The following is a 72,089-nucleotide window of genomic DNA, read 5'->3' on the forward strand; positions in this document are numbered from 1 at the left end:
CTTTCTATAATGTAAGAACAGCACTGACAAAAATCTCAGCCTCTCTATAGTCAACTTCTTCTAACACCGAGCCTTATTTCTCTGCTCTCCATTACAGAAATACAATTCTGAGAAAATGCCTCTGTATTTACTCTTTTTATTTTCCATCATTATCACTTGGCCTTCCTACTCATCTTTCTCCCCAGCCTTCTCAATTGAAATATTCTTCTAGACCTCTTGTGTCCATATCTTGGGGTTCATTTCACTTAGCATCAACTTATGTGGTCATTTGTACATGGTTTTTAAGCTTTTCAGCTCACCTGATTAGATTATCCTATATGGATGCTAATTATTGCCAATAAGGGAAACCATGGGACCTAAATTTCTTTGAGACTGGGTAACTTCACTTATTATGTTTTTTTCCAAGTCTTTCCATTTCCTAACAAACTGGGCAGTGTTGTACTTTCTGATGGAAGCATAGAATTCCATTGTATATATGTGCCACATTTTCTTGATCCACTCATCTACTGAGGGGCATCTGGGTTGGTTCCGTATCTTACCTATGATAAATAATGCTGTGATAAAACATAGTTGTGCTGGTAGCTTTAGTATGGCCTTGTTTATGATCCTTTGGGTAAATGCCCAGAAGTAGGATTGCTGCGTCATAGGGAAGCTCTATGTGAAGTCTTTTGAGGAACCTCCATACTGTTTTCCATGTGATTTTATTAATTTTTGTTGTTGTTTCCTTTGTATGTTCTTTCCCCTATGGCATATCCCCTATTGTCACTGTACTCAATTTTGATATCCTGCATCTTGTATATACATATGTCTAATCTGGGGAGAAGAAGAGGAATAGCAAAACACTGAAACAAGGACACAGGATGACCCATTGCAATGAAGATACCTACTGGACAGTGTATTGGAAATGAACTTTACATCTTTGGGTGGTGAGGGGGAAGGGGGATCGGAGTGTGGGAGCTGGGGAAGGGAAGGGGTAGTGGAACAACAACACGGGAGGGAAGGGGTCACAATGATCAACAAGTAATGCACTCACTGCCTTACTCATGTAAGTGTAACCCCTCCATACAACAGCTTAAAATTAAAACAAGAAATGTTCTTACAATGATGACAGGAATGTTTACATTGTATAAATCTGATGGCCATTTTCAACATGATCTTACTGCCATCTTTACTTTACTTCTGCTTTTCCTTGTTTATCTTATTAATTGAGTCCTTCGCTTCCCCATAACTTCTCAATAGTGCAGCTGTTGTTCCTTTATTCTAGTTTTATCTATACTTATTCCTTTGCTGATCTCATCCAGCACAAACAGGATGCAACAAGTCTAAGGCTATATCCTAGCCCTCTCTCTTGAATTCCAGGTTCCAGTGGCCTAGCACAATTTAGATGTCTAGTAGGTGCTGAAAATTTAATCTCCTCATCTGGAGCTCCCAATTTTCTCATTACAAGTGCCTGGCCAAGATTTTTTTTTCCCATTTCAACTAATATCAAATCCATCCTTCTAGTACATTAGGTCAAAACCTTGGAGGGCTTTTGATCCTCTGTTTCTCTTATATTCCAAGTCCAATCTATCAATAGATCTATCAAATGTACCTTTAAAATACAATTAGAATTCATCTTGATTTAATCATCTCCATCAATATCAACCTGGTCCAAATTACTGTCATCAGTTATTTGTGCTATTCCAAAAACCTCCTGATTGGTATTTCAATTGCCAGTACTTCTCCTTTGGTCTTTTTTTAATTTAGTAACTATGTTATCTTTATTAATGAGTAAATTTTAGTCCAGATGTGAGAGAACCCATCTGTAATCCCAATACATAAGAAGTTATGGCAGGAAGGTCACTCACTGAAGGCCAGCCTAGGGTTGTCAGAAACAATGGACTGAGAAGGTGCCTGAGATCTGGAACTTGAGTTTTCACCGTTTCATCAGGTTCTTGCCATCTTCAGAATGGAGACAGACTAATATCTCAGAGAAAGTTTTATTACAGACCAAAAGAATTAAATGTGGGTTTCCCAAGAATGTGTTACGTGGCCTGGAATTTTGGATAACATCTTAAAGACAATCTTTAATGGAAGGGAAGATTATTGATGAGGGAAAAATTGGGGAACTTTGGGAATGGGTCAAGATTCCTAGAATAGGACTCACTCACCTCTACGTCTTGCATGTCATGGGAACAGCAAATTTTATAAGGCTGAGGATATGAACATGTCATTATAAGGAGGAAAAGGGCAGTACTTGTCTCTGATGGCCAGTCTGTTTTGTGGTCTTGCTTGTTACAGTTTCAGCAGTCATATGATGTCCTGGTATAATGCAGCTGTGGGGTTCTATCAGCCTCCAGTCACCATGCAGCAGTCTGCCTCTATTTTACATTGAAAATATACATACTGCAAGGAGTCTCCAACCAGAACCATTGATCTGGGAAGAAGTACAAGAAAGTATCAAAATGAGTAACAACTTGGTTAAAAATGGAAAGGAAGCTCTCTGTTCAACTTGGTGGTGGTGGTGGTGGTGGTGGTAGTGGTAGTGTGTGTGTGTGTGTGTGTGTGTGTGTGTGTATACTGAGGATTGAACTCAGAGCTGGGCACCCTTCTTTAGTTTTTTTTACTCAAGGTAAAAAAAAAGAAGTATTGGATAAAAGAAGACTCAGCATAAAAAATAGCAGTAAAGAATTTGGGATTTAGCTAAATGAAAGAGACTTGCTTAACAAATGCAAGGCCCTTAGTTCTGTACTCAGCTCTGGAAAAGGAAGGAAGGAAGGAAGGAAGGAAGGAAGGAAGGAAGGAAGGAAGGAAGGAAGGAAGGAAGGAAGGAAGGGAGGGAGGGAGGGAGGGAGGGAGGGAGGGAGGGAGGGAGGGAGGGAGGGAGGGAAGGGAGAAAATGCATAAATAATTACAATTCTCTTAGGCTTGTTTGATGAAGATTTTTTTCTGGGCACTGGTGGCTCAGACCTATAATCTTAGTTACATAGGAAGCTAAGATCTGAGGATTGCGGTTCAAAGCCAACCCAAGCAGGAAAGTCCATGAGATCCTTATCTTCACTAAACTACCAAAAAAGCCAGAAATGGAGCTGTGGCTCAAGTGGTAGAGCTCTAGCTTTGAGCAAAAGAAACTCAGGAACAACACCCAGGCTCTGGGTTTGAGCCCAGGAGCAGCACACACACACACACACACACACACACACACACACACACACACACACACACACAGCCTCCATATGCGTTCAATATGTATCTCATTTTATGTTAGAAAAAAATAACTTCTACCTTGTTTAAGCTGCTGTTGTTTCTGTTGCTTGTAGAGTCATGAAAACTCTACCCAGCTCACTGGGAGGCTAAGAGTGGGAGGATCAAAATTTGAGGCCAGCTTAGGCAGAAAAGTTCTTGAGACCAGTTATTAACCCATGGCTTCATAGAGTGGCACATGCCTGTCATCTTAAGCTCTATGGAAGGCTGAGATTGGTGCCAGGCCAGTCTGGGCAGCAAAGTCAACAAAAGTGTCTCCACAGAGGAAAGCTGGCTATGATGCAGTGATAAGAGGAAGCCTACAGCAGGCGAACGCCAGTTCAGCCACAAGCTTAAGCAGGAAGCAAGACCCTATCCTAAAACAATAACCGGTGAAAGCTAGACCTGGAGGCATGGCTTATGGCTCATCAGTATCATGCTAACCCTGCAAGCACAAGCACGAGTTCAAACATCTAGCACCAGCAATAACAAAAACACAAAAGATCTTTTTAGACAGCTTAGAATGTGTAGCAAATTCCATCTCAGTCAATTATAACGTACAGTCACCGTTTGTCATACAGCAACGCCGTAACATTGTTTTCTTGGTCATAGGCTGAAACTCCACAATTGTTCTTTGTTAAAAATCATCTTTGTTCATTCCGAAGTCTATTCAAGAAAGTGTTTTTAAGAAACAGCTTTGAGTTGTGATGAAAATTAATAGAAAAATATTTACTCTTCCTGGATTAACTGAAATATGAGAATGTGCTCAGACTGTTGGAACGCAGCCAAGGAGCAAGCCTCTCAGACAGAAGGAAATGCATCTGGTACATTATACACCCTCATCACTGACTGGAACACAGAGAGGACCATGGCAGCAGTAGTGTCCTTGCTTTCCATGTGTATGTATTTGAAGAAAATGTTGTCATGTAAAGTTTTAATTTCATGCAACAATTAAATATTATTAATACTTATTTATTAACATAAATAATTATTAACAAACACTTTAGGCCTGGAGGTGTGGAACTGTTCTCAGAATGCATGTATTCTAGAGTCCATCTCCAATATCACAACAAAAACAGAAACAAAATCATGTCAAATTCAAGTCCGAAGAAGATACATTTATGAACATATAAATGATGATGCATTAAAGAACTGTTCATTTGGTTGATAAAATACCAAAATCCCACTTTAATTGAGTCCTACAGAGCAAGATTCTGGCTTTAAAGCAACTGGAGAGACAACTTCCATGAAGTCAGACAGATCCTCCATTTTGCTTTGGGACAGTTCAGAAGAACATTATAGTACTTTCAATGCTCATCTCCCAAAGAAAATGAGTTCTTAATACACATTAAATTTATTTGCTCATAAACTTGGGTAAAAGTGTTGTTTCTATCCAATCTTTGTTCTCTCCCTGTATCAGCTTACAATTAAAGCAGTCATATATGGTCTGCATCCATATATACATACATTTAAGTATACACAGTTACCAGTATGTATATATATATATACACATATAAATATATCTGTGTATAAGAAACAATGTCCTTGGACAATTGAGAGCAGGTGGGTACAAATGCACACGAGAGGCTGAACTTGAGCAGTGGTGCTTCTCCTATGGGGTAGAACAGAAGGCCATAGTGATGGCACAAATGTAGTCGGGCAGGTAGTGTGAAGCTTGTAGAGCTCATCTTGAGAGTTTTCATAGGCTCTGTGAAATAGAAGCAAATCAGCAATGGACCACAATGTAAGAGGCTTTAAACAGATATATAAAATATTGCCAAAGAAAATGAGGAAGTGAATGTCTTGGACAAACAGCATGTCAATCTCAGGACATTATTCTTAAAACCTCTCTTTGGAGGGCAATGACAAGGATAAAGAATCAACATAGGTATGCAACCATATTAGTAAGTTAGGCTTTTCTTTCCTCTAAAGTTAAGGAATAAATAACTTCTAATACTGTACATTGCTTCATTATAAGTATTTTGAACCTGGTACTGTGGCTCCTGCTAGAATCTTAGCTCCTGAGCAGGGTAAGATTGGGAGGATAGTAGTTCAGGGCCACCCTGGAAAAAAGAATTTGTAAGAACCCTTATCTACATAAAAGTCTAGGTATTGTAGCATGTCTGTGGAAAATATAAATTAGAAGATTATAATCCAGGCTGACTCATAGAGCGTGAGTCTAAATAACTCAAAAATAAACTGTTTCAAAAATCTAATCTCAAATAGCTCAATCTCAAAAAAAAATCTCAAAAATAATTAGAGTGAAAATGAGTTGAGTTATAGCTTCAGTGGCAAAGAACTTGCCTAAAAAGTATGAATCTTATTATTTCTTTGTTGCTTTGTACGTCCCTCCCCCACAGTGTAACCCCCGCTTTCACTATATTTGATGTCAGTATAACATGTGGAGGAGATGGGGACAAACAAGTCGTTTAAGGATTCAGGTGGACCTGTTGCAACAATGAGAAGTACAAAATGTCATGTCAAAACCAGCTTTACAATGTCGGTGGGGGGGGGGGGGTATGATTGGGTGGGAGGGAGGGGGGAGGCTGGGAAGGGAGGTGAAGGGTAAACAAAGGAGGAGGCTGCAATGCTTGGTAAGAAATGTATGCATTATCCTGCCCATGTAATTGTAACCCCTCTGTACAGTATGTTCTCAAATAAAATAAAATAAAATTAAAAAAAAAAAAAGTATGAATCTTAGAGCTAAAAATCCAAATATTTTTATTTTTAATTAAATTTATTTATTTTATTATTATTTATTTTCATTTCTGCTACTGTTCCATTGTCCCTAAGGTTAAGGCTAGCACTTTACAAATTGAGCCACAGCTCAATTTATGGCTTTTCTTGGTTGGTTAATTGAAAATGGCTTTGAACCATGATCCTCAGATCTCAACCTCCTGACTAACTAAGATTACAGGCATAAGCTACTGGTGACTGACCCTAATTCTATTATTAAATAAAATACTTTATTCCCATCAACTCATTTACTTTAGGAAGTACAGATTCTACTTTATCTTTACAAATGTACACTGTAAATCCACTTTTTACATTTATTTTCATGCTACACATTTACTTTAGTCTGTATGCACATTTAAAGCAGTTGCTTGTAGTAAGGATTCAAGATAATCTTACATGCACATAATCCCAAATCCAAGAAGTTTTATTTTTAATATGCTCTCTTATTTTTAGTCCCTACAAACTATGCAAGGTTTAACCATTCACAGTAATGATTTCTCTTACTATAATTCATCTTTTTCTTTCTCTTTCAAAGTAGAAAGACAAAGGCCAGAAACAATGTTGATTTGGGATTTATTAGAGAAGCAGATGTGAGAGGCTGGAAAAAGACTGTGCACAGTCTCATCACCCTCATTTTATTTAAGGTTTTCACACAGGACAGGACTTATATAACTGACATACTGCAAAGAGATAATAAAAATCATTAACTAGAAATGTGGGTGGTTCATACCATAATCCCAGATACTTAGGATGCTAAGATCTAGAGAATAGCAGTTCCAAACAATCTAAGCCAAAAAGTCCAAGGAACTCCATTTCCAATTAACCACAAAAACGCTGACTGGAAATGTGGTTCACCAAGCAAGTCAAGTATTAGAAGACCCTAACTCAAGCCAGACACCAGAATCCTCAATTCTAAAACATTTATTTTGAGCATGTGGCATATCTTTAATAACAACATATGACATTTTCTAAAAGTAAATATTCATAGGTACCACTTTTTAAATTTTTATTTTATTGTAAAGATGCTGTACAGAGGGGTTACAGTGAAATACTTTTGATTAAGCTCAGGAAGATTTAAAAATTTCAATCAGGTTGGAATTATTTAATGAAACTTATAAAAATTATATGAACAGCATCTCTTATGCTGTTTCTATGGAGTTTCTTTCACGTGAAATATTTGAAAGCAAGATTAGGAAAATTAGGCTATGTGTTTCCCTCACTATAGATTTAAGTATAGAAAAACAAGTCATAACCACTAACTTGTTAATACTGACAAGTAACTTAGATGAAATACAGTATTTTATTAACAAACTACATCTGTAAGCAGTCTGAAGGAATTTCATAAACCATACAATTATTGTTAATTTTGAGTAAAAACAGAAAATGACTGAATTATCTAAATAAAACAAGTCATAGTATCTCTGTAAGATAAATGTTACTAGTCTTAAAAAAGTTTAAATGACCCTAACTTTTTAATACAAATTAATTTCCCATGGTTTAATAATTTTTCTAATATTTTTACATGTCTTTTCTTGCTGACTGAGAAATTCACCTGTGGATATTAATTGTACATTTTTGTTCAGATACCATTTTTTCTCCCATACTTAAGCAAATATAAGAAATATGAAAACAAACAACATATATGTTAATGTTCAGCTAATTGTTTTTACTGTTTAGAGAACATGTTCCAGAATATAAATAATGCTGTGATATATTTGCTGTGATGATTTATAATTTATAACTTATATTTCAAGTTTTCAAAATTCATGTAATAAAAAATTACCATACTTTATTATCTTACAATGGCTATAAAATCATATATTATTGACATATAAAGTCAGATCTGATTTGTTAAAACTACACTTTCTTTTTGTCCCAATATGTAATTTCATAACAAAGAGCCCCTTTATTGAGAATGAGAAGATGAGTCACAAAATTTAAAAATAGCAGAGTTGTTGATTTTTTTAAATAGATGGCTAGTTAGTAATGTTTTAAAGAAAGTTTTTTGTTTTGATGTGGGTGTGTGATATAAATTGTTATTGTTTTGAGTTTTATACAGTTTTCTACAAATGAATATTAAATATTATTTAGATATGTAAGTTCTTATTTGATTAATAAAATATAATATCCTTTATGCCTTCAAAATAATTTACTTTCGTTTGTTCATATATTCAGTATTTTACGAATATTTGGTAACTGTAATTGGTTTAAAATTTTAACATAAAAATATCATTCAGTAGTTCTAATTTTCCATTTCTTAAAGTAAATCCCAATATAGACTGAGTACTGTGTTCAAACATGGATGCTAATTCAATTTTGGCCTAGTAAGGACTAAGCCCAGGACATCAGTGTTGTACCCTAATGTCTTCAGGGCTGGTTGTAAAACACTCAAAGATGAAAGGTAAGAGCCACCAAGATGGTGAATCTGTGTCAAACAAGAGGGTGAATAGTCTCATCAAAGTTACCAGTTCATCACATTGGATATATGAAGCATATTTGTGAGCCTATTTCAGCTCATGGGCATAGGGGATGCCCGTGGAATTCTCTCATGGAATCCTTAGCTGATCTCTGTTTGTTGTGAACATCTTCTGGTCCCTGTCATCCCAACAGAACCCAAGGAACCAGGTAACATCCACAGGAGCAGAGATCCAAGGAGTAAGCTGTGAGACTCCTCAGGAAAGGCACTGCTGGGGTCACTAGTTCAGAAGAGTGACGAGTGAAGGGATAATTGAGACCATGTACCAATTGGAAAGCTGCCCCTACGAATATTCTTAAACTACTCAGGTAGGCAGAAAGCACTTCTCTGGCGCTAAAGAAACATAATTCTCCCCCACCCCCTGATTTAGAAGAAAATATTTAATCTACACATCCAAAGCAAAAATTTCATTTTGATGACCCCCATGGTACCCAACTCTCCCACCGTCTCCCAGACCACACCCAGCCATCTAAGTTTTGAAATAAAGAGTACACACAGTGCAGTCTTAAACGGGCTAACTATACATGCAGAGGAAAGAAGATGAACAATGAAAACATTAGGCCCACGGACACAAAAGTTTCATCAGACAAGGGGATTGTAGGGAGGCCTCATTCTTTACAGTCCCCTTGTCTATACATGACTTTACCACCAAGACACAAAATCACTAGTAGAGGTTGCTAGTGATTCTTTTACATTCAATGAACTCCTACATGTGTAAGTGCAGATGTTACTCTATTCAAAGGTTCATTTATTTCTTTGCACAGGTCTTTGCTAGTGTCCTAAATTTGGGTTCCAGATGATCTAGAAACTCTAGCCCTTCTTCTTCTTGCCGATCGCTGCAACAGCCCACAGAGCTGGCCATCGAGCCCTTCCCCTCATAGTTATAAGAACGAATGTAGTCTTCAGAGTGCTTGTGTTCCTCATCTTGTGCGCACAGGTACACCTTCTGTATCAAGAAAGAGCACATTTTATTATATTTTTAAAAACACCTAAACATAGTAGCATAAAAATGATGTCTTTGATTTACCTTTTACTGTTTAATTTTTAATCAGAGTGTGTCCTCTAATGGATTCCTACATGTAAAAAATGCACATGATTGGTCTATATTATAGTCATTCTTAAAATATAGCAAATCAATAAGTGTTCCCAGCAAAGGCATTTATGATCAAGGCTACACATACATCACACAACAATTCTCCATTTGAACATTAGGTGTGCACAGTTGAAAATTACATTTGTAACTTCTTCAGATACTTGGGGATGCCTAAGTAGGCTAATTCTTTTGTTTATGCACTGTGTTTCAGTCTTAGTAGAGCTAAGATCAAACTATGTTGACAAACCTGAGCACAAAAAAAAAAAGTTTATAGAAAGTGCTCCTGAAAGAAAACCTAAAACAAGCACTGAACATTCTATCTAGTTGGTTTTGATAGGTAGGACTTCAAACCTACATCAAGAGCTCATATACATGTATGAGAGTCTACAAGTTAGGACCTGTTCATCTTCTATTGCAAATATTTTACTCCAGGTTATTTTTTCTGATAATTTTTAGGAATGAAGCTCTCTGCCTTTTAATTTTCCTAACCACTTCCCCAGAAAGCATGCAAAAATGAAGTCTTGTAAGCTATCGTTTAAAACTTGAACCTCAAAAGCTTATTTTGCAATTTGGGTTTAGTGCTCACATCCACATCTACGATAATACATTAGAGGGCTGATGTGTTCCAGGAGTATGAGAAGTGACACTTTGGAGAAATCCTGACATATAAATTGTGTTTAACTTTCATGCAATGTGAACTTGCAGATATTGGCACTTACTTCGCCAAGCCGAGGCTGGGTGAAACTCTGCCAGTCCGTGTATGCATATCTGCCGGTGTCCGTGACCCCTTGTCCTACTCCCTTGCTGGACTCCAAGGTGTGATGGCCACCTCCTTTGACCATCTCAAAACTTTGCTGTGTTTTGACTCCCTGGCCACCAAGAGTGCCAACAGACATACTTGTGTCACAAATGTTGGATGTCTGGGTGGGGATTCTAATATTTGCTTCCTAAAAATAATGTCAGAGGTTAGAAAGCCAATGAATCAAATGGCAACTGTTCACTTCCTTTCTCCCCCCCACCATTGAAAAACCACTTACCTCCTATGCCTCAGTTCCCCCATATGAATATTTGAGACAATGATAGTAGTCATATCATAGATGCTACAGGCTAAATTATGTCCCCTTAAAAACTCACATATTGCCGCCCCCTAGTACCTCAGAATGTGAACTCGATAAAATGTCTCTAACAGACTCATTTCTTGTGTGTCTGGTTTCCAGCTGGTGGCATTATTTGTGGAGGCTGTGGAAACTTTAGTACATGATGCCTAGGTGGAAGAAATACTTTACTGGGGCAGGTTCTTAGGAGTGTCTTGTCCCTGGTCCTTCTCTCTGTGTTTTCCGTCTACCAGGAAGTAAAGAACAAACAGCCTGTGACAGGCATTCCTGCCGCGAGGATGTTCTGCGAAGTGAAATCGCCAGCCCAGATAACTGTTTCTCGATAAGTTATTTATGCCATGTGTATTGGTCATAGCAGTACAAAAGTAACTAATACAGGGACCTTATTTGGAACTGAAGTGATTGTAGAAGTAATTACTTAAGACAAAGTCACTCTATCCCTAATCTAATATGGCCAGTGTTCTTAAAAAGGAGGGGGGGATTTGAACACAGTTATATACACTGTGAAAAATGTCATAAGATTCAAATTGTTTTACTATAACTCAAGAAAATACAAGAAGCTAGGAGAAAGGCTTAGAACAGATCTTTTCCGAAGGCCCTTCAGATGGAACATAGTTCTTCTAACACGGTAATCTCTGATTTCTAGCCTCCAAAACTATGAGAGAATACATTTCTATGTTTCAATCACTTCATTTGCACCATTTTATTATGATAGTCATTGGAAACCAGCTCAATAGGATTGTGAAGTTTAGATAAATGAAAAGATGTAGGGGTCATGGAACTCTGCTCTGCATAGTAAGTACTCAGTAAACATTGCTATTATTTATTGATGCTACTTTTAAGTGATAACTGTTAGGTAATAACTATCATTGGATCCTCATATAATTTAAAGGCAAATGAAATCTGATTTACCATTACTTCTTCTCCAGGTCCTTCAGTATTCGACACAATTAAATTTTGCTGGGCTACATCCTCTGGGAAACATTTCTTCTTTACTGTTCTCTTAACAGTTATGCAAAAACATGTAAACAGAATGCCTAAAAGAGTAAGCAAAAGCTGAAGTATTCTTTTCATCTTGTTATAAATTACATAATTTGATTATGAGATTTTTTTATTGAAGTTTCTTTGTACAACCTTAAAGTATCTTCTATCAAATGTGATCACTTCTGATCATGAAATTAAGACAGACTACTTTTTATTTTTGTCGGTTGTGGGGCCTGAACTCTGGGCCTGAGCACTGCCCCTCAGCTCTTCAGCTCCAGGCTAGTGCCCTACCACTTGAGCCACAGCACCACTTCCAGCTTTTTCTGCTTTTGTGGTGCTGAGGAATCAAACCCAGGACCTCATGTATGCCAGGCAAGCACTTTATCACTGAGCCACTTTCCCAGCCCATGATAGACTACTTTTATTTTTTTTTTTTTATTTTTTTTTTTTTCAGTTTTCTTTTTTTTTTTTATTTTTTTTTATTATTATTTTTTTTTTATTGTAAAGCTACTATACAGAGGGTTACAGTTACATGAGTGAGGTTATGAGGATAGACTACTTTTATAATGTATTGATATATAGAACATTTCTGTCTTAGCTGAATAAAATCTCTCTTCACAAGTCCAAACTTAACCTCTGTGTATCTGATAACTTCTTCATTGAAATAATTTCTTTACCTGACTAAACTTTAAGGTAGTTTATTAGTATTTAAAGACACACACAATGTTCAAAGCAGTAAAATAAAGATCATTAGGCGCAAACATAAATAAGGCTATTTTATAAAACCAGTGCTGCTATTGACAGTCTTCTACTATCATACTAACAGAATATCCAGTTTAACCTGCAACTGAAATGAAAATGATCAAGGACACAGAAAAGACTATGGGAAAGGTTCATAAGTGCAATAGTTCTTTGTGGTTGAGAGATACTTAAGTATGAGAATTTTTTCATTACCTTGTACCTCCAACAAGAAATATTTAGAATGTCAAACCTTAGCTTCCTTTGAATGCATGACTTTTCTTTACTGGTTCATGCATGACCTTTTTTTTAACTGATTAGTATACCTTAAAAGGTATAATAAATCTCTTCAGTAATAACATAAATACCTAAGCAAATTTCAAAACTCCCATTTCCACTGTCTTTTTGTATTTATGTATTCTTGATATAAACTTAGCAGTTTGAACACTGTAATGTTTAATAGGAGAGGGACACTATTAATAATGTTATCCAACGTTTTTAATGCTTTTCTTGACTTGTCCTAGACTACAATCCTCCTACTTTTACCTCTTATATAGCTAGGACAGGCACATGTCAGTGCATTCAACTTTTATTGGTCATGATAAGGTACCACTGATATTTTACCCAGGCTGGCCTAAAACAGCAGTTATTCTCAGCTCTACTTCCTAGGTAGCTAGAAATATAGGCATAAGTTCCTGAACCTTAATTATTTTTACCCTTTTAAAGAAATTATCTTTAAGTAGTTGCACAAAGGAGTTGCCATTTAATAAAGCAGTTTATGAATACAATACATCTTGATCAATGTTAGCCCTTTCCAACATTCTCATCCATTTCTCCTCTACCCACCCCTCTCCTGATACTTCTTAATTTTGTATTACATACATAGAAATCTTAACTACATTCTTCCTCTCTTTTTCACTTCATTTACCCTTTGCCCCTTAACCCTATCCCCTCCCTTTTAAGTACCTACTTTCTGGTGTTTATCTTGTTGAACTTTGACCTTGTCTTTCTAAGTAATTACACTATTTGAGTTTTCCCTTGAAAAGTATGCTGTCAGGTCCAGAGCTTCCTCATCTGTGGAAGCTAGATTTAGCTTATAAACATATAAGTAAATACAATTGGGTGGTATCAAGTGCATACAAATAAATGTATTAAATGAAATACGCTAGCTTAAATTTTTTATTTGGTTTTTATCAATATGTTTCTTCTATGACTCAGGACCCTAAGTTATAAAGTAGTACAAGTTTTGTTTTTTGTTTTTTTTGGTGCCCTGTGTCTTGTATATAGGTTTATCTGATTTGACAAAGGGAACGGGAATAACAAAATGGTGAGACAAAGGACAAAGAGTGAACCAATGCAACAGTGATACTCACAAGACACTATGTTGGAAATGAACTTTACAACTTGGCAAGGAGGGGAATCAGAGTGGGGGGAGGGAAAGTGGGAGAAAATGAGGGAGGGGGTAACAATGTTCGACAAGAAATGTCCTCATTACCTTACTGTGTAACTGTAACCCCTTTGACATCACCATAACAACAAAATAAAATTAAATGTAAATTAAATTAAATTAATTTTTTAAAAAAGGTTTTGGGCACCATGAGTATATATTGTATATATGGAGGTATGTATATAGATAGATAGATAGATAGATATGTATGCATGTGGGTATGCACACACATATATGTGTATATATGAAAAAAACTCATGAATGTTTTCTAAACTTTTATGGTTTGAATGTTTCAACCAAGGGCCCACAAGTTAACATGTTGTTTCCCACATTGCAGTGCTATTGGAAGAGCATAAAGTCTTCAAGAGGCAGGGCCTCCTAGAAATCTAGTCATTGTGGTCACACCCTTAAAGAGACCTTGGCCTCTACCTGTCTCTCTCTTTACTTTCTGTCTGCAAGAGATGAGCCACTTGGCTCTATCACATGCTGCTCCCTACCTCAAGCCTTAAAGCAACAGGACTAGTCAAAGGTGGACTGAAACTATTGAATCTGAACCAAAACAAACCTTTCCCCTCTCACAGATTATTAGCTCACATATATCATTATTATAGCAATGAAAAACTGAACATCACAGAAACATTCCATAAAACTTCAGTCGAGGGGCTGGGAAGGTGGCTCAGTGGTAGAGCACTTGCTTTGCATGCTTGAGGCCCTGGGTTCGATTCCTCAGCACCACATAAGCAAGAAGAAAAAAGTCAGAAGTGGTGCTGTGGCTCAAGTGGTAGAGCACTAGCCTTGAGCTGAAGAGCTGAGGGACAGTGTCCGGGCCCAGAGTTCAGGCCCCACAACCGGAACCCCCCCAAAAAGAAAACTTCAGTTGACACAATATAGATCATGATACTTACATAATAACAATGCAGAGCCCAGCACCATGGCAGCAATAGCCCATTTTCCAAGTATCACATTGGCTGGTTTCACATCCCTCATACTCATTCTACATTCAGTGGGTGCTGTACAGTCGCATACTCGCACCGACAGCACATGTTTTGCAGAAGCACCATGTCTGTCTTGTATTTGGATAGGCACAGAATAATAGTTATAGTTCATGTTTTGTTTCTGACGCAGAATGGCACTTTTACCTAAGGAGTAAATGGCAGAGAGAACACATGTTGATATAACCTTTCAATAGCAATGTTGTTCCTGCTTCCCATTGAGGGGGGATGAACGTTCATTTTAAATCAAAACTATGAATGAACCATTTCCTTCCTTAAAAAAGATTTTGACTTCACAGAAAACTGGAAAAAAAATAATCGATGGTACTTTTATTCACATTACAGTAACCTATACTTTGACATGTTATTCAAGCAATCATTTTAATAGATTTATATCAGTCCCTCTGTTGCTTTAACATTATATTTAAGTTGGTGTACAAAAAGCTTTCACTTCAACATGTCAATTTATAAATACAATGTATCTTGATCTATGTCAGTCTTTATTATCTGTTCCCCATCTCAATTCCACCATGCCACCGGTTCCATTTTCACATATGTACATTAACTATTATGATTGTTCCTGTCTCTAATCATTTGTCCTTATTCTCTTAAATGCCACCCCCTGAGAAAAAAGTTGCAGATTCCTGGTATTCTTTTTTTAAACTGTCAAATCATCAGAACAAAAGTCTAAGCGTTAAACTATATCTTAAAGCAAGGTGTTATTACGTTTTAGGATACATTTTAAATTAATAGATACTTATTTTGATAAACTAAAGTGAATATCAGGATCATCAACCAACTGTGAACCCATACTAATTATAGGACTTAGCACAAATACTTACCATCCTGTGGTTCTAAAGTCCACAGTTTGGTGGCAGAATTATCTAGAAGGAATTGAAATGGTGGACCATTGTCAGGCCCATCTGGATCGACAGGCTCCAGAATAGCATAGTCCTTGTCATGCTGACAAATGGTCACTTCTTTCTCAATTTGAGGTGGGTGATCATTAGTATCTTCTATAAGAATCACTAATGTTCCGGTGCAAGATCGACCAACTAGAATAAATTTTTAAAATTTAAGTTATTTCTTCACAGTGCAATGTGTGTTGTTTCTGCAACTTAGCTAAAACGTGAGTGACATCTGCTTTCAATGAGCTTTAAGACTAGAGTGACATGTCAATCTGCCTATAAGACTCCTTGGTTGAACGAGAGGATCTCTTCATGTGCTTTCTAAAACTAAAAGGTATCATCTATGAGATATGTCACTACAGAATAACCCTGTGAGGGGCGGGAAGGTGGCTCAGTGGTAGAGCGCTTGCCTTGCATGCATGAGGCCCTGGGTTCGATTCCTCAGCACCACATCAGCAAAAAGAAAAAAGCCGGAAGTGGCACTGTGGCTCAAGTGGTAGAGCGCTAGCCTTGAGCTAAAGAGCTGAGGGATAGCGCCCAGGCCCAGAGTTCAGGCCCCACGACCAGACCACCCCCCTCTGCCCTCCCCCAGAAAAGAATAACCCTGTGAAAACTAAACTGTTTCACCTTTCTTTGTGGAGTATATGTATGTATCCTATGAATAAAAACTATTTTACATTTGATCACCTTCCTCGTTTCTTCTTTTCTCATTTCATATCTATACATTCATATCTATATATATATTTATATATGTATATATATGAATTGAGAAAAGAAAAAACTGTATGTATGTATACAATTTTTCTCAATCTTCTTTCTTGCTTGACTTGGTACATTGGGAACCAAGGAACATTTGTCTCCTCTTCTTTGTTTAATTAGCTTTATTATTTTCTAGTGTTAGAGATGGAACCCAGGGCCTCATGTTTGCTAAGCATGTCCCTCACCAATGAGCTACATTCCCAGCCAAACTCTATTATAGTTAAATGGCACCACTCAATAAATTTGTGGCTTCTGCTGACAATGGTAATCCTATTGTCTGGGCTTTTTCCTAGCACTGTTCATGACTTAGGTGAGTATAAAACATGTAACACAGTAAGACACTTTCATCTGAAGAGCCTATTGAGTTTTCCAGTGTATTTTGACTAGCTATACCTTAATGCTACTACAGTGAACATAATGCAGTTATTTATTTATTTAAGTAGTAGTGGGTTACAACCCAAGACTTTAACTATACACAGCTGGTGCTCTCTACAACTTGAGCCACACTTCCAAACTTGGTTTTTGTTGGTTACTTTGGAGACTGAGTCTCATCTCAAGAGCTTTTCTTCTAAAGATGGCTTCAACCCTTAATCTTCAGATATCAGCCTCCTGAGAAGCTAGGTTTACAGGCATGAACCATCAACACTTGCTAATGTAACTGTTTTTTTGTGCTGTGGAAAATCTCAACTAAATGAGCCAGAAAAATGTGTTTATACCTCCACCCCAATTGAATTAATAAACTGTTGTTAACTTGAACTGTCTCTTACTCATTTGTTATCTATCACTAATATTAGCCTAATGCTTTGCACATAGTCCCAATACATGCTTTTAATTAAAACTACTCATAAGTTTTGTTTAAGAATTAATAATGTGCTGGGCACTGGTAGCTCATGGCTATAATCCTAGCTATATGGGAGGCTGAGATCTGAGGATCACGGTTCAAAGCCAGCTCGGACAGCAATGTCCTTGACACTTATTTCCAATTAACCACCAGAAAACTGGAAGTGGCGCTGTGGCTCAAGTGGTAGTGCACTAGCCTTGAGCTGAAGGACAGCACCCAGGCCCAGAGTTCAAGGCCCCAAACCACCACCACCACCACCACCACCACCAAGACTAATGTATAGAAACATATTCAGATTTTATCATAATAACTTTCCATAAATGATAACTTTCAAAACTAAATAAAAAAATAAAAATGTCTCATTTTAACATCAATCAATGGTTGGTCTAAATATTAGGAAAATATATTGAATTTAACATAAAGGCAAATAAAATTCCTTTTTCCTTAACTTGAAATAACTTCTAAATCATATGTAGTGCTTCTTTCTGTTGAATAATAAAAAATAATTTACTGGAAGTAATTTTTAAACTAGTTACTTAAGCAAAGTAAGCATTGTCATTATTTTAAAAGGATGCTTTTACAGTTATTCATTCTTCCTAAATAATTCAATGATATTTTGGGAATTGGCTCTGGCAGTATTGTATCAACTACTTTTATCTAGATAAAATAGTAAAAACCTTTTTCGGTTAGGCAGAAAATCAGATGAATTAGTTCATCTGGAAAATCCCAAGTTCATTTTTATCTTTAATATTTAGACAATTTGTCTCAAATGGGTAACTATGCCACTGATACAATAAAGGGAAAGGGCAGAAGTTTTTTATGTATATATATATATATATATGTATGTATGTATGTATGTATGTATTTATTAGTTGGTCATGGGGCTTGAACTCTGGGCATGGGTGCTGTTCCTCAGCTCTTCAACTCTAGGCTAGCACTTTACCACTTGAACCACAGCACCCCTTCCAGTTTTCTCATAGTTAATTGGAGATAAGAGTGTCCCGGACTTTCCTGCCGAGGCTGGTTTTGGACTATGATCCTCAGATCTCAGCTTTCTGAGTAGCTAAGATTGCAGGCCTGAGCAGCTTCTTTATTCTTTTTTGATATTGATTTTTTATGAATTTCTATGGTGTATAAATCATAATGGTATCAAATATTTTAAATACACACAATAATTTAAACATTTTAAAACATCTGAATGATAGAAGGGTATATTCAAGAGTTTCAAGATCACTACAACATTGGCAGGACATTCTTTACAAAGTAAGCTCTAAAATTAACCTTGGAGATTACAACTCAAAGCAAATCACTGTTTTGTCCTTCCTTTAGAACTTAGGATAGATGATGTTTTCTATTATTGGATGCTTAGAATAAATTCACATTGTACTCAATTGTTTTTAGTAGGTCAAATCCTTTTATCATGTTCATATCATAATAATCTAAATCTGAGCCCCTGAACAAAAGGGAAATTCTGGAACATGCCACCATTTCCTCAGCAGAAATAATATGAGCCTTAAAACTTAGACTTACTTGCCCATTAATCCCTTGAGATGTTGTGTTACTTGATACTGGTCCTAATCTATGTAGTTGTCAATCAAATGAACAGGTGTAATGTATACATCATTTATATTATATATTATCACATTAATGCAAACATTTTTGCATTCAATTTTGATCTAGAAATAAGCAGATTTCATCCCAGATTTTCATAGAAAATGTGTGTGTGTGTTGTATTTATAGAAAATGGTACCCACCTGTATCTGTAGCCACCACTGAAACATTGTACTGGTTGTTTCTCACAAATTTTGATTCTCGATCTACTACTTTCACAGTTTTCAAGTTTCCAGTTTGCTCATTGATTTCAAACCAGTTACCTTCATCTCCTAACTTCTGATACCTAAGTTTTAGAAAGCAAATATGAGAAACTAACCTAAAGAAGGGATATATTCCCAAAATTTGTCATTCCAAAAATATACAGAGAACTTTCTTAAGCTTGAAATTAGTTTACATCCCAATTTAAATTGAGAAGGTCTTTGAAAAGTACTTTACCTTAAACCTTCACTGTTGCGGGTGTCTGGATCTAGTGCTTTGTAGCCAAGGAGTTCTTGGCCAGCTGGAAGGCCATCTTTGCTTTGAATAATTTTTACTGGTGGCTGGCATTCAGGGCCCTCATCACTGTCTTTCACGTTAACTGTTACAGTTGTAGTACACATTGTGGGAGCCTGTGAGTTTGCTGCTTTAGAGAATTGTGCTTCATTAAGTACACCAATTTGCAGAACAATTTGGCGACTGACTTCATAGTTCAGTGGCTGTTTAATAAACATACTTCAATGAGTCTATATATATCATATAAACAAAATTCATGATTGTAATTTTAATATAAAAGAACTATATAATTTATATTTTATAAAATATAGTTATGTATTATGTATGTTATATGTATATGAAACAAATACATAGGTAATTTATATATTATATTTATATATGATGTGTTACTATATATATGTTATATATATAAACTATATATTTATAAATAAGATCAGTGCTGGGGATCCAATCAGAGATCTTGCATATGCTAGAGTAAGGGTTCTACCACTTTCCTACATCTCTAGAGAGGATTATCATTTTTACATTCAAAATGTTACCAAAAGTTTGTGCTAATGTAAAGATTAATAATTAGCTTTTACAATAATGAACACTATTCAGTGCAGAATTGTTGGTGTTACAGTTTAACCAACTTCTCAACTAACTTCTCTTTTAGAAGAGTCTGTCTTCATTTACTCTCTGCAAATTTTTATATTAACAGATATGTAAAACAAGTGTTTGAAAAATTCAGATTACTCTATTAGTTATATAAAAATGATCATGGAAATTCCTCCAAGGTAATACATAAAGTTATTATATTATACTATGCTATAATGGAGCAATTCAGAGTAATTTTATAGAGCCGTTACCCTGAATTTACAAATCAAAAGTCATAACAATATTATTTAGCAATATATTTTAAAACACATTACATTAGATAGTGCTTAGCTTTTGATACAAGTGCTTATTTGTGTACTGAATAATTAGAATGACTCCTGACATAGAATGTCACTGGTGAAGGAAAAGCTCCCCCAAATTTAAAAACAAATAAATAAATAGGAAAAAGAAAGGATATGCAGCATAAAAATTAAAGAACATTTTATGAAATTTTTATTTTAAATTTTTCTACATCAAGTTACTACAAAATATCTGCTCTCTCGCTTAGAAATTAATGAAGTGTTAGCTCCAAAGTAAGTTTAAGCATTTCCTAGGAACTGGTTTTAGATACAAAATATCATTTTTATACATTCCCTGTCATTCAAATTGTTCCTTTCACTGCCTTAATCCCTTATTTTAATGCAAATATCTAATCTAATATTTCATATCTTTTGTCCTAGTTTTCCTGATGTATTGTACAATGAGTTTTGTGCTTGACATGATTTTCATCAAAGAAAACAAATGAGAATAAAATAATAGAAGAAAAATGCTCATGTCAACCAATGCAAAGCACTTCATTATTATACTGAACACTCTAGCTATATATGGACAAGGAGCTATTGATTTTTAACGTCACTAAAGATGCATAAGTTAGTATGCTTTTAAAGTATACCTAGATTATTTTACTAATTTACCTTGACAACGCATAAGACTCCTTCATTTGTATTTGGATCTGTGGTAATTTTGAAGTTCCCATTCTCATTCCCCTGTAGGATTGTGTAGACAGCTTTTGACTGAGGAGTGTTTGGCAAATCTTTGTCATGTACATTCATTCGTAAAATTTCAACGTCAATTCTGTTTTCTTCCACTTCTGTAGAGTACTGGAGAAAAAGTATCTTTTTATTAGAAGCCTCTAATTTTAAGTGTTGTTTTCTACTCTAAATATTGTCTTTAAAGTAAAATTCATATGGAAGTGCACCCTTATTTTGAGAAAGAATTTCAAAGTCAAATTCACAGCCTACTTCTTTCTTCCTGAACTGCTTTTTTTCAAATCTTTTCTATTCTTCAAAGACTACTTATCTCTTAACTTTTGAGTTCCTCTGAAATGATTTTCCTAACTCTAGATTTGTCTCTTTTTGGAATCTCTACAATATTCTCAGTTTATCTCTCCTTTGTAACTATTGTAAGCACTGAATAAATGCTTTATACTACTGTAGTTAGCATTTTATATATACAGATAATGGGCATATACATTGATAATTTTATTATTTGATACTGTTTTCCACAATAATGTTTTTATGTAATTGGATTCACTGGCAAATATTTAAAGGGAAGCATTTTCTTTTTTGAGAAATTAAATCATAGACATTGGTCATCCAGAAAACATGGTTGCAGGTTGTAAGATATAAATAGGCTAAAACATAAAGTAAATCAAAATCCACCACAGTTGTAAAATGGATTCATAGGAAGATGGCAGCTATTGTATCTAGTTTAGAAACCTAGTTACCTTGTAAATGCTCTATTTATATGATAATTTGGGTAAATTAGTTACTTAACAGACCTTCTATTTCCTCATATGAAACATGGATAAAACATGTACTCAATATTTATGTAAAAATTTACATGAATGTGTCTATTTTGCATTTTCAGGTTTGTCATCTTTAACTTGGACTCTGGTGTAAATTTATTTTAATAAATAAAATTAAAGCTGAAGAAAAAAGAACCACTCCCCCAGAAGTATAGCTTACTCCCCCAAAACAAAGTTTGTTCATATGTGACGCAAGAAAAGTCAAAGGTAGCTGAGGTGGGGGTTGGGCAGCCTGTGCTCTGACTCCAATAGAGGATATAAACCACTTTTTCCATCTTTAGAACTTGAAATGTGCACCTGTTCTTCCCCACCTTTTAAAAGTAGTTCAAGGCATCTCATACAGCACTGCTACTTCACAATCGAGAAAACATTGAGCAAGTGAACTGTGTCAAGGGCAATGTTGCTGGGAGGTGAAGAGCTTGACTGATTGCCTATATCCAGAAATAGCTAGCATGTCAATTCCTTTGCTCACAATAGTTATATTATTCTCTCTATGCTGTCTCCAAAGGACAGCTATTTAAATCCACATAGCTGGATTTGTTTCTTTAAAAAAAAGTAAAATTACCTAGATAAGTGAACAGAGAGGTATACTCACAGAAGTTTCTGTGAAATATGGCGAATTGTCATTTTCATCCTCAAGTGAAATGGTGATTGTTCCTGTGGTGAATAAACCGAAAGGCTGGCCTCCCATATCCCGCACTTCCATCACTAACTTGTAAGTGTCACACATCTGAAACCAGGAAAAGGGAATATGGTGAATGTCTCTGTTTCCTGTAGTTTACCATAACTACTGTTTTTGTAATTATTTTATGAATAAGTTTTTTTTGGGGGGTTGGGGAGTAGGGGCTTGAATTCTTGGGCTGGGCACCGTCCCTGAGCTTTTTAGCTCAAGGAAAGCACTCTACCACTTGAGCCACAGCACCACTTCAGGTTTTCTAGTGGTTATTGGAGATAAGAGTTTCACGGACTTTCTTGCCAGGACTGGCTTTGAGACATCATCCTCAGATTTTGGCTTCCTGAGTAGCTAGGATTACAGGTGTGAGCCACCAGCACCCAGTTACAAATAAGCTACACACACACACACACATATATACATATATATATATATATATGTTTAAAGTCAGATAATAAATTATCATATAATACATATTATATATTATATATAATTATACACCCTATATATAATATTACACACCCAGCCCTAAATATTTTTAAATAAAAACACTATAAATATTGATACAGTACAAAGACAATGGCTAACCAATACGGTGGAAATAGGTCTAATACAGCATTTCAAAATGTAAAATAACCATGTTAATAATTGCCAACATTTAAGTGAAACAATGATGTTCTTCATTTGATATATGGATAAATAAATTGGTATGTTTAGCTGATAAATGGATAAATTGATGCATTTGGGCAATGGAATATTATTTTAGGCTAAAAAGAAAGGAGCTATCAAGCTATGAAAAGACATAGAAGAAATTGAAATGCAAATTGCTAGGAGAAAGTAGTCATTTTGGGAAAAACCAGTATTATGGAATCTCAGCTTTATGACAGTCTGAGAAGGTGAAACTATGGAGATTATGAAAGATTCGTGGTTTCCAGGAGCTAAGGGCCAGGAGCAGATGAACAGCAGGAGCACAAAGGAGTTTTAGGACAGTGAAACTTCTCTACACAATACTATAATGATGAATATATACCACTATGCATTTGTCCAAATAGCAGACTGTTTAGCTCAAGACGGAAGCTAAAGCTATGGACTATGATCATAACATGTCCAAATAGTTTCATTGGTTGTAGCAAATACGCTGTTGCAGAGCGGGCATTGGCAATAGAAGAGGTGTATGGTAACTGTGTTTGCTTTTTATTCAATTTGCTGCTGAACCAGGAAGATTAAGTTTATCAATTAAAAAATGTAACTTTTGGGTGCTAGTGGCTTATACCTGCCTGCAATCCTAGTTACTCAGAAGCCTGAGATCTGAGGATCACAGTTTGAACCCAGACCTAGCAGGTAAAGTTTGTAAGACTTGCAGCTCCAACTAACCCCCCAAAATGTCAGAAATTGAGCTGTGGTTCAAGTGGTAAAGCACTAGGCTTGAGTAAAAAAGGCCTAGGGGCAATGCCTATGCCCTGATTTCAAGCTCCAGGACTGGCTCACACATTCACACAAAAATTACATATAGGGGCTGGGAAGGTAGCTTAGTGGTAGAGTGCTTTCCTTGTGTGTATAAGGCCCTGGGTTCAATTCCTCAGCACCACATAAGCAGAAAAAATCTGGAAGTGGCGCTGTGGCTTAAGTGATAGAGCGCTAGCCTTGAGCTGAAGAGCTGAGGGACAGCACCCAGGCCCAGAGTTCAAGCCCCATGACCAGAAAAAAAAAAAGTTTTATTCAACTCCAATATATGTAATTTTTTTTTTTTTTTTGGTTGGTCATGGCGGCTGGGCACTGTCCCTGTGCTCTTCAGCTCAAGGCGAGCACTCTACCACTCAAGCCACAGCGCCACTTCTGGCTTTCTAAAGGTTTATTGGAGATGAGAGTCTCACAAGTTTCCTGCCCAAGCTGGCTTTGAACCGTTATTCTTAGATCCCAGCCTCCTGAGTAGCTAGGATTAAAGGTGTGAGCCACCAGCATCCTGCTAAAATTAACTTTTTATCTTTTAAGCAAAGATAAAATATATCTAGAGGAGCTTATCATCAAAATATCAGGTCAGGTCAAACATAGGCAAGAAGGCTTTGCCTGCTACCACAAATATTCCTTAATATTTCTACCAGGGCAAAAGACATCTCCAGAGAAGTGCTAACCACAGCCTGCAGAAAAATAGAGAGGAGGCCATTGTATTGCATTGTAACTTGCCTTGGCAATTAATCATGTTTAAATTGAATTTAATGACTGAGAAATGAATCGGTGCATTACCTCTCTGTCCAGTAGAGGTGTGGTGGTAGTGATCACACCTGTATCTGGATGTATAGAGAAATGCTTTGGCTGATCTGGGATTTGCTGTAGGATTTTAAATTTCAGACGAGTATGGAGAGTTCCAGGTTCATCATTGTCGATGGCTGTCACTTGTGCTACTGAAGTTCCTGTTTAGATAAGTCCCAAGTGTCAAAAAAAATTAAAATCATGATATAATTGAATTCTAAGCAAAAACAAAATCAAAGTATTGCTGGAGTGAATTGTTCCAAAAGGAACAAAAACAAGAGTTTTAAGTCAAACATGATGGTGCACACATTAATGTTAGCACTTGAAAGTCAAGGTCAGGAGGATTGAGAGTTTGAGGCCACATGGTTTACAGAATGAGAGCCTAAATCAAAGAGGAGATGAATTGTCTTGATAATCCAAGGAGTATATAAATAGTATATAAAACATCTCCAAGTTCCCCTTCCTTGGAACTTTAATTCGTTGTCATACTATTCATATTCTATATAGGATAGATGAACAGGCTCCCTCCTACTTTTGGTAATAGTAATTCTCAAATTCTTTCACTTAGACTTCTCCAATTCAGAGATTGTTTTTGAGTGGAAATTTGTCTCTTTGTTATCTCAGCATAATAATGTTAATTAATGAATGAATCCACAACTTTGCATAGGATAACAAAGATTTCATATTTTAATACTTCAGTAAATATACGGATTATCAATATAGGCAAGTAATTGCTAACATACATAGGAAGTAAACATTGTATACCTGTCTAATGATCATTTAAACAAGCCTCATAGGCCAAGTATGAGAGCATGAGGAATTCCATTTTAGTGATCCACTGATTGGAATGGTCTCATGCGTTCTTACATGGAAACACAATGGATAATAAAAATGAACATTAGCTGGAAATTTAAAACACAAACTAAACAGTCTTATTATGATTGTTTCTAAACCTAGTAACAGTTTTGGTTTCATATAAAATATTGGCTTTGATATAGAGTCAAAGAGGAAACATTTTATTTTTCAACTTGTTTTGGAGCTATGCCAAGAAAAGCAATGAATATGTTGTTATAAATCTGATTGACATTTTTATGTCCTGCTACATTTCTATGTCCTTAAAAATATATTGAAACTTTATAAAGATTCCAACTGTATGTTGGTTTATAACTACATCCATTCACAGAGCTACACAGGCAAAAATAAACAATATAAACTCTTCTCTGTCACACATTCAGATCCATTAAGGATGAATGTAAGCCTTTAGGAACGCTATGTATTATTTAATAGCCTCTGAATATATATGGTAATATTCTCCATTTCTGAATATATGTAGTAAATAATCAGTACAAGAGTTGTATTTCTAAAAAGTGTACGATCATATGATCATATAAAATCAGGAGGTTGTGACTAGTATTTCTTTGAAAATGCAAACATTTAGAAATTTCTCTATATAAAGTACAAATGCAAAATCCAACTGAAGTGAAAATCTAGAGCTTTCCTAAATTTTCTATCATACTAGACACTTGATATAAGCTTAGGCCAAAAATGATAACTATTATCCAACAGTTGTTTAATAACAGTATAAAAAGTGATAATGATATTATAATATAGTAACAAAAACTGTCATTGTGCATTTATAGCCTACAAAGGTTGAACTCTGAATTTCAAATATTACAAAAGTATATTTGTTGGTGTCATAAAATATTTTTGTCTGCCTCCTGAGCTGTAATTTTCTTGTCACTCTTAGAAGGGAGATTTGAATTTTGCATTCATGTAGCCTATTTATGATACCCTTAGATACATGATAACTTACGAACAGCAGATGGATGAATGAATAGCATCTCATTTTGCTGGGTATTAGCCCATTAATTACTCCTTCATCATATTCTCTATGAAATCTTGCCTCCTCCCTGCTGTACTGAGCAACAACATTATTCTAACTGGAAAAACAAGCAACTTTTCAGTCCACTACACAATTTCTAAGCATATGCATGTAAATTAAACTCCACTTCAACAACAACAAACCTTACAGAGAACTGAGTCAAATAAATATTGCCGGAATTGTGACGTTATGAAATCAGAGGGGAAACCTATAGAATTTTCCTTTTTCTCTTTTAAGACAATATGCTCAGAGCCATTTCACCCTCAATAAGCTTATCGTATGATTTCAATTTCTAATAGGAAAAATGAGTATAATCCAAAATACCATAAAGCCTGTAATGGTATAATTAAACATTTTAATTATGATATGTAGTTAATACTGAATAATCTTAGACTACTATAAAATGTGAACGTACCAGTCCGGCAGTTTTCAGGAACACTGAACACAGTCACTTTGTTTTCAAAGTAAGGGGCATTATCATTATCATCTTCAACTTTGAACAACAAGGGGAGAGGGTAGTCTGGAGCGTAGCCATCAGCAGTTGTGGCATAGCCATAGACCTGAAAGGAAGAAAAGCAAAAAGAGCTTGCTCTCAAAAGCCCAGCTGTGCACAAAAAGAAGCCCAGCAGCAGCGCATAACGCACCATTGAAAATTATCCAGCAAGTTGCCTGTGAGAAATGACACACTAGAGAGATGTCACACATCATCACACATGTCCACCATATGGCTTCAGACCCCTTCAGGAACTATTTCTTGTCATTCTCCCACTAAGACTTGTGAACTCCAAATACTATGAACCCTTAGAGTTCTTTGAACTAACAGCATGCTGTTCTATTAGCTTGAGTTCATAGAGACCATGTCCAATTACACCCATAACAATTTTTTGTAATTTATAAAAAGCACAGTTCTATTTATAAGTACAAGTAAGTACCTACCACAACTATCTCTGGGTGCCGTATCTTCATATATTTTCTCATTTTGAAATAAATGCATTTCTTTTCCATGTAAATGTTACTAAGTACACACATGTACACCCCGCCAAAAAAATTCTGTCTCAAAATTTATCTTGGCCCCAACTGCCATGATCTTCTCTTCATTTAAATGCCATTGAATTGCTTTTACATTTACCTGGTTTTGTCAAGTAAATGTTCCATAAATAGTTGAGTTAAATTCTTCACTGACAAAGCAAGCTAAAATTGCTCTCAGTGAGTTCTGAATTAACTTAGATCTTCAGCAGAACTCGTTCTGATTTTTAACTACAACCATTTCTACAACGAACTACAAAATTAAAATCTTAGATACTCACTCTTTTTCTCTCTCACTAGCCTCACTAGTCAATTTTCAGGTTCTAGAGACTGTGCCATTTTTATACCTCTGTCATTCATCTTTTCTTTACACTTATACCTTTTATAGGAGTTTTTGCCCATTTTTCTGTTCAGAAGAAATGAAAATCATTTTTTCCATGAAATGATTGCTTGAGACCTGAAATAATCTATCTTGATATTTGAATATAAATGTAAGTATGATTTCATATGCTACTGACTCAGATACAGCAGTTTTGTTTCAGATAATATGCTGTTTATTTTTCACTGGTAATGAGACAAGTATCTCCAAAAATACCATTATTGAAACCATTATTAGAAAGAGGATGATCTAAACTAGGAAGGCTGGTGAAAATTAGAGTACAGTCCATTCACACATGTCTATACTATACACATAATATTTTCCTGTTATTAGAGCAAAATTTTCAAAAAATTAAGAAAGGCAACAGTGTAACACTCTCAACCCTGTTATTTTATATTTGAAAAGTAATAATAATGGGTTGAAACATCAACATAAGAAGAATGATAAAGAATAGTATTAGTCATATTGTTAGCCAGGCTAGAAGAAGGAAATTTAAATGTCATGGATGTGATAATACAATATCATTTTTTCCTTAAATTCTTTTGGAGTCTAAGGAATATTATCCTTTTTATGTTGTAACTTATTGAAATTGTTTTCTTCAGAGAAACACAGAGCTGTATGTGTGATTTAGGTCATCAGTTGGGCCTTCTAAAGAGAGAAAGCTAGTACAGACTAGGCAGAGAAAAGAAAAATGGGCAGCACCAAAGTTGAACAGTTTCAGAATGTGAACAAACAGCACATATACACAGATAACCGATAGATTTGTGTCCAGAAAGGAAAATAGACAGTACTCCATAATAAGGCTCCCGTTGAATAGGTAAAAAGGGACCAGACTTAGACATATCTTTCCAAAAGAGATAGTTTTTGCAGATTCTTTCTTTTGAAAAATTTGTTCTATTGAAGAATGCTCCCTCCTTATATAACTACTGTTTGAAATATATTGGATAAACTGCCATGTATGAATCCCTAGAAGATCGGGTCATTTTAATTGTTTAAGACTAAATCCCCAAATTGCAATGATGGCATGACTTGACCAGCAAAACATTCATAAGCCAAGATGAAAAAAACACCATAGTGGAAGAGAGAACAGGAGCACAGTCCTTATGTGGACTCATGGCACCTATTCCCAGCAATCAAATCAATAATCTATTATTAAACCATCACAATTAATTACACGCATCAAGTAAAAGTAACAAATTGAGAAATCCCGTCAAAATTCCATAACAAAATGTCTGGAGCATGTGCATTGCTTGCTCTACCATTTGTATATCTTTAACACATCTTACAGTTTATGCAGTAACAACAACTGTATTTCACTGAAGGTTAGATAAACTCGAGGTATGTAGCACAATTCTTTACAGCCTGTAAGTAAATCAAACAGACTACTGGATGTTGCAACCTTTCCCAGGCATCAAAGAAAGATGATAGATAGCTGAATATGTGCTCATTTACACAGAAGTAAAGCACCCAAGATATTTGAAAATGTGAATTCTAATGCTACAAACATTATTAAGAGGTATTAGTTCCATGTTAATCTCCTCTCTGAAAGAAAATTCTTGTATCCTGCTGCTAGTAATTTTATAACATGATATTTACATCTTGTTAGTGTGTTTCACTTCATACATTTTACTAATTGCTAAGTGGTGTTTCTTGATTCCAATTCTGTCTTGCCCATGTTAATGAGCATTAGGGAAGCACGCATATTTCTTAAAAGTCAATTTTGTCCAAAAGCTAGTTTTGAGCATAAATTCCAAGCAGTTTTTTTTTGGGGGGGGGCCTGAACTCTGGGCCTGGGCGCTGTCCCTCAGCTCTTCAGCTCAAGGCTAGCGCTCTACCACTTGAGCCACAGCGCCACTTCTGGCTTTTTTCTTTTTGCGTATGTGGTGTTGAGGAATCGAACCCAGGGCCTTGAGCATGCAAAGCAAGCGCTATACCACTGAGCCACCTTCCCAGCCCTCCAAGCAGTTTTATTCACTTGTACCTTAAAAAAATGTTTAAAAGAGCAAAATAGCCTATCTACCCTTCCTTCTGGCAATGACCACAATTAGAAGCAAAGAAAAACCAAAGGTTGAAAAACAAAACCTTATCAGATGACTTCTCACCAACTAGATAATAAAATGTATATTGCGACATATAGAGTGACTTTTAGTGTTGCATCTTAATTTCCTGTAAAGAAGCTGTCAAAGCAAGAAAAACGTTCTGCACTCTACCAAATATTTAATTTGTGTGTGAATAGAAAGATGAAAACGGTTGCAATGGGGATGGAGGTGTAACTCATTAGCAGAACATGTATGTGACATATGTGAAGCCCTGTGTACCATCCCAATAAAAGAAGGAGGAGAAGGAGGGGGATGGAGAGGAAGGGGAGGAGAAGGGCAGGGGACAGAGGATGGAGTGGGGAAAGGAAGGGGGTAGAGGGAGAAAATGAGAGGAGTGGGAGGGAAAGGGGAAGGGAGAGGGGGAAGGAGAGAAGGAAGGAGAAGGGGAGGAGAAGAAGGAGGGACAAGAGGGAGGAGGAGGAAGAAGAGGAGGAGGAAGAAGGAAGAGGAGGGAGAAGGAGGAGGAGGAGGAGGAATAAAAATTTTTAAAAAAATGTTACAATAGAGCTTTGCTTACTTCCAGTATAAAATCTGGAATAAACTATTTCTTTTCAGTAACAGTTTCATATTATTAGGAGAAAAATGTTTAATCTAGAGAGTTTGAGAGGAAATATAAAATTACAAGGAAACTATGCCATGAGGATTCTACTATTGTACTTAACAGTGAAATATATAAAGTCAAAATTTTATATTATTTTACATTTTACACTACTTTATTCAGTGCTTTGGTGGACATTCTTGAAGAGGTCCTAGTCTTTCTATGCGCTATAAGGTCTTTAAGATTCTCTGTAATTTATTTATCTCTGGCTTTATGTTTCACATTCTTACTGGGGTCAAAAACTCTGTTCAGGGTTTGTGACTGTTACCGTTTGTTTGTTTGTTTAAAGAAACCTATGTTTTAAATAAGCAGATCTTTCTATTGTGGAATTTATCTTCCTTGAGGACCTAGCTCTACTGAGTTCCTCCTCCTCATTGTCAATCCAAAGAGCTGGCTTTATGTAGCCTCCAACTCTTGATCCACTGTTAGGTACCAGTTAAGACAATGGTGACTAGATTTCCCATTTATCTATTACGTTTACTTTAAGCTTTTAGCAAAGAATCTCTTCTTTACCTCGTTTCCCCCTCCCTCACTTACAATTCAAGACAATAAAGTAGAAGCATTATCATTCAATGTCATCTCAAAGTACCACTATGAATCTCTCTCATTCTTCAGATTAGACATTAAAACATTGAAGAGAGGCATGAAATTCAAAACTAACAAACAAAAAATTAATTTTCAGAAGAAATAGAATTAGTCTTTGAGTAGAATGGGATAGAATAAAATGAATTGGTAAATTTATGCTGAATTACTAAATTGACAAAACCGTCTTCCAGGATTTCCTTGTTGAAGAACAACAGAGAAAGAGATAGGAAAGAAACTGGGAGGTGGCTTCAGGGGAAGAAAAGAAGCAATATATTATGCAAGGGACATAACCAGAGCAAAAACATAAAGCCACACTTGTGACTAAGTGAGGTAGTTTTTTGGTGTGGGTCAGCTGAGGTATTTTATTACAGGGAATTTGTTTAGAATCTCAGTCTACAGCCCAAACAGACATCTCTATCCCCCTGCCTAGACCTCCAGAGTGCTGAGATTACACTCAGGTACCGCCATGCCTGGCAATAGAGAACTTTGAACTCAATAAAATACATGGTCATTTCTCCAGAACTCTATAGATCAAAATCTGTCCTTTGAAATTCTGTCATTTCATTTGCTGTGGCTTCCTCTACCTTTGGTTCCCTTCTTCTTTTACTTGCCATTGTCTTAACAATGGCAACAATTTTTAAAAAATGAAATTTACATTGTGTATTAATAACATCTCAAATATTAAAATACTTTATTTCTTACATTAAAAAAGCAACACTGAAGATATGAATGAACCATTCATAAAAATATCATTCCAAGCAAATAATAGTTCAGTAATCCTACCATAAATTGGTCATACTGCTCACGGTCGATGCTTCGTGTACAATAGATATCACCAGTGTCTTTCTCTATGTAGAACAAATTTAAAGGCTCTTTGTCTACCCCTGGTCCACTTATGGAGTAAAAGATGGTGTAATTCTGTGCAGCATCAGATTGGATCTACAACAATAAATGACAATTCAGGAAAAGAACATAACATCTTCATATTTAATATGTAGAACTCTTTTGAGACAATGTATCAGGTTTGTTTTGAACTCATGATCCTCCTGGCTCAGTATCCAGAGTGCTAGGATGACAGGCATATATGTTCATAATTCAGGTGACTGGAGTATCTGAATACTAGCAACATAATATTTTTTTAATTTTGTTTGTCATGGGGCTTGAACTCTGGCTTGGGCGCTGTCCCTGCACTCTTCACAGTACCACTTCCGTTTTTCTGGTGTTTATTGGAGATAAGAGTCTCACGGACTTTCCTGCCTAGGCTGACTTTGAACCAAGATCCTCAGATCTCAGCTTCCTGTAGCTAGGATTACAGACATGAGCCACCGGCACTTGGTTTACCAATATTTGATTCAATATTGTTTTCATTTTTCAGGTAGAAAGTCTGAGCACGCAAAACACTTGATCACATATGGAATGAAATAAGATGTAATATACCTGCTGGACATGTTGTGGAAATGGACCTAGTGAGTTCTCCATCAATGAGCATGGAATAGGAGCCCATCTTCTCTTACTGCGCTTGACAGCTGACTGTTTGGTATGCCTTTTTTTAGGAGACTACATTTGATAAGAAACAATGAAATACAGTATTAATTACCATACTCAGAGCTGGATTTTTCCCCAAATGCATAAATGTACAGAAAATAAGATGATTTATTAGTATCATTATAAAAATCTCTAAAACATTTCTATTTTTAGTTGTAATACACATACATCAAGCACACTACATTTTATCTACTAGTACCACATCTTTCCTGATTTAATCATTTATTAGAAATGTATCAGGTATCACGGTACATGTCATCTTAAGTTGGTTGATATAGACCTCCTTAAGACAGTCATTCACTAACAAATAGGATCATCAAAAACTTGTTCTACAGTGGAAACATTTATATACCTATGAAAAGACATGGAATAGCCTTTGTTCATTTTATTTTATGTAATATGGAACTTCTTCACCATTTGGATTTAATGGGGAAAAATACAATTTTATTTTCTGGGAATTGAATTTCTTGAAATCAGAACGGATTAAGTTTGGAAACCTTCTGAGAAATTGGGTTGTTTACTAATATGCTATTTTATTTATCAGACCAAAATTGTCATACTGAGTTTACTTTAAGTGAGATATGAATCTTTGGAACTTTCAGGACCAATTACCATCTTTCTTTAAAACCCAAATAAAGCCTACAAACCCAAACCTGCAGTTAAGACATTAAACCCATGGAATAGCTAGAAGGCATATCTCCACTCTCTAAAGACAGAGACCCCCAGGAAAATTTCTATTAAAGATGGGATCAGGGTCTAGAAAGCCTCTTTTGCTTTACAAAGAGAAATTCAAACTGTGTCAATTAGGAGTGACCACACAGGGTGGAGTACCCCCCTCTCCAGCTTGCTTTACTTTCTAAGAGTTTGAGATCCAGCCCTGGCCTGTTCTTGTTCTGCAGGTTGGCTATTCTTCCTGCCACACCTCAAAACACTATCTGAAACCTTTGATGTTCTGACTTTGCTCCCTGGCTAGAGAAAGTCATTCATTATTAAACAGCTGTGTAAATAGCTCTGCTAGTCTTCAACCTCAACAGACTCGTTTTCATCTGTGTAAATTGTAAGCAGAAAAGACAAAAGCAAATGATTGTTCAATGGCACTTTCGACTACTGGCATCTTTGCTTGTTGTTACCTTTCTTTCCCTTGTTGACAACACTATTTCCATTTCTTTTTGTTCCTGGTACTGACTGTCTGAGAGTAAAATGGAAAAACTCTTGCTTTCAGAAGACAAAAGCAGGTCACGCGTTGTGTAAATGGAGCCATCTTCTAGAATTCTGAAGGCTGGGTCACTAGACAGGATTAGGCTGGCTGACTTAAAACACTCCTCCAGATTCACTGCAGAAAAAGAATGTCACAGCCGTTTGTCAGGAGAAACAGGAATAAAGCATGTCTTACAGGAATGGTGACTTTGAGTGGGTGTGGGAGTCAGAGAGGGTGTTGGGACATTTGAGCAACTAATGCTCTAAAACTTGAGGGTCAAGATAAATGAGTGGAGTCGTAATTCTCATGACTTTCACTATGAAATGATTTGAAAAATGCAGTTTTCTCATTGTCATTAGAACTAGTCTGCCTCCACTTTACCTATTATTCACACGTATTTGTGCACAGATCTAGTGCTCAGCTTGCAATGCTTGACTTTAAAATACTATCAAAGTAATACAGATTCAATAGAGACTGTATTTCAAATTTTTTAAATGTAATTAGTATAAATGGTCTTCCCCATGATTGTGGGTTTGAGACAGCCAGCTTCAGCTACCACTAGGATTCAAGTTAAAGGGAAAACCACTGAAACTCTTCAATGAACTATGTTGTTAAGCAATGGTATTTGGCAGATTAAGAGTATTAAATTCTTTTCCACTTAAAATGCTTTCAACTTTTGGAAACGATAGATGGATAGAAAAATATAAATAAGTAGATATTCATGCACATATAAGAAATCTGTTGTTTTTAATGACAGATTGTTGATTTATCAATGAACTCTTGTTTTATATCACATATGTTATAATTATATGAGGTCAGGAGATTTCAGACTCATTTGCAAAGTCTTTGATAGTTATAACTATTATGGCAAGTAAGAAAATTACTCTGTTCTTAGCCATATCTCATTAATATTGCAAATAATTTTTCCATAACCTCTTGAGGTTTAATAAACTCAATGCTTAATATGCACTGATGATAGTAGGTGCCATTCAAATTTTATAAGATAGTCACAAGCTAACCTCTAAAATGGATCATAAAAATTCTTGGTGAATAATTGTTCACTCTTATCAACCTCAAGTGCAAATTCTATTCAGAACATTTAAATTTTGACTCATTTAATTCATGCCTAATCAAGTAAAGAAAGTTGGCACCAGAATTCAGGCAGCAGATTGGTTGATAGGAATTGAAATATGCATCTAATTTTTGTGCTTGTCTCTATTTGAATTCAGATAATTTGCTAATTTTTTCTGGCAAGAAAAGTATATGGCTTGCTTTAGTATTTTAATTATTTTTAACTACTACTGAAAACAAATAGCCTGTCTTTCATTGTGTGGCCAATTTTAATGTAAAGTGGTTTTCATATAGCTTTTACCTCAAATTTTATAAGATCAGCCTAAAGCTAATTGTGGCAAGTTATGACTATCAAATTCTCAATACAGTTTCTCACCTTTGCCTATAAGTGTTTCAGCCTGAAGATGTGAAGGAACTTGAAGAGAAATTTTTGGACAAGCATCACAAAGTAATATCAGAACCTCAAAAGAAAGAAAAACAATGAGGAATTACATTTGATCATACATTTTCATATTACAATTCTATCAAAATATTAATTTTGAAAATAAATTTAACTTTTAATTCTCCACTTTTAAAAATATTTATTTTTAAAGTAACCAGCAGAGAAGTGGAAAAAATAGTCATTTAGTAACAAAGGAAAACTTAAAGAAACAGTCTTTAAAATTTTATCATATTGATATCAAATTTTATCATAACTGCAAGAAACTGTGTTAAAACACACTGACTCTATAAAAACTTGTTTTTTCTCTCTATGACTATTTGTAAATGCTGATCTGATTAGCCTGAAATTAGTGCTTATGTACAATTCAATAATCACGTATTTGTACTAATTCTCAAATTATCATTTTTAGCATTTAAAGGTAAATATAATTCATGAAGTAAGACATATTTGAGGATTTTATTACCTTATAAAAATAATGCTCACAATATTCATTGCTTTCTAATAACTTCTAAATTATCTCTGTAGACTTCAAAGTCTAAATTATCTCTGATCATATAGATAGCTTAAACAGAAATAATGCTCAAAATATAAAAATTAGCCTTAAATACATAAAAAATTTTAATAAATTCAAGCCACAACTACTGTTCTAAAAAGGTCAGATATGCAAAAGAAAACACAATCTGAAAAATAAATCACCAATTCAAAGATTTCTATGAGTTCAAAATGCAATTTTCTTTTCTTGATACTGTTTATTTGCTTTCTCTTCCCTAGCAAAAATGGCTGCATTTTGAGCATTTAAATATAAAACATATCATAACGAGATTTTCCAGAACCATCTAGTTGTATTTTATAATCAGTGTTTTTCTAAAGACATATTTCTAGAATTATTGGACAGTATTATTTGTACAGAGGAAAAAGAAGGGATCAACATTCTTATGACTGATATGAACTTTCTTCATCTCAAGTCAGTTGGATAGATTATATTTTCCTACTTAATGAGATTATGATTTTACAAATCTGTTAGGCAGATAATGTAAAAAACTAGAATTTTAAGTCACATTTCATACTCCATGTTAATTTAAATAACCACTTACTAAAACATGAGATACTCCTGTTTATTTGACTTCTTAAATATCTACATTCCTAATGCCAGAAGAATGCACACGCCTGTAATCCTAGCAACTCAGGAGGCTGAGATCTGAGGATCACTGTTCAAAGCAAGCCTGGACAGGAAACTCCATGAGACTCTTATCTCCAATAAACCACTAGAAAACCAAAGTGGTACTATGGCTCAAGCAGTAGAGTGCTGCTCACCTTGAGCTGAAGAGCTGAGGGACAGTGTCCAGGCCCAGAGTCCAAGCCCCATGGCCGACAAAAAATAAAATAAAATAAAAAAGAATGCACTAAATTTTATCTCAAGAACTTTTTGAGGAAAAAGTCATCTCTTAGTAGTGTTCTAACGCTATAATATAGAACAAAACACATTAGAGTTAGGAATGTATATGGACATGTAGATAGATAGATAGATAGATACACACACACACACTTGCAAGTGCCTATGCTTATACATACATTTAGACATGTATGCCTGTGTATGCATATATGCATCTGAATATGTCAGAAGACATATTTGCATACCTGCTGCCATCTTCATTTTTTTTACTTCCTGTCCTAAGGTCTAAGACATTGCCTCAGCGATTTCCCTTGATAGGAAAAGCCAATGGAGGCTCCAGTGTTCAGTCCTCTCTTCCAATCCTCAGGTTAAACCAATGGTCAAGTAATTTGCATGGAATCATGGTCACAAACCCTTTTAGTCAATATGGGGTTAAGGATGAATGCGCTTAGAAAAAAAGTCAAGAGATACTGAAAATAGGAGAGACCAAAACCAAAAGAAAGCTGGATGGAATCTCTCAGGAAAACTGGACCCCATTTTACCTAATACTAATACAAGATGAACTCTTGGGTTCTCTCAATGAGAAGTATGAGAAGTAGACCATCAAGTCTGAATTGCATTTATAAGGAGAACTTGTGCCTTCTCACATAGTAAAACCTTCAAATCAATCAAAATATAGTGTAAAACTAGTTGGATAAAATGAAAAGAAAAAAGTAGAAATTCACAGCTCTTCTCTTCGCGTCAAACCAAAGCTAGCATGCTATTCACATCTACAAAGTAAGAAGAATCCAAGTGGAAAGCAATTAAATGGAAATTTCGAAGACTGTCACATTTTGCTTTATTATTTTTCCTTGAGTTACACCATTTACTTAAACTAAGTTATCCTTTTATCATAGCTATTCCTGGAAGCAAATTTTAAAATTCTCAATTGATCAGTATCTTTACTGAGAACCCTTTTTCTCTTCTTTCAGCTCAGCAGAATGATGCACATTGCATGCATGAGTTTATTTAATGCCTACTAGCAAAAGAAAACCTCAGAACTTTCTGGGCCAAGTGCCAAAGGAATGAATTGATTCCACTATTCCTCAGAAAAACAACACAGCAAGACTGAACATGGCATCATTCCCCCACAAAGCTGCACCAGACTGTCCTGGCTGCTCAGAGGATAAGCTAAACCCTCCCCATCCTGGTCCACAAGCCTTTCAACTCTGGCCTGGATTTCCTCAAATCTGCTCTTGTTTTCCCAGTCTACCTGCTTTCCCTTCCCCACCTCTTCTCCATTTCAAGCCCAAACTGGTGGGAGAACTTGGGTAGGGACCTGCTTGATTCCCTAATCCTTTGGATGTTACTCACCAGGAGATAGAAAAGGAGCTGCTTACAGAAGATGCTCCCTGGGGCAGCGTAGGCCACAGCCATCAGAAGCGACCCAATGGCCAGGGATGGTGACCAGAAAATGGGGTGGCCCTGGGATGCACAGGGCAGCTAGGCAGATGCTGGCACTTGTCAGGATTTCTGCGGCCACCTTGGCCCAGCTGAGCTGGCTTTGGAAGAGAGTCAGGAGGCCAGTGATAAACGACGGGAGGAGGAGCACCGGGCCTGCTTTCCTCCTATGCCCTGGACAGTCTTTCTTCTTGCAGTCCAATTACCTCTGAGTGGAAAGAGGATTTCCTACAAGTGGGGAGAGTGAGGTCCACAACACCCCAAATCCCGGCACTAGCTCCTCCTCACAGCAGCTTTCAAAATTTCTCCTGCCACTTAACACACAGTCAGGAGCAAGAGGGAACACCCTCCTTCTCGGTCCTCCTCCCTTTCCCCCCAGGTTGATGCTATGAAGTCTCCCCAGTTATTATGCCCTCCCACGGCCTCCCCTCCTTCTTGGCCCTATTAACCTGCCTTGCCCGCAGGTATAAACATAAATTGTGCATGCACCCCATGCAAGGATGTGATGCCTTCTTGGGTGCCATTGGCAAACCAGAGGACTTAAGCATGTGTAATCACATCTATCAGAGCTTATCTCCCCATCTAAGCATTTAGGTGTTGTCTGTCCCACAGAGCATTGTGGTTTTGCCATTCCAGTTTATAGCAACAACTTCACAGGTGTATTGTGTCTACTCCCTATGATTTTCTGTCTACTGGGGTTCAATACTCTAGAATAGTCACAAAGAACTTCCCCGAGTGCATCAACCTCATAAAAGTAAAATAATAAAGAAGGAGCTGGCATGTAATTTTCTTATTGCTTTCTTTTTGTTACACATGGGGCGGTATTTTTTTCTATTGTTATCTCTTTCTGTAGGACAACTACGGTCTATAAAACCAAATCTCATTAAAATCATTCCATTCCCCCTAATGACTTTACATTACAAACAATATCCTGGACAGCAGAGCCTGATAGTGCAATATAGTACCATCATGTTTAGGTTTTGTAAACACTAATGTCTCTGGCAATGGAGACTTCAGCACCATTTTTCCTGTCTCAATCCCTGGGAGCTTAATGTTATCAGTGACAATGATGGAAGTAGGGGGAGGAGAAAAAATATTTTCAAATGTTAATTGTTTAATTGAGAAAAAATATTTTCAAATGTTAATTGTTTAATTATAGATATAGAGAATTAAAATTCTTACTTTCTGGGCAGCTTCTATGATCAGGCATTTCAGTGAATACTCCCAACACTCCAATAAGGGGCAATGGGATAATCACAATTCATCCCTTGCCCAGGGGCAAAAAACAGAGACTTAGACATTTGCACTTAGGTCTGTCTGCTAGTAAAACAATATTCTTATTTTTGATTTTGTCTGTATGTTTGTTGTCTAGTTTGTGGGATCTACCTAAAAAGTTTATTCATTGAACAAATGTTTAAGGGTTTATACTTACCTGTTATCTGCTAGTACATAAGCATCATTCAGGGAGGAAAAAAAGATCAGAAATCTTATCACATTAAAACGTACGTGGCAAGCCAAGAGCTGGTGACTCACACCTGTAATCCTAGCTACTCAGGAGGCTGAGATCTGAGGTTAGTGACTCAAAGCCAGCCCGGACAAGAAAATCCATGAGACTCTTGTCTCTGACTAACCACCAGAAAATTGTAAGTGATGCTGTGGCTCAGAGTGGTAGAACACTAGCTTGAGCTGAAGAGCTCAGGGGCATCACCTAGGCCCAGAGTTCAAGCCCCATGACCAACCAAAAAAAGGTACTTGGAGAACACACAAAAACAGTTGCAGAAGATAAAATAAATAAAGGAACTATAGTAAAATTAAATATCTTAGCAATTAAGAGAGAAATTCACAGACATTACAGTCTTAGTTCACAATAGACTTTAGAAGACCTTATGAGCAGTATGTAAATGTTACATAATCTGTTTTCTACCACAAAATTATGCTTATAAAAAGGAAGATTTGAGACTCACTTGATCTTTTGTGTTTCTTTAATCTTGATGAAACATCAAAAAATACCTTTAAAAATGTAAAAATTAATCTGGGAATACTGGCTTACACTACTCACAAGGCTGAAATCAGGAAGATCATTGTCTAGGCCAATCCAAATGAATATTCCACAACCTTACCTGAAACCTAACAGAAACAAAAGGGGCTGAAGCCGTGTTTCAAGTGGGTGGGACACCTACCAGCATGCCCAAGCCCACACCACTGCCCAAAGGGAAGTAAAAGAAAGAAGAATGGAAAGAAAAAGAAGGGAAGGGAGGGAAAGGGAGGGGAGGGGGACGGAAAGAAGGAGAGAAAGGAAAGGAAAGGAGAGGTTTTTTATGGAAAAAAACAATGACAAATTTCATAAGAATTAGTGAGATCAAAACTATGATCTCTGTCAGGTGACCCAATGTATTCTAAAAGACTACATTGGTAAGCATGCTGCATGTACTGATGAAGGACAGCAAAGCATTTTGTGTTAAACACCCATGACTAAAGATCAAACTACAGGAGTAAAAATGGGAATGTAATGTTAGCATGAGAGAAGTGCTTAGTGAAAGAATAAGGAAGTCTTCACTGTAAAAAGCAGCATCTTTAGTCCTATGATTCAGTATGCCACAGAGGAAAGCCCCTTCAATCTCGTTGCACTCAGACATTAGCTGGGTTAAAGGTTATTCATAACCAGATGTAAAGTGTGTGCCCTAACATTACTAGCAATGTCCTCTTAAGGCTATTTGCATAGAACACTGATTAATTTTACATAAAGGGACTACTCCCCATTATTATCAGAACTGTTGGCAGACCTATGAAAAGAAATGCCAGAAGCACACATCTTCAGATAATTAAGAACTTACTATTGTAACGCACTATTGGGCACACATAATTCAAACTAGCTTAATGGAAACAAAACAAAATTGTTGAGGACAAAGGAATTTGTTAAGTCATGTAACTGGAAGTTCAAGGTATCCTAGATTCAGGAATAGACTTTTATCTCTTTATCTCTGGATGTTTGTGTTGGTTTCATTATCACAATTTTCCAATGTGAAGGCAAAGATTGCCACCAGAAACTCAGTTCACATTCTATTGGTTTAATGACTCAATACTGAAGGGAACATATTATTCCCAATAGTTTGAGCAAAACACAACCTCTCTGGTCTAAATCTTAAATATCAACATAAAGACAAAGGGTAGTTCCAGACAATATGGGCAAAAGTGGTAGAGAATTCAGTGCCACAAAACAACTCCTAAGTACATACATAGAAAGAGTAATGGCTGTCCAGGCAATTCAACAGATTTCCACTAAACTAAGCCTTTTTCTTAATTGTACTTTCAATCAAACCAGTCAGTTATCCATTGTTTATTAACAGATTCTGAGGATTATTCATGTTATCTATGATACAAAGCTGAAAGCATTATGATGAGCATTCTAATCTTCTAGTGCTTTCTTGCTGCTTCTCCAGTTATTGCTCTCTGGAGTCTTCAACAATGAATATTTTAAACCTTTTAAAAATAAATATAGATAAAATCTTATTACCAAGAACTTACCTTGCATGCTAAGAACCAAATTAATAAACATTGACTTTTAAATATAAAATGTATGTTCACCACTTAAACATGAAAATTAGGAAACTTTACCTTTAAACATGATTTAAAGATAAATTTTCTTTTTTTAAAACATGTATTTTTGTATTTTGACAAAAGATTGATGTTACTGGTGTTTTAACTCAAGATTTAGAATATGATAACCAGGTACTCTATATCTCGCTAGGTATGGCTATATCTCTAATCATTTCACTCTGGATGTTTTTTTTATTGTGAAAATACCATACAGAGAGGTTACAATTACATGAGCAAGGTAATGAGTACATTTCTTATCAAGCATTGTTGCCTCCTCCTTTGTTTCCTCTTCCCATCTCTTCCCATTCCCCCCCTCACCCCCTTCTCACTCCCCCCCCACCACCAATTTTTTTCCCTTCCCCTCCACAAATTTTCAATGTATGTATTTCCAGGACAGTTTCTGTACACAGGATTCCTAATAGTGTTACACATGTGCTATAAATGTAATTTTGTAACCTGTTTTTCCCCTTTAATGATTACAAAAATATATCATGAATGCTTAGTTCTAATGGCTCAGTACTACTGATGCCTGTAATCTACTCAGGAGGCTGAGATGTAAGGAGCCCAATTCAAAGCCAGTCCAGGTAGGAAAGTCCAGAAGATTCTTATCTCCACTTTAGCACCAAAATACAAGATGTGAAGCAGTGGTTCAAGTGGTAACTAGCCTTAAGCAAATTAGCACCCAGACACTGAGTGCAAACTCCAGAGCTGACACACACAAAAGTATTATAACAACATCCTTCCATGTCTTAACAAGCATTATGAATACATCACTTGTCTACAATAAATCTCTTCAAGTAAATGTACCACAATTAATTTAGCCACTTTCTAATATTGAAAATTTACTATATTATGATTTTTCACTGTATATAAATGCTAGCTTTAGGATTATTTCTTGAAACAGGTCTACTAAGTAGAAATTCTAGATCAAAAGGTACAGTATAAAAGCTAACTTTCATCACAAAGTCAGAGTGTTACTGACAGCCAACGCAGCAATAAATATTCTAGCAAGTATTGCTAAAGGTTTTATTTAAATCCTTCAATTTTGATAAGCAAGAAATTATAGTTGTAATTTGAAATATTTGCCTATTCATGATATTGAGCTTTTCCCCTTGACTGCAAAAGAATTTCATGTCTTTTTATGTTACATGCGATTCCCTCACATTTTTGGAAATGTGAGGGAATTCACACAGTTAAAATAAACCAAAAAAGTTAAGAACTAAGGGGAAACAAAGGAGGAGGCAATAATGCTTGATAAGAAATGTACTCATTTTCTTGCCCATGTAATTGAAACCCCTCTGTATGGTATTTTCACAATAAAAAAAAAGTTAAGGACTAAAACTCTCTCATTTGAGAGGATAACTGCATTGCAATTTTTGCTGTGTTGGCAATTCAAATTGATGACAGTGAAATCATAGTTTTTATCTTGATCATTGAAAACCTAATTTTCCTAATTTTTTCCCAATTATTTCAGAAAATAATGATTGCAATTTTCTCCTACAGCTTTATAACTGGGTTTTGGGGCTCAATTAAAATGAAGCTATTGCCATTTGTACAGTAAGTGGGATGCATACTTAAAGAAACAATTTGCAATGTCTTTGTTACTGAACTTAAATCTGGTTCTCAAAATTTCTGTACCTAAAATACAGCACTATTTACCATAGCCAAGACACAGAATCCACCTAGATGTCCCCCAATGTATGAATGGATGAAGAAAATTTGGTATTGTGCCATTTGTAAAGAAATACAAAGACTTGAAAAAAATGTGTTATAGAGAGACAAAGGATGAATGTTCTTTTATTTATTTTTTATTTATTTATTTTTTGGGGCGGGGTCCGGTCGTAGGGCCTGAACTCTGGGCCTGCGCGGTGTCCCTCAGCTCTTCAGCTCAAGGCTAGTGCTCTACCACTTGAGCCACAGTGCCACTTCCGGCTTTATTCTTTTTTCTTATGTGGTACTGAGGAATCGAATGCAGGGCTTCATGCATGCAAGGCAAGCGCTCTACCACTGAGCCACCTTCCCAGCCCCAAATGTTTTTTTTATATGTAAAGCTAAATTTAACATATAAACTCATAAGTAAATAAAACTTATTCACTATTGATTAAAATATGGTAGATTCAAAGGAGAACTCAACATAATTCCATAGGAAAGCAAAGTCAAATTTCAACAAAATAAACACCAAATTGTGGTTACTTGAAAGGGGTGGAGTCAAGGGGAAAGGGGAAAAAGATAGAGGAATGAAGAGAAGAATAAGAGAATGCAGTCAAAAATTCGATCTATGTTCTAAAAAGTTAAGGAGATTGAGGGAAGGGATGGGTTGGGTGAGACTGTTCAAAGAGGTGACATTGATCAAGTGTATGGTATGGATACCTGCTTTGTTAAATGGCAATTCCTCTGTACAAGTACTTAAAGATAATCAAAATAAACAAGTAAATGTTACTAGCTGTGGCAGTGCATGCCCTCATTCTGGAGGTATTCAGGAAGTGAAGCCAGAGGACTGAGTTTGAGGCCATCCCTAGTACAGTTATCAAGATCCTATCTCAAAAACAAAATGCAAGCAAAAGGGCTGTGGCATGGCTGAGGTACTAGAACAATTAATTGCTTAGTATGTGAAGCCTTGGATTCAATTCCCCATATCACAAAACAAATCTATTGATGAATCTATTGACCAGTTTCTGAATAGTGTTTCATATAATACATCTGTATCAAATCTAATTGATGGTATATAATCTCAACATTTCTACTGTTTGTTGGTCTACAGCAAAAGCTGAAGGGCTACACTGCTTGTATTTACAAATGTCCTCATGAAGTACCACTATTTCTCATGGACTGGAAAATAATCAGAAAGGTGGGGGGAAAAAAAGAGAAATGGGCACCATTCTCCACAATCAAATAAACACTTTCTACTGTATGACAAAAAAATGAAGGTTGTGTTTTATTTTTCTAAACCTTATCTTGTCTCCCTGAGTCTGAACTAGAATGCTTCGGTCAATTTTGGTTTGGTCTATACTTTTGAGACATGTGTAAGTCCCTGCTAACTAATCTTTCTTCAAAGACAATAAGCTTCACCCAGACTTTGTGGACTCTCTTGGTATTTTGTCAGATTTCTGGAAGTTGAACTATGGTATGTATTGCCAAAGCACAGCTGGTATAATCTTACATAGAATAGCTAGAAATCTGGAGATTATGTTGTTGTATCTGTGTTCTCTGCTCTTTTCTCTAGTGGAAAAGAGAAAGTGGACATTGAGCTCTCTTCTATTCTTTTGAGTAGGAAGATCACTTTCCTAATAATACTTTGCATGCCACAAACAACTGGATCCATGTTATTGGACTGAAACAGTATGTAGAAAGAACTTGTGATATTTGCCTTGTCTATTGTGCTTATGCTGGAACATAATATAACAAATACACAAGATACATTGGAGAGGAATATTTTCTTACACATGGGCAAGCAAAGTATATAATAACTTTTAACTTGCAGATAGAGTAAATAATATGTAGAAATGGTATAGGAGGAAAAAGGATAAGGAGTAGAGTAACTCAAACCACACAAATAATACACTTCTCCATTTTATATTTGCATTAACTGTGGCTTCCTTTGTATAGGTAGATTAAGAGTGATTAATATAAAACAAAAGAAACTGCACCCTTTAAAGCGTACTCCCTTGCGAAATAGCCTCAATTACCAGTGGGTTCAAATTACCATTACGTTATGATGCTTCTGCAATCAATGGTTTAACAGACAGCCCTTGTGCTGCGGGATAGTTGAAGGAGCATGACTCTAAACAATGCTGACTTTGGGAACTCCCAATTTCCATTCTCAGAGTTAGGACTCCAATGGGAGCAGACCCCAAAACTTTCCAGGTCCTAAAATAGTGCTAAGCCAGAAAAGTCTACTATTTTTTTTAATAAATATCCACATTTTATTTCTTGTTCTGGAACTTGAGAGGGATTTTTATGTTTTCCATCGCTCGGCTTTTCCCTGTATTATGAAGATGTGATATGTGTACTCTCTCTCTCTCTCTCTCTCTCTCTCTCTCTCTCTCTCTCTCTCACACACACACACACACACACACACACACACGTTAATCTTTCATTTGCCAAATTATAAAATGCTAAGTTGAGAGGTTTTACTTAACATTTGTGTCTAGGAAATGTGAAGAAAAATAGGGGAGCTAGGCACCGATGGCTCATGCCTGTAATTCTAGCTGGTCAGCAGGCTGAGATCCAAGGATTTTGTTTCAAAGCCAGCAGGGGCAGGAAAGTCCATGAGACTCTTATCTCCAATTAACCACCAGAAAATCCAGAGTGGTGCTGTGGCTCAAGCAGTAGAGCACTCACTTTGAGCTAAAAAGCTCAGGGACAGTGCCCAGGCCCAGAGTTTAAGTCCCAAGACTAAATAAATAAATAAATAAATGAGAAAACAATTATACCGTTGAAATGAAATTTTTTTTGTTTTTTTTAATAGTGAAAATAATGTACAGAGGGGTTGCAAGGTAATGAGCACATTTCTTATTAAGCATTGTTGTCTCCCATTGCAACAACGAGATGAAATGAAAAATGTTAAATTGTATCTACTATCTTTAAACAGCTGGACAAGAGTTATAATTCAACACATCAGCTTATGAGTACAACGTATCTTGCTCAATATTACCACTTTTATTGTAAAAATGAGAATATTGAAACGTAGAAAAATTACAGTAAAAGATGTGAACACAGGCTCAAGGTTGTAATAGAAGTGGTGTGTTTCCAGCACAGAGTAGGGGTGTTCAGCGTAGTATTAGGACTCAGAAAACCAGACATTCACACTGCTCACAAGTGAATGAGCCAAGTGACCTATAGAGAATCCTGACAAAAGACTTGAACCATGAATTCTGACAAACTAAATGGGTCTTAGCACAAGGAAATATAATCAAGAGTGCCTCCTTCCACGTAAGTAATGCTGAGGCTGAAAAAGAGATGAGTAGCTGCTATAATGACAACTTGACACATACAGGAATTCGGTAACAGGCGGAAGAATGGAAACTCTCTAACATAGAGGAGGTTCAAGAAGATAAGTGAACACTGGAAAGACCAAAACTGGTTGGAGAAAAAAGTCAATCCCTTTGGAACCAACTCTCTTTAAGCAATGTGTAGTATGCCCCTTCTGTGTCTGCTTTTTTCTCTAGATTTTTAGAATGCTGAGACATGGCTTCTTCTTGCCATGTAATAAATTAAGCTGATGAGAAAAACCGCAGCAGGGTATGATAAAATAGCAACAATATGCAAATACCATGAGCATTCAAAGGGAGAAAGTTACCGAGCACCGTGGATAAGGAAAGCACCATTGTGGTGTTACTAGGAAGGAGGTGACATATTGGTGGGTCTTAGGATATGAAGAGAATGTAGAGAAGATAAAGGGGCCTATTTTTTGGAGAAGCCTATAATCAACATGAATAAATGTGAGATCATGTTTGCTCAGGAAAACCCAGAAACATCTCAAATGGAGGAAGAACCAGATGCTAGATCATGTAAAGAATGGCTTGAAAAGCAGAAATTTTTTCCTATGGGAAAACAAATCCAGTGTGACATCATTGAATAGTTGTTGTCATATGCTTGGTGATGAGGTACATGTCTTTTCTTACCCTTTTTGTGTTTTGGACAGTCTCAGATTTACAGAAAAACTGCAAAGATAGTACAGAAAACTTCTATAACTAACTATGAGTAAAAAGAGAAGAGTAGAAGAAACACACTGACAAACCAATGGATATCATCACAACAAGTGTTATTTGATTATTGTTCTGTATGATGATGTTTCACTCATTTTCATTTGTCTGTTTGCTAAACGTGAAAAGCCTTCTATATCCAGAGAAGACTCAATTGCAAGGGTGAATGGATATTTTCAGAATCCTGGGTTGATTTTAGATGTCCAAATGTTCATAACAGATGATGTGAATTAAATTGTTATATGTAACACTTAAGCTATGACAATATAGGAGATCCCTCCTCCTGCACCACCCATTTGAACACAGTAGCTTCAATTTGATCCCTAGTGGAAAGACACCTGTCTAAATGCTTTGTGTGGAGTCTCATTGGGTGGAACTGCTTGAAAAGGCCAGTCAGCTGAATGGAGCTCCCTGCCCAGTCCAATTAACTCTCAAGTGAGGATGAGGTGTTCCTGCAGGCCAGACTCTAAAGAAACGAAGGAAAAGATGCTTGCATGCATTGCTTTCTATACCCACTGTTGTCAGGCATCAAGAATGTAATTAAGAACGTCAGCTTCATTTGAATGGAAGATAGTGATTCAGAATTGGTGAGGAATTGAGCTCTGATTATAAAGAAAAAAAAGGAGATCCTCCTCCCTCTCAAATATCCCAAATTAGACTAATTAAGTATGCACAGATATATTAATTTCTAGAATTAGATGAATTAAGTATGCACAGATATATTAACTTCCAGGAGTAATCTTGATCAGATCTGAAAACTTTAATCAGTTGTAAAGATTATTTTTGCTACCAGAAGTAAAACCACCAGAAACCATTTATACTTGAAATTCTTGGATTGGTACTCAGGGATATGTATTTTTAATTCTATTCTTCAAGTAGTTGTACAAAGGCGTTATCATTCAACACATCCGTTCGTAAGTACATGCATCTTGATGGATGTCATACCTTTCATTATTCTCTCCCATCCCTCCCAATCCTTCTCAATTTTCCTAGTTTCATAGGATATGCATAGACTATTATTTACTGCGTACCACGCATCCTGTCTTCATTTGTCTATTCTGCTCTCCTCGGCCTTCCCCTATACCTTTCAAGTGCCAGTGTCCTATATTCATTTTGTGGGACTATGAAATCTTTTCTCTAAGAAATTACACCATTTGAATTCTCCCTGCAAATACCATACTTCGATCCATACATTTGTGTTCAGTTGAATACAATACCACGTGTTTACTTACACATTTATAAATTAGAGCTGGCTCTCATGTATGAGAGAGAACATGCGTCCTTTGTCTTTCTGGACCTGACTTGTATTTTTTAAAGTTCTTCCAGGTGATTTTAATGTGCTACTAAACTTAGCATTTCATAGCATAGACCAATAACATCTTAACAGATTACTATTCAAAAATAGAAGCCAATGAAAAGGAAGTGAATGAATTCCTACTGTCTAAACATTTGTAGAATTTTAGAAGGAACATTGGCACATTTGGCATTTTTGAGTGTTTTTATGACTAGAAATGGGTAAATAGTTTCTTTCTGCTCATCATTTTTGAATAGAGCAGAAAGGAATGAAACAAAGTAGACATCCTGTGCCGGTTGGAGTTTCTAAAATTTCTAAGGACATCTCATGCATACCACTAACTTTTTTTTAAAAATTTGAACCTAAGTATATAAATGTATGCTTGTCGAGAATTTCTGGCTAGGCATTGTTGATTTACTGTGATAATCCACGTTACTCAGGAGGCTGAGACCTACAAGATCTTGGCTCAAAAACTGACTGGGTAGAACTCCACAAAGGCATTTATTTTCAAATAACCAGCAGAAAGCTGGGCTGGAAGCCTAACACAAGTTGTAGAGTACCAACTGGAAGCAAGTTTAAGTCTTCACATCAGCATACACAAAAAACAGGAAGATAAAAATAAGTTTCTTTTGTTTCCTTACCTAGTCATGTAGAGAATTAAATTGGAATAAATCCAAAGAAACAAGGAAATACATATAAAAAGTTTGTTTGAGAAATATCCTAACTTTAAAATATTTCCAGTAACATTGATTGTGATTAGTGTGATCATTTATTCAAGAAAATAAATCAATAATGTAATTCTCAAGCACAGTTAACAAAGGTAGTATATTTACCTGTAATTCTTAAATTACTTGTTTGCCACAAGTTTTACTTACTAAATTAAAAATACTTAAACATTTTTGTTTGTTCTTTATTTTGTTCTTGGAATGGAATATTTTTCTCAATATATCTCTAGTTCTGGCTTCATCAGTCTTAATGTATTATATATTTTATAGTTGTATTCTTTATGACTCTTTATTAATTTTTTATTAATATTAAAGTAATATGCAAATATCAAATATACTATTTAAAAAGAATATGTTGGGCGCCAGTGGCTCATACCTATAATCCCAACTACTCAGGAGGCGGAGATCTAAAGATCATGGTTCAAAGCCAACCCAGGCAGAAAAATCTGTGATACTCTTATCTCCAATTAACTACCAAAGAAGCCAGAAGTAGAGCTATAGTAGAGTGCCAGCCTTGAGCAAAATAACTCAGGGTCAGCACCCAAGCCCTAAGATCAAGCCTTACACACACACAAAAAAAAATAATAACAATAATTTCTCTTAAATCCCAATTCTCACTCCTTAAAATCAACTTCAATAACTCCATACTAGAGATGGTCCCCAACTTATAGTGGTTCCACTTTCAAACTTTGGATTTTCCAATAATATAAAAAAATACATAGGGCTGGGAAGGTGGCTCAGTGGTAGAGCTCTTGCCTTGCAAGCCTGAGGCCCTGGGTTCGATTCCTCAGCACCATATAAGCAAAAAGAAAAAAGCCAGAAGTGGCGCTGTGGCTCAAGTGGTAGAGCACCAGCCTAGAGCTGAAGAGCTGAGGGACAGCACCCAGGCCCAGAGTTCAGGCCCCACGACCGGACCCAAAAAAAAAAAAATACATATAGGAAGTACCTCTTAAATTTTGAGTTTTAGTTTTTTTCCTTAGTAGCACATGTGTGAGGAAATTCTCTTGGAATTCTTACAGTGAGTTTCAGCCCTCAGGCAGCTGAGCTGCTGCAGCATAAACTACAGGTAGTTTACTATGTACCATGTTAGTAACTTTACGTTGGATGTTTAGATTAGGTGTATTAACCTATCCTATTTTCAATTTAATACTATTTTTTATTTTACTATGGGTTTACCACAGAATTTCATCCGAATCCTCTGCTACCTGTTACCATATTATTAAATAATGTGTTTTTATCTAAATTATTATTTTTACTTCTTGACCTGGTTCTGGAAAAACTGGTGTTTAGCTTTCTTACAACATTCCTTCTCTAAATCATAGATCTCTGTCTCCCACACAACTTCTTTCACAAGTGTTAGTTAAGTCAATATTTACTTTCTACATTATTGTGGCTATAAAGAGGCCACAAATACAAAGCAATGGCTCAGTTCCATTTATATCTTCCAGACATTCTTAAGGAATATTTGTCTCCTCTCTATGATGCTACATTGGACTTGGGTTCCAGGGCTTTAGCATTCTGTGACTCTTCTTCAACACTATCACGGGCCTTGGTCATTCATGTCTTCTACGTGTCTTTCTCTGGGATCTGTAATGCACCCATAACAACAAACCAAGTACTCAGTTCTTGGTTTCTATGCACCATTTTCCAATAAAAACATCCAAATATTCTCATGTAAAGATTGGATGTAGGTTTGGGAGAGGAAAAAGTACAGATTATTAGACTATAATCCAAGGAACAAAATACAGACTACAGATTCATGCTACTATAAGTAACTAAAAATTAATGAGTAAAGAGATAACACTTTGTTACAGACTCAGTTCAGTTCCAATTAACAATTGTAGAGAAAAATGAAAAAAATCACCTTTCATGCTAAATATGGTGGTACATGCTTGAAATATAAGTAGTTAGGGGCGACCAAAAAATTGAGAGTTCAAGGCCAACATGGGCTACATCATAGGATCTCATCTACAAAATTATTAACAAGAACAAAATTATTGGACTTCTTTCTATTTTGTTGAGTTTAAATATTAGGCCATAGATCTTACTTAATAGCTTAGTAATCATCAATAAACAGAAATAAATAATACTCTTAGGATTCTTATTTGTTTGATGTAATCAAACCAGTCAAAAGCTCTGATTATTTGAAAATATTAGAAGTAGCATATAGTTGAGACTCAGGTTAATGAGTTGTAAGACTTGTTGCTTGGTTGAACCCATAAAGATTTTTTTTAATTTTATGAAATATTGTAAGTGCTTTGAGAATGTGTTAATCTGCATTATGGTACCTGAGTTTACATAATAGCTCAAACACTGGGTCTGGTTTGGAATCTATAGATTTGTTTCTTTGTTTTCTTTGCCATAGGAAATATATATGTGTATACAAGCAAGAATGGAAGAGTGGTGTTTAGGTAGATTAGGTCTCAATTTCAATATTTTCTCAAATTTAAGCAAGATCTTCACTTCAAAATAAGGTAAAAATAGAAGCTAACAGTAAATAGCTAAGCATCTACAATAATCACTGTGTTTAAAGCAACAGATTTCTTCCGTTTATGGACCAGAAATAGTCTAATCTACCTCTTGTATGGAAAATTCTTCATTTCTAATAGAAATAAAGAGAGGATAAATTCACATTTGAGCTTCCTTAGTCATTTCTAATAAAACTAGGGGTCAAAAGGTAAGAGAGTAGATGAACTAATATACTATCTAACTGAGCTAAACAAATATTACCACCATTACCATAACCACCATTGCAATGATAAGAACTGTCATTTATTGACTAGTTTGTATGCTTCAGACATACTATTAAATTCTTTATATGTACTATCTCAAACCATGCTCATAACAAATCTGTAAAGTTGGTACTGTTATTATCCCAGTTTATACACAAGTAAACCGAGATCTGAAGTAGTTAAGTAACTTCCCTAAGGTAAGAGGACAGTAAGTGATGAGACAGCATGTGAACATTCTGAATTATCAGGGAGGACAGAACAAATAGTAAAAAATGGCAGAATCAAATATTAGGAGTTGAAAAACAAATAAATCAAATTAAAGGAGTAAGAGAATTGGATTACAGGAGGTTGCTTATGGTTGTGTTTATTTGTTGAGCTCTGGGTGACAGGTCTACAAAAGCAGTATTCACTTGATACCCAGACATGTACAAAACAGAGCCCAGACTTGAACAAAAAAACCTATGGGACTAGAGAGTATTATTCAGCCATAAAAAAGAATGAAATTATGTCATTTGCAGGAAAATTGTTGGAACTGGAGACCATCATGTTGAGTGAGATAAACCAACTCAAAAAGCCAGATATTGCATGCTATCACTCATATGCAGAATCTATACCAATAATAATAATAACAATAATAATAGCAACAACAATAATGGTAGTGTAAAATAAAGAGAAACAGAAAGAGTGTGGAAATTCTGGGAGATATTTCATCTGGTTCTTCGGGAGTACATAGGGAGTTGAGCATCCATTATCCATAGTAGCAACCAATTCAATAGTGTTCCTTGCATTGGCTTTGCCTTCTCCTATATTTATCTCCTCTGTCCTTCACCCCCTCACTCCTAATATCTAGACGTGCTTCCAAAATCATCAACTTGCATTAAGTTTCTCTCTTGTCTTGGACTACTTCTGGAAGAATGAAGGCTAAAACAACTGGAAGACATAAACCTCAGGATAGAAGGTTTCTTCTCAGTATAGAATGTTACTTTTTGAAAGAGAGAGAGACAGAGAGACAGAGACAGAGGCAGAGAGAGACCGAGACAGAGACAGACAGACAGACAGAAACTTACTCTTTCAATCATGAGGACTAATAAACCTAGAAATTCAAGTAAGAATTCGTACTGAGGTATTTTTGTGTCTGGATTCCACAGGCCAGCAGGCTCTAATCTCAGACAGGTTTCTGTGTTGTAGTCTTGAGAAGGATTCCTTCTACTGTAGGGAAAATCAGTCTTGAGATCTTAGAGCCCTCAACTGAGGTCCAGTCATTGCATTAAAGTTTACTACATGTCATTACTAACTACATGTCTACTAACTAATCATATCTTTAAAAAAATACCTTTATGGAATGGAATCATTTAAAATGGAGTTTGATCAACTGACCCCATAGCCCAACTAAGTTAACACTTCAAAGTAACTGCTGTTGGGCTCAACATAAACGTATGGGAAATACAATTTCTGCTCTGGAGATGGTTAGCATGTCCACAAGAAGAAATTGTAAATGCTAGTCACTTCTACTTACAGGAGCTAGGGGATCCATGTAGGAGATGATGTTGGGGTAAAGTACATAAAATATAGAGCCAGATGAAGGAGAATGTCTTTATATGAGAAGACACTTCTGTAAGTTAAGATTTAATATTCAAGCAAGAATACTTGGGACTTGTTCTGATATGCTGGGGATTTGAATATAGAAATGTAAACTGTGTGGAGGAGTTAGAAGTGGGGGACTTCAAAGTTTGGGAAGGTGGATTTTGGAGTTGAACTCATTATGAAAAATGAGAGAGGGGCTGGGAAGGTGGCTCAGTGGTAGAGCGCTTGCCTTGCATGCCTGAGGCCATGGGTTTGATTCCTCAGCACCACATAAGCAAAAAGAAAAAAAGCCAGAAGTGGCACTGTGGCTCAGGTGGTAGAGCGCTATCCTTGAGCTGAAGAGCTGAGGGATAGTGCCCAGGCCCAGAGTTCAGGCCCCACGACTGGACCCCCCCCCCCAAAAAAAGAAAAGAAAAATGAGAGAAACAAGGAGGTACTCTTCTGGCGAGGAGGCCAGACCTCTGAGAGGACTGGGAGTCCTTGTCTCTGCAGACTGGAGTTTATGCGACATCTTTTAGAGTGCTGCCACACATCTTCACTGACAGCGGGGATAATGAGATTCTAGAAGAGCAGATTTGAGTCTGACATAGCTATTACAAGTAGCAAGGCTAAAACGATAATTAAGATGTCTGACTCCATCGGTATCTGTGACAGATAATATATTATGGCGTCTTAGGGGTTGAGATAGATGACTGCTTCATCAAGAAGTGGTGGCTAGAAGGTAATGGCTATGATGGGTCTTTACCCCAATTCAGATGTAAATGAATTCACAGATAACATATTCTCCTGAAGAAAGACTCTGTAATGCAACTGGGCCTTTCCAGCATGATCTTATGTTATAAACCCACAGGATATAAGACTAAGTAAGAACATAGAAAGAAATTCGAACTGTTCCTTGGGGATTGCGCCAACAAGGCCCAGACAACAAAAGGAAATTACACGACCTTGTGACCTGCTTCTCTTGTATTCATGTCTCTCCCCCAATAAACAAATATAACTTCACAGAGACTGACTATAATTGACTAATTAAGTAGGAGGAAGAAACCTGCCACTGGCTTACACATGAGCTGATGCATTATGTGGAAGCAGATGACAGGGACCACTGCTATATTACAGCCCTACTCAGGGATGTTCCCAGAATCATCGGTGAAGGGAAATGATCCCAGTGGGTGGAGTCAGCAGCAGCACACATGGTTTATTTGCTGTATGGGGAGGAAGAAGTAGCCTGAGCTACACATTCATGAACTCCATTCAATTACTCAAATTACTCTTTCTCCAGTAAAATCTAGTACACTTGCTTAGCATAAAGATTCACTGGGAGGCAGAAAAAAAAATACCAACTAGTGATGGTTAGATTCTCAGTATCAATTAATATTTTGTTTCATCAAGACCATGTCCTTCTAGTTAACAATTTATTAAGGGTACACTCAAAAACCTTAAAAAGAAGTGAAGAGGATTAACTAAGAGTGGCTATATCTGTGTACAATAATCTGAGCAGTAGTCACTGGGCTATATATACAATAAGTTATAAAGCTGTATTTTCCAAAGGTCCCTAAACCTCTAGCAAACATCTTCTATTGTTCATTAATTTCATGCTCAGTAATGTGATGATTAAAATGTTAAGTGCAAACAGCAATGATACTTCTCTTTCAATAATCTTTTTCCGCTATCTTATTTTCTGTTTCAGATCTGGCTTCATCTATCAGAGTGTTCGGTGTTTGTGAGATGAAGCATTGCCTTTGTTTAAAGTTTAATTGGTACATCTATGTTTCATATTTAATTATTTTCTGCTCTAATTTTACATCATTTACACAAATCTCAGCTGGACACAGTGAGTGAGAAAATCCAGGAAACAAGCAAAAACTCTTTCTGGATCTCCAGTAGACATTCTTTGTCTGCTGCTCAAAATACTCAGCCCGTGACTCAGTTTATACACATATTTCAGTTGTTGTGTTTTTAATTTCAGGTCATCCAGCTGAACAGACACCATCACTGCTCTTACACATACTCTCTGAGCCATCTTTCTCCCATCTCCAAAACCAACCCACGCCACTACATGTCAAGAGTGTCACACTGTGTTGGGACATCTGGCTGTTCATGTCACATTCTGATTCTTTCAACCTGGTTCTGTTCAGCAGCTTGATCTTGAACTAGCAGATTCATGTGACTATACATCTGTTTTCTTGTCCATCTAAAAGCATAATAATGATGGTCTCTCATGCTAGGTTTTTGTGAGGTGTAAACGATAATAAGTAGAGTGTAAAATGTAGTACTTATGCATCATACATTCTTGATTAAGTTGGAAAAGAGAAGAAGATACGTCCATTCTGGAGTCAAGACCTCCCTATGGAAGCTTTTTTTCCCTTCCAGTCCCATCATGACCTGTCATATGGTTTCCAGAAATTTTTCACTTGTAATTCCTAACCATTCCTCCTCTATGTGTCAGCCTATTTAGTCGCTGTATGATCTCAGTGGGCAGTCCTTCAGAGCCGAGGTTTTATTGACCTCAAGACTAATCTGCAGTAATATGTAGATGTGTCTATCAGGCCTCACTCACTGGAAGTTTATAGATATGAGAGCAGTTGACAAGAAGTGGAAAGCAAAACCAGCAAAACAAAATACTAGCAATACTTCTGAAAATTTCACCATTTGCCCAGCCGCATGGTGAGGGTGTTATTCATGGCTCTGGCTCTGACTCTGTTAGTGCCATGGTAGTTGAAAATTTTCTTCTTATGTTGTTCTGTTTGTTTGTTTTGGATGTGATTTTTTCTTTTGATTTTCAAATTTGGTCTCACCCTCCTATCTATAATTGACTAAATGTGTGGTTATTTCTTTTTAAATTTTATTCTATGGTAAAGATGCTGTACAGAGGGGTTACAGTTGCATGAATAAGGAAATGAAAACCTTTCTTGTGGAGCATTGTTACCCCCTCCTTTGTTGTTCTCCCACTAGCCCTTCCCTCTCCCACCTCCCTCACTCCACACCCCCTAAAGTTGTAAAGTTCATTTCCAATATAGTGTCTTGGGGATATCATTGTTGCAATGAGTCATCCTGTGTCCTTGTTTCAGTATTTTGTTATTCCCCTTCCCTGCCCAAATTAGATAAATGTATATACACGATGCAGGGTACCAAAATCAGGTACAGTGACAATAGGGGATATAATGTAGGGTGCTTAGGGTTTTTTGTTGTTGTTTTTGTTGTTTTAGGTTAAATCATTTCTTATTTTATTTTTTGGTGCCAGTCCTGGGACTTGAATTCAGTGTCTGGGCAATGACCCGTGCTTTTTTGTTCAAGTCTACTATTCTACTAGTTAAGCCATAGCTGCAGTTCCAGCTGTGTGTGTGTGTGTGTGTGTGTGTGTGTGTGTGTGTGTATGTGTGTGTGAGAGAGAAAGAGAGAGAGAGAGAGAGACAGAGACAGAGAGAGAGAGAGAGAGAGAGAGGTGAGAGAGGGGGTGTTAATTGGAGGTAAAATCCTCAGATCTCAACCCAACTCCATGGATTGCGTGAATTACAGGTATGATTCACTAGCACCAAGCACGAGAGTCTTTTTTCCTCCTTTTTTTTGCATGTCCTTCGTTTTTCCTTCATGTCAGCAACAAGCTTATCAGGAATTCGCACACACAAAAACATTTACTGCTATATCAAACTTTGTACAAAAGGAAAAAAAGAAAAACAACAACAACAAAAAATACAGATAACTAGCAATCACCCTGGAGCACCTTATCAGACAATCAGAGAAATATGATGTTGCCTATTAGTCTCATGAAGCTTTATCTGAAAAAACAAATCACAATGTCTTTAGAAAGAGCTGCCAAATGAGTATCTTATGAGATTTTTTTATACTTGTCTTAGATATCAGAAACTCAGATTTATTCACAAATATCCAGCTTTTCGTACCCACAGTTTGCCCATGCCTCCTTAAGTTAATTTCTATGCCATGTATGTCTTTTTTATAGAGGAGCCAATAGTTTCTAAAAATAGTAAAGACAAAATTAATTACCATAAATCCAAGACTTACAACTTCTTCAAACTTCACATGAAACATTACAATAAAAATTTAATTATTTTTAAATGATTGTACAAAGTTCCAAATTAACATGTACAGAGTTCCCAATCAACATGTCAATGTAAGTGCACAATACATGTTAATCAGTGTACCACTTTCATTATTCTCACATGGAGTTTTTAGACCCACTTAACTAGCCCCTGGAATCAAACACCAGCAACAAGTAGCACTTACATAACTTTAGCATATTCTTCACACTGCCAAAGTGTTTACTTCTGTTCCTCTGTTCACTGCTTACAGGTTAAAAATTGTGAAGAGTGAATAAATTAACAGGCATAAACATGCTATTATTACCCCTTTTTGATGATAACAAGCCCAAGGCCCAGAGTGACTTCCTAGGAGCTCACTCACAGCTAGTTGATAGAAACAGTCTGTCGTTAGCCACTGGACAAAACTTCCTTTCTCACAAATACAAGAATATTTAATAGGGAATATCTTTTAGAACAACCCTAATAAAGTTGATCTCTCCTCCTCTCCTCCTAGGAAGGGATTTATTGTGTGTATACTCCAACTATCATCCTAAAATGATGAGGATAAAAGAGAATCTAAGGTGAAAAGCTATAGAAAAGGTTTTGGAGAAAAGTAGACAAGAAAGGAAGTAAAATAGCAAAACTACAAAAGTTTATATTTTGGGTTCTACTCATATTTTTCTACCTCCCTAGACAGACCTAGATTAACAGCTTACATTTCTTTCTTTTCTATAATGTCTTGAATTCCCGGTCCTTGATCTAGTTCACGATAATCTGGCGTACCTCTATGAGTTGCATTGGGATTAAAAGCACTAGGAAACACCCAGGTGCTTAGTAAACCTGAAATTCCTGCTTTCATTTCAGAACACATCTGTCCTGGATAGGGAAAGAGAATGGACTGAGGAAACTAAATGTCTAGTAAGTGCCACAGGTGGTATTTAAGTTTGTAAACCCTGGCTTTGCAACTATTCTGTCACTGAATTTTCTGTGGAGGCTTTTAAATTGGGAAATAACTGAAAGCAATTCTTTTCTCCCAGATCCGCCAAACCTGATTACCAGACATAATCAAAAAGAGCTTGTTCATCTTACAGATCAGTTTTTCCTTTAATGTGGCAAGTAGAAAATTCAGTCTTAAAAGCCGGGGGCTGGTGGCTCACGCCTATAATCCCAACTACTCAGGAGGCTGAGATCTGAGGATCATGGTTCAAAGTCAGCCCAGGGAAGGAAAAACCATGAAACTCTTATCTCCAATAAACCACCAGAAAACTGGAAGTGGTGCTGTAGCTTAAGTGGTGGAGCACTAGCCTTGAGCTGAAGAGCTGAGGAACAGCACTCAGGCCCAGAGTTCAAGCCCCATAACCGACGAAAGAAAGGAAGAAAGAAAGAAAGAAAGAAAGAAAGAAAGAAAGAAAGAAAGAAAGAAAGAAAGAAAGAAAGAAAGAAAGAAAGAAAGAAAGAAAGAAAGAAAGAAAGAAAGAAAGAAAGAAAGAAAAGGAAAGAAAGAAAGGCAGGCAGGAAGGAAGGAAGAAAGAGAGAATGAAAGAGAGAGAGAATGAAAGGAAGGAAGGTAGGGAGGGAGGGAGGAAGGAAGGAAGGAAGGAAGGAAGGAAGGAAGGAAGGAAGGAAGGAAGACAATTTAGTCTCCTTTTTGATGAGTGAGACCAAAGTTATACCTGGAAAAGATTATATACTTAACCTTCTTCAAACAAATCTATACGTAGAGAATGAAATGAAATTGACTTTTAGTCTAGGCTTGTACTGTGCTGTAACATCCCTGGGTACTCTAAAGTATCTTTCTTCATTTACATAAGAAATATTTGTAAAGGCATCTGGGCTAGTATTTTAAAAATAAGGGTTTTGTTGTTGTTGTTGTTTTTCTTTTTTCAGGCTACTCTGGAGGTGGGGATAGGATTGTGGTTTGAGGCCAGCTGGAGCAAATAAAAAATTGAGGAAAATACTATCTCAGCTAGGTATGGTGGCTTACTCCCATAACTCCAGTTACTCACGAAGCTAAGATTGGGAAGATGATAGTTGAAGATGAGCCCAGGCTAGAAAAGGTTTGAAGGATCCCCTTTCAATCAATTTTTTTAAAAAAAGCTGGATGCTTTAGTTCACATCTATTATGCCAGCTGCAGGTTCAAGTTGACCCAGACATAGGAGCAAGAAAAACAGGAAACGAATGTAAATAAGGCAAGGTTGTGGTTCAAGAAGGAGAATGGCTGTATAACCAGTGCAAGCCTCTGAGGTCAAACTCCAATACTGAAAAATAAAACAAGGCATGGTGGCACGTATCTGTGGTCCCAGTTTCACAAGGGTTGGAAGGAGGAGAATAATGGTCCAAGACCAGTTTGGGGTGAGAGTTTAAGACCCTCTCTGAAACAAACTAAAGGTAAAAAGGGCCAATGATTGGCTCAATTGATAGGCCCTGAGTTCAAGCTCTGTTAGTACAAAAAAAGCAAGCTTTGCGGTTTGAAATATATTTTCAATATCAATGTATAAAAATGAATATCTAGAACACAAATCTGTGATGTGAAATGAAGTAACATATTATAATTTTACAACTTTATCAGAGCCATAAGACCTTTCAGAACATCCAAAATATAATGGGGTGAAAAGAATAAGTATCACAGAAAACTAACAAATAAAATAATGACTTCGGTTTTCTCCAATAAATTTTATAATGATATACTTTTTAATGGCATAAAAATTAAATTTGTAGAAGAAAGTCAATTTCACTTCCCTTGTTCTTCGTCTTAAACATAAATGATACAATTCCACTTAAGATTTACAAGTTATAAGGTAATAATATGAAACTGGGAATGGTTCTATTAGTTGAACATCATCAAAAATCTGCAATTGTTTTGGAAATGCTGACAAATTTACACTCTTCTTCACTTTGCTAGTTGACTCTTCCAAGGCATATAATTGAACAAGTTTCTGCTTGTATCATTAATGCTTATCCCAACTCAGAATGTGATTCATTCTGTCTTTGCTGTGAAACAAGTTTTAGTTTTTTGTTAAGTAATCTTCACACAAACTTTATTTTGTCATTTCGTTGATAAAACATTTGCTGATCCAATGTGATGAATGGTATTCGTAGAGACAGGTACATGAACAATTTAAGTTCTGTTTGTAGGATATTAGTGTTGAAAATATGGTTTGTAACCCCATGATGACAATCCCAGGCCTGTTTACAATAATAATACTTTATGTTATCAAATCATCTTTCATCAGGGATCTCAAAGGGATTCTACAAGCACTAATTTCATCTTTTCCTGAGGTATGTAGTCAAGCAATTCCAGAGGATCTAGCAAAGTTCTGACCTGTTTAACCCTTGAGAAACTGAGTCAATATGTGACTAAAAGGGAGCCTATCCCAGGAAGAGAAAACACAGAATCACCAAGGGTGGAACTTCATTTGCTACTACTACTGTCCTGGAAGATTTAAAGAATTTCATTCATTTGGAATTTTGTTAGGAACTCCATGAATTTAAGTGATGTGAATTCCTCATAAAAAGAAGAAAGAAAGTAAATCATTCCAGTGGAAGTTGATGCAAGATGATGCTTTCTTATGTATCATGCAAGAGTGATACTGTGTCAAGTCCAGTAAGTCAAGATAGCTAAACAAGGAAGCAGGGGAGTTACTATATTTTAAAATAAATATTAAAAAATGCCAAACTCAGAAGTCAGAACTAGGGAATAAACTAAAAAGATCAGTTAGTTCTCTTTTACCACCTCCTTTACATTAAAGGTTATTTTCATGTGCCTGTTCCTTTGAGCCATGATGAAGCTGAAAGTCTCCTTGAAAGAGTAAAACATGGAAGAGAATAAAAGGTGTCGGACAAAAGGAAGTCCTGAAGGTTATTCTTATTTTGGGTAGGCCTCACCTGTTTTCTTGCCTGAACTATTTTCTTTCCTTCTTTTTTTTTCTTTCTTTCTTTCTTTCTTTCTTTCTTTCTTTCTTTCTTTCTTTCTTTCTTCCTTCCTTCCTTCCTTCCTTCCTTCCTTCCTTTCTTTCTTTCTTTCTTTCTTCTTTCTTTTTGGTCAGTTGTGGGACTTGAACTCTGGGCCTAGGCACTGTCCCTCAGCTCTGCAGTTCAAAGCAAGCTCTCTACCACCTGAGTCACAGTGCCACTTCTGGTTTTCTGGTGGTTAACGAGAGATAAGAATCTCATGGACTTTTGTGCCTGGGCTGGCTTTGAACCTCAGTCCTCAGATCTCAGCTAGCTATGCAGCATTGTTTACAGGCATGAGGCACTGGTGCCCAGTCCAAACTATTTCTAAGGATGAGGATTTGCCACATGCATTCTTCCAGCTCAAGAAAATAGTAAGGCTACTGGTAAAAAACATCATTTTGAGTCTTTACTGCCATTACCTCCATGGGAAGCAGGAGATATTTCTCCAATTTTTCCCATTTAAGGTTAAAAATCAAGGAGATAGTAGTGAAAGGCAAGCATAATCAAAACAGTTAGTGAAATCTCCTATATCAACAAGTAAGAGGGATATAGTAGCTCATGGTTGCAATCTCAACTTTGTGTGAGACACAGATAGAAGAATTGCTATCAGAGGCTAATAGCTCAGCAAACAAACAAACAAAAACAAACCATGCGATCCTGTCTTAACAAATAACTAAGCAAAAAGAGTTAGAGGTATGGCCCATGTGGTAAAACACTTTCATATCTAGCAGAATCTGTCCCTGAATTCAAACTCCAGTACTCTTCAAAACTGAATTAATACATAAAAAACTAAAAGTAACAGAATGCAAAGCATATATCTACTTTACAGTGATGGGTGTAAGTAAATATTAACTGAGTAAATAAATATTAGATGAGACCTGTAAAGTAATCCCACAGAACACCTGAAGCTGGGAAACCCTCAGGAAGTTATAATCCTTATCAATTTATTTGTTCTATCATCATACTAAGGAAACTTCAAGTGTGTAGTTTTCCACAAAAATGCAGATGAACTCAGGAACTTCTCTGAGTTCTTACTAACACACAGGTTATCATACAGTTCAAAGAAGCCTCTAACACTCTTATTTTAGAGGAAGTAGTAGTAATAATAATAACAATACAGGATTTTTCTCATTCTAACAAGACACTGTGCTGAATGGATATCCCAAGAGCAGCAGAAAATAGAATTGAACTCTCAAGCTGAGCCAACACTTTCTGTTCAGATTCATCTCAATTAAACAAGGGAACAATCTGAGGAGTGTGGAGTCTTAGAAGAGACTGAGTTACCTGCCAAAGGTCAGGTCAGATATTAGCAAATTAATCACTTGGTCCTGATATTATTGTACAGCAGGTTTCCATTTCTGATTGGTGGTTCACTCAGTAGCAGAAATCTTCCTTTATCTTTATTTTTTTTGTCTATGTATGTCATTCATCTTTGTATTCCATACATCTCATTTTTTTCCAGGAAAACATCTAGGCTATAATTTTCTAATGAAAACTTCTAATGTAAAGACTAATTTAAACATTGCATTTTCAGCTGATGTGATGCTTGATTTTTCAACAGGATTGGGCCCTATATTCATTTAGACTGCTCTACCATTTCTTTCTCAAATGCAGGCTTAATAGTATTTAATGACTTGAAGTGCAAACACATTCCTGTCGACTTTCCCATGTTGGTCACAGATACAAATTGCTCCAGTAGTCAGCATTACTGTGACTGGCCATACAGCATATTATTCATATCTTCGTATGATGTAAGAGATAGGATAATCAGCAAGCTCTTAAAAGGTGTTGGGTATATGATTATGATTCAAATATTTGTATATAAAGACTGAAACTACAAAATGCTCTGTCTACCAGGCTCATATGAATACAAATATGAGTTCCCTAAGCATTACAATGAACAGCCCAACCACTAAAAATAATCAAAATATATAATAGTTATAACTGTCGCTTACAGCATGAGACATATTCAGACATTCTCACCTAAATGGAAATTATGTTTAATGTAAGCCATGCCTTGGTGGTTCATATCTATATTCCTAGCTATTCAGGAGGCTGAGATTTGTGGGTCAAGATTGGAAATCATCCAGACAGAAAAGTTTGTGAGAATCTCATTTCCAATCCATGAGCAAAAGCTAGAAGTGGAAGTGTGACTCAAAAAGCCAAGCAAGAGTTTGAAATACTAAGTTCAAGTCCAGTACTGGATTTAAAAAAGATAAAAGTTTAAAACAGATATGTTCAATAACCCAAACTAAAACGAGAAGTAGCGTATAAAGGGCAGATTGATTAAAGAACACTAATCATGTCAAATAAATTGGAAGTTGTTAGTGAGTGAATCTTTTCAAATTGAAGAAAAATGTGTTTACTATATTAGCAAACCACAAAAATATATGAAGAATAAATTTAGCTTATATATGGAACTCCAAAATTATTTACATATTAACTTTAAAATGGATCATTGCATTTATTCTAGTAAAATTGAGGTGTTTAAGTAACTATATTTATATAAAACCATACATTCAAAATACAATAATAATTATTGAAATTGGCTCTCTTTATAGCCATCTAGGCTCTAGTCTAGTTGTGATACCAAAAAGTGATATAATCAGGAACATTTTTCTTGGTCTTCAAATGATGGCATTCATTGAACTGATGAGCAAAGGTACAATTAGGAGAAGAACAGAAGTGGTCCTGGCACTGGTATGTTAAAAATCCTATTGTACCCTCTACACATCAAGCAGGACCTGAGGTTTTGCCTGACATTTGTGATGCTATGGCTGCCATTTGATCTATGACATGGAACCAACTGTTATGATCTCTGCCTTTTTTGTTTGTTTGGTATTTTTGAATACCGAACAATACAGAGATCCTTACATTGCTATCAAAAAAGTCTTAATTAGTGTCTGTTAGATATTTATTCATAACCTCATCAAAACATTGTCTCTTTTGTTGGTGGGGGGAGCATCAAAGGGAAGAGGTTAGACAAATGGAGAAAGGAAAGGTGGGCCAATACAATCCTCATATTCAATGTACCTATGAGAAAAATGAATCACATAACCTGAGGGTAAGAATGGGATTGGGAAAGATGAGTAAAAACAATGGAAGAGTGGCATTGAGATCAAGATTCATTGTACCCATAATCTGACATGTTGCATCGAAACCCCTCTGTCCAGCTACTTAAAAACAATAATAAAGCAACATGAGGTCTCTATTTCAAATATTTTAGCGATATTTAGTCAGAGTGTCAATTATAAATTCCTACATAAAACATCATAGCAAACTGGTACAGAACTGTGATCCTAGCTCTGTAGATACTGAGACAGGAGGAATTCAAGTTATAAGGCAACTTGGACTATATAACAAGAGCCTGCTTTTTAAAAGAAAGTCAATGAACATGCCTTTTAATGCAATTAGAATTTCAGTTCTCATACATATTTATTGCATAGTTAGTGACAGACAATTGGAAATAAGGAAAGAAACAGCTTGAAATTAAAACTACCAGGATTTCCCTAAGCTATATTAGGATTGCACTCTGTAAGTATCTAGACACCTTTGATACTTGATCCAGATTCTTTTAGTCTACTCTCTACCTAATCATTTTGGAAAACAAACACCTACCAGTTCAAGACAAATATTTCTCAATAGTGCGTACGCCCTCCATCAGAAACTTCTAGAATTTATTTTCAATATTCCAGTATTTTGGTCGAATCTTACCAATTTCTGAGTCAGTAGGCCTGTATTGGATTATTACCTTTATATTATGTTGGTACTTTCTTCAAGTTTTGAATGATTTACACATGCACACGGGATTCCATGAATTTAAGCCTAAATACCTAATTTTTCCACAGATTTTTCACTAACAATAATCTTCTTGATTATCTCATAAAATAACTCTATTCTTAAAAAGTCAGAAGTAGGGGAGAATGGATTTTTGACCAAAGCCTTGTTATATGAAAGAATAGATAAAACCCATATTTCATTGTCTACAAAATAAAAGACTTAAATGGTGTGGTTTTAAAAGTGAACTGTGCATTTGATTGGCCTATAGAATACTAGTTGTTAGATTTAAAAAGGAAATATAAGCAGAAATATTTATTGTAATTTTCATCAAAAACATACAGGTTGTGTAAGTAGACATGTATATAAATTGCTGGAAAAATGTAGAATGAATCAGAAAGTCATAAATAAAAGAGCGTAGCTCTAGACAGGAAGAGAAAGAGAGAGAGAGACAGAGAGACAGAGACAGAGACAGAGAGAGACAGAGAGACAGAGAGAGATCTGAAAAGCCAGCCTTAGTCATATAATGGTTTTCCCTGGCCTTGGTCAGCATTTTCAGGAAGTTTCCTTGTTGATCCACAAGGGAGCTTGGTGACATGTCTAGAAAGTAGTTTTCAGTGTGCTGAGCTTGAGCAAAGAACAGTTTCCAGTGTAGGTGGGGTGAGTCTTCTTTTTTTTCGTAGAGACGTAACGCCTGTCTGATTAGGACGCTGTGAGTCACCCTGTGATTGGCACACTCTCAACTGAAACACATCTTGGCATTGCTCCCATTGGTTCCCTCCCTCACTTATCATCATGGGAAAAGATAAAGTTCACAAACTGTAGATTAAGATACTACTTCTTAGGGACAACTCATTTTGGAAGCACGGTCTAACTTCTTAGACCCCTACTCTGCTTTGGTAGTCTTCTACCTGAAAATCTTGTGTGTGATTAAAGAGCAGCTCAGAATTTTCATATGGTGCTCTTTTTTTAAAATAATTATTCTTTAACTGTATTTTATACACATTCCTTTTGTACCCAATTAGAAAATGGTTATAGGATACAGATCCTCGATTGCTACAAATTTCTGGTGGCAAAAATTACAAGTCATTTCTTAATGCTTTGATATTTTCTTTGTCTTTAGTAACTCTTGAACTCCAAAAAATCCTAACACTACCATAGTTTTGAGTGTCACTATAGAGGTATGGAGCCTATAATGGAAAACACAAAAAAGTACCTTAAACCTTAGATAAATTGTTTCACTTTATTAAATTTTACAAGTATTGCTTATTACTTTAGCAGAAATCAAAGTCTTCTCTTATGACTCATTTATCAAGGATCAAACTATTTATTGCAAATTTAACTTTGAACCTTGATAGCCTTTAGTAAGACAATTACATTGAATATGTCCTTTCCTACCTATTTTGTTTTTATAATGAAAATACAGTACAGAGGGGTTGCAATTTACATGGGCAAGATAATGAGTACATTTCTTATCAAGCATTGTTGCCTCCTTCTTTGTTTCCCCTTCCCATCCCTTTCCATCTCCCAACACCCCCTCCCTCTTTCCCTCCCTTTTTTTGACGTAACGACTTGTACATCTCATTGTTGCAATGGGTCCACCTGTATCCCTATTTAACTATTTGTTTTTGCCCTTCCCCTCCACAAATTATACCAACATCAAATACAATGAGAGCAGGGGTTATACCGTGGGGGAGGAACATACAAAGCAACAAAGAAATCATCTTATAAATATGTTAGAAACAGGGGCTGGAAAGGTGGCTCAGTGGTAGAGTGCTTGCCTTACATGCATGAGGCCCTGGGTTCGATTCCTCAGCACCACATAAGCAAAAAGAAAAAAGCTGGAAGTGGTGCTGTGGCTCAAGTGGTAGAGCGCTAGTCTTGAGCTGAAGAGCTGAGGGACAGCGCCCAGGCCCAGAGTTCAGGCCCCACGACCAGACCCCATGTTAGAAACAAACACATGAAAGAAAAAACCTTTGAATACTTACCTTGGGGTTTATTTCGTCTAACATCAACTTATCCGACCTTTTCTGCTTGACTCAGACATATACTAGATATTGCAAATAAGGGAAACCATGGGACTTACGTTTCTTTGGGCCTGGCTTACTTCAGTTAATATAATTTTCTCCAAGTCTTTCCATTTCCTAACAAATGGGGCAATGTCATTCTTTCTGATGGAGGCATAGAATTCCATTGTGTATATATACCACATTTTCTTGATCCATTCATCTGAGGGGCATCTGGGTTGGTTCTGTATCTTAGCTATGGTGAATAATGCTGCAATAAACATAGTTGTGCTGGTAGCTTTAGTGTGGTCTTGTTGTGATCATTTGGGTAAATGCCCAAACGTGGGATTGCTGGGTCATAGGGGAGTTCTATGTGGAGTCTTTTGATCCTACCCTACAGATGTAAAATTTCTTCTCATGATGTCAGAACAGCTCTAATACTACTGTCTCCTCTCTTTCTAGCGTTTATTCATCAGATTCAAGTATCTTCCTGTTCTAAAGAGCTCAGAAATCTGACACTGACTTTACTGACTATATAAGCAGATAAAACTTGATTTTCCTGCAAGACTTCAACTGTCTTCTGCTGCTCCTTTTGAACAATTCACTCATTATGGAGCTTGCAGAGAGATGACAACTCCCATATAGAGAAATAGGTCATCCATCCTTCCCTCACCTAGGGAAAAAAATACTCTTTCAGGAGATTCAAATCCAGCTTCATATATGAAGCTAATAGTTTTGTCAAAATAAAAATGTACATTTACACAATGTAGCTCAAATTGGAAGATAAATCTTTTAAAATCAAAACTCAGCCCACTTGGAAGAGAAAATGTTGGATAATGTATCAAATGCAGATGTAGGTGTGTGATTGTATATGCTAGCAGAGATAAACCTTGTGTTTTTGTTAAGGCAATGCCCATTTTCTGAAACAAGAAGCATTACTCAGGCTGTGATGGTCACTTTAGGTCTCTGCTTGTGGTTTCTGTTCACCCATCTCTGTCAAACTCTTTACCTTGCTCACAAGCCCACAGCATTTGTTTGTTCAGATTTGCCTTGTTCACCATCTGAAGTCAGACCAAACCCAGGTGAAAGTCTTGATTGCTGGCTAAGATAATCAAGAATAACTGGATTGACATTTGCAACTTAACTGAATGGTGGTTTAATCTTAAATGACTGTGATAACGGTTGGAATCCATATAGAAGACCTTCATGCTCACCTGGCAGTATCAGCTTCATCCTGAATGTAAACTTCCTGCCAGCTTCAGGAAGTTGAGACCTGACATCTCTGCTGACATCTCAACCCATGGTTGAGCTGAGAAATGTTTCTTTATTGATACCTGCAGGTAACAAACCTCACTTGAGAATGTTTGACATGATTAAAACACAAAATACACTATAAGAGAAGCTAGTGTAGAACTATATATATATATATATGTGTGTATATATATATATATGTATATATATGTATATATGATTCACTTCTTGATGAAAAGTTCGGATCTTCATGTTATGCATGCTCTGTGTTTTAGAAGTATGCACCAGTTAAAGATGTACACACCAGTAAGCTTTTTAAAAAAATAAGTTATTTTTTTTAATGAGACTTTTGTATTGTTTCTTTTACAGTGAGTGATTTTGTTGTTTTTCTCATTTTATCCTTGTGGAGTTCCTCAGATTTATGAGGAACTAGTAGCTAGTGTGAAATATTTTAACTTCTGCCACTGGGGAGGGCAGAAATCAGGAAGCTCTGTCTAGGTTTCTCCTGCGTAAAGAAAGGAATTAGAAATCAAACTCTCTTTCTTTCTTCTTTCCTTCTTCCTTTCCTTCTTTCTTCCTTTCCTTCTTTCCCTTCTTTCTTTCCTTCCTTCCTTCCTTCCTTCCTTCCTTCCTTCCTTCCTTTCTTTATTTTTCTTTCTTGCTCTTTCTTTCTTGGTGAGGCCTGGGCTTGAACTCAGGGCCTGCATGCTGGTCTTGCGGTTATTGCCCTCAAAAATCACACTCTACTATTTAAGCCACTTCTGGCTCCACTTCTGGCTTTTAATGGTTAAGTGGAGGTAAGAGTCTCATAGACTTTCCTGTACAAGCTGATTTCAAACCACAATCCTCAGATATCTGACTCCTGGGTTGGTATAATTACAGGCCTGAGCCACCAGTGCCCAGCTTATATCTCTGTTTAAGTGACATATGAAAATCATATATATGTAACATGCACAACATGGTATTTTGGTAGACGGATACGTTGTGGAGTAGTTAAGTCAATCCACTTAACATACTAATTTTTTGGAATGGTAAGGGTGAAACTTGTCAAAGTCTATTCTCTTAACACCTTCAAGTATGCAGTGTTATTGACTACAGTGGCCATGATGTATACTAGGTTTCTTAACTTACTCTTCCTTCCTCTCTAACTCACAGTTCATATATTTTGACCAACACTTCCCAAACCCTCTAACCCATCAACTCAACATCTGGTAACAATTGTATTCTCACTAGTTCTGAGTTCCATTTCTTTTATACATAAGTAAGATCATGCAGTATTCACCTTGCTGTGCCTGCATGTTTCACAATTACAGGCCCTCCTTTTTGAGCTTGAACAGTATTCCATGGCAGTTATATATGATATATTTAACGTGCTTGTTAATTACCAGATATTGAGTTTGATTCCCATTCTTGACTATTATGAATCATTCTGCAATGAACTTGGAAGTACAGATAATCTCTTCAAACTCCAGCTTTCATATCCTTCAGGATTGTTGGATCATACAATAGTTTTATTTGGAGGAATTTCCATGTGTTTTCTATCACAGCTATACAGACTTACATTCCCACCAGCAATGTGCAGAGTTTTCTTTTTCTTCACATCTCCACCAGTATTTGTACTCTTAAATCCTTTTTGTTTGTTTTTCCTGTCATGGGGATTGAATTCAGGGCCTAGGAGCTGTCCCTGAGCCTTTTCGCTCAAGGCTAGTGCTCTACCACTTTGAGCCACAGGTCCCTTTTCAGTTTTTGAGTGGTTAATTAGAGATAAGGGTCTTCTCACAAGGACTTTTCTGCCTGGGCTGGCTTCAAACCACACTATCTTCAGATCTCAGCCTCCTAGGTGACTAGGACTACAGGTATGAGCCACTGATGCCTGGCTTCATCTTTTTTTACAATAGTCATTTAAGTGGATGTGACATCATCTTGTAGTTTTTATTTAATTTTCATTTCTGTAATAAGTATTGATGTTGAGCATTTTTTCATAGACTTGTTATTATATTTTTATTTAAAACTGTAAGAGGTTCTTGGGCAACTTTTTACCTGCTATCTTTGGCTAAGCATGAATCAGTATCAAGTAGCTCAAGTAGAATGAGATAAAATTTATTTTTGTATCATTTTACTTTGAAAAAGGAAAAAAAAGCAAAAATTTTGCAAGAAGATAGTATATGTAGGAACCTTGGTCTTATGCACTTCAAAATTTTTAGTATCCCCAAATGAAAATGCACTTTCCTTCAACTCTTTTGCTCAAGGCTAGTTCTAGCCCTTGAGCCACAGCTATATTTCCAGTCTTCTTTTTTAGGGGAGGAGGCAAGATGTACTTAATTGGAGATCAAAGTTTCAAGGACATTTCGGCCTTCGCTGACCTTGAACCATAACCCTCAGATCTTAGCCTCCTGAGTAGCTAAGATTAAAGGTGTGAGCCACAGCACCAGACTAGTTATTTCTGTCATGAAACATTTGGGTGTAATAGTCTTAAATAATAATGGATTAATGAAACACAATTGATATTATTTAAAAATAATTGATTTGGAGTACATTTACTAAATACTCACTACTAAGATAAGCAATTTATGTGTTTGTTTGTTTTTGTATCCATTCTGGGGTTTGAACTTGGGGCCTGAGGTTTTTGTTTTGTTTTGTTGTTTGATTGTGTTTTTGCTTTTTTTGCACTCTACCACTTCATCCACAACTCCACTTCTGACTTTTTGATGGTTTATTGAAGATAAGAAGATCAGATAAGTAGATAAGAATCTTAGAGACTTTTCTGCCCAAGCTGTTTTCAAACCACAATCCTCAGATACCAGCTTCATGTGTAGCAGTTCACTTCTTCAACATGGAAAAGAAGCACAACACTGAAGAGTTCTCAAGAGAAGGGAGGCTTCCGTTACGGCCATTCTCTCGATACATACACACATCTCTCCTTCCTGATGTGCCAAGACTGCAAATGAGAGTGAGTATCAGCTTAACTTGCATGACCACAGCACT

At 36.3% G+C, this 72,089-nt stretch overlaps 1 protein-coding gene across 1 annotated transcript; it reads right to left on the reverse strand.

Moving 5' to 3' along the window:
* Positions 1-9,182: 9,182 nt before the first annotated feature.
* On the reverse strand, positions 9,183-38,468 carry Dsc1 (desmocollin 1). Its single transcript, XM_042675191.1, has 16 exons — positions 38,355-38,468; positions 35,543-35,627; positions 34,028-34,230; positions 32,790-32,909; positions 32,136-32,291; positions 27,081-27,225; positions 24,778-24,944; positions 22,456-22,590; positions 20,968-21,153; positions 19,361-19,620; positions 19,066-19,208; positions 15,646-15,858; positions 14,717-14,950; positions 11,555-11,679; positions 10,247-10,474; positions 9,183-9,380 (listed from the first exon to the last, which is right to left on the reverse strand). Exons 1-16 carry the CDS (start codon positions 38,415-38,417, stop codon positions 9,183-9,185), a joined length of 2,661 nt encoding a protein of 886 aa, XP_042531125.1. The 5' UTR covers positions 38,418-38,468.
* Positions 38,469-72,089: the final 33,621 nt, after the last annotated feature.

Source organism: Dipodomys spectabilis, unplaced genomic scaffold (assembly GCF_019054845.1).
Source record: "Dipodomys spectabilis isolate Male_0828 unplaced genomic scaffold, ASM1905484v1 ptg000024l, whole genome shotgun sequence".
Taxonomy (NCBI): domain Eukaryota; kingdom Metazoa; phylum Chordata; class Mammalia; order Rodentia; family Heteromyidae; genus Dipodomys; species Dipodomys spectabilis.

Excerpts from the sequence above, each read along its gene's own strand:
- Dsc1 (XM_042675191.1), bottom strand. The coding sequence starts at position 38,417 with ATGGCTGTGGCCTACGCTGCCCCAGGGAGCATCTTCTGTAAGCAGCTC. Across the intron at positions 34,231-35,542 it reads TGAAACACTTATAGGCAAAG|TGAATCTGGAGGAGTGTTTT; the intron begins GTGAGAAACTGT and ends CTTTTTCTGCAG. Across the intron at positions 9,381-10,246 it reads CCCAGCCTCGGCTTGGCGAA|AAGGTGTACCTGTGCGCACA; the intron begins GTAAGTGCCAAT and ends TTCTTGATACAG.